Source organism: Chionomys nivalis, chromosome 9 (assembly GCF_950005125.1).
Source record: "Chionomys nivalis chromosome 9, mChiNiv1.1, whole genome shotgun sequence".
Lineage (NCBI taxonomy): Eukaryota > Metazoa > Chordata > Mammalia > Rodentia > Cricetidae > Chionomys > Chionomys nivalis.
Window position 1 is genome coordinate 42,134,893 of NC_080094.1, and position 60,948 is coordinate 42,195,840.

The 60,948-nt window shown below is 43.6% G+C and overlaps 1 protein-coding gene across 1 annotated transcript; it reads left to right on the forward strand.

Annotated features, from left to right (window-relative positions):
* The first annotated feature begins 28,562 nt into the window (after positions 1-28,562).
* Positions 28,563-60,684, forward strand: Fermt1 (FERM domain containing kindlin 1). The gene is made up of 14 exons (XM_057781154.1): positions 28,563-28,716; positions 30,789-31,022; positions 34,069-34,215; positions 35,571-35,784; positions 36,710-36,812; positions 47,083-47,190; positions 47,993-48,124; positions 49,875-49,924; positions 53,787-53,911; positions 54,761-54,867; positions 56,165-56,386; positions 56,956-57,080; positions 58,236-58,377; positions 60,498-60,684. Exons 1-14 carry the CDS (start codon positions 28,563-28,565, stop codon positions 60,669-60,671), a joined length of 2,037 nt encoding a protein of 678 aa, XP_057637137.1. The 3' UTR covers positions 60,672-60,684.
* Positions 60,685-60,948: the final 264 nt, after the last annotated feature.

Genomic DNA, 60,948 nt, shown 5'->3' on the forward strand with positions numbered 1-60,948 from the left:
AGAGCAGGTAATGCTCTTAACGGTTGAGCCATCTCTCCAGCCCTATTTTTTGCTTCTTACAGACAGATGTCTTTCAGAAAAGACAGAGGAGAGAAAGACACCCCATGCTGATGTAATGCATTTCCCACATACAAAAAAAAAAAAATCTCCTTCCTCATGGAAAAAAGCAAGTTGGGGAGGAAAAGAAATTATTTGGTTTATACTTCCATATTGCTGTTTATCACTGAAGGAAGTCAGGACAGGAACTCAGACAGGGCAGGATCCTGGAGGTAGGAGCTGATGCAGAGGCCATGGTGCTGCTCAGTGGTTTACTCCACATGGCTTACTTAGCCTGCTTTCTTTTTTATTATTTTTATTGAGCTACACATTTTTATCTGTTCCCCTCCTCCCCCTCCCCTTCTCCCCTCTCCCATGACCCCCATGCTCCCCATTTACTCAGGAGATCTTGTCTTTTTCTCCTTCCTATATAGATCCATGTATGTCTCTCTTAGGGTCCTCTTTGTTGTCTAGGTTCTCTGGGATTGTGGATTGTAGGCTGATTTTTTTTGCTTTGTGTCTAAAAACCACTTATGAGTGAGTACATATTATATTTGTCCATCTGGGTCTGGGTTACTTCACCCAATATCGTTTTTTTCTGGATTCATTCATTTGCCTGCAAATTTCAAGATGTCATTATTTTTTATCAATGAGTAGTACTCCATTGTGTAAACATACCACATTTTATTTATCCGTTCTTTGGTTGAGGGGCATCTAGGTTGTTTCCAGGTTCTGGCTATTACAAATAATGCTGCTATGAACATAGATGAGCACATCCTTGTAGCATGAATGAGCATCCTTTGGATATATACCCAAAAGTTTAGCCTGCCTTCTTATGGAACTCAGGACCACCAGCCCATGGATGGCGCCACCCATCATGGGCTGGGTCCTCCCTCATCAATCACTAATTGAGAAAATGTCTTAAAACTGGATCTCAAGGAGGCATTTCCTCAATGGAGTTTCCTCCCTCTCTGATGAGTCTAGCTTGTGTCAAGTTGATACACAAAACCAGTCAGTTTACCCTGATAGTCATAAGTTACTACAAATACATGGGACCCCTAACATCAAACTGCTACACGAAGAAGGGGCATTAGGTCAAAACTAAGAAAACGCAGAAACATCCCAAGTTTAAGCAACAGCCCGTGGATGTTGGTCCATCGGTTAGCCAGACATAGCGCAGCCGCTAAAAAAGCAGCAGTTTGGGGGAGCCCAGCATGAGCTACATGGTTTCTCTGCACTGTCTTGGAAACTGTTTTCTGTACTAAAGTTATTCTAAAATTAAAAGTTTATTTTTTAAAAATATTGTGTTCCTGGCCACACTCATCAGGACAGAATTTCCACAAAGAAGGGTTTCTTTTCTTTGGCTTCAGATTTGAACTACTGATTTGGTTTTCCTAATGAGTTCGAGAAGTTGGATTAGAATGTGATTTTCTGTGCAAAGTCTTTCTGACCATTTCAACTCTGCCCAAAGTTTTCAAGTTTCATGTACATTTGTTCATGGAAAATTTTAATATGATACTTGTATTAATAATTATTTGAGACTTTTCATGCCATGTATTTTGATCACCGTCCCACTCCTTCCCATAACTCCTCCCAGATCCACCCCCACATCCCCACACACACCCCCCAACTACTGACTTTTTTTAATAACCCAGTTTGTGCTGCCCATATGTTCAGGGGTGTGGGGCCCTCCTCTGGAGTGTGGTCCACCTACCAGGAGCCACACCCAAAAGGAAAACTGACTCTCCCTCCCCGAGAAGCCATCCACTGTCAGCAGCTCTCAGTTTGGAGCGGGAGTTCGTGCTAGAGTATTGACTGATGGGAATGTTATAAAGGAACAGAAATAAAAATAAAGATGGAGAAGTAGTGCAACAGTTTTAAAAGACATCAGGTTAGAAATGAAGTTTAGTGGCAGAGCACTATCCTAGTGGATACACGATCCTGGGTTCCATCCCCACGACTGCAAGATAAAACATAAAATCTGTTCCCAAATACTTTGATGCTCTCTCTTTTAAGAAGAGGAGTCTACTTCTCCTCCTCTTGACACCAGCATCATCTCTGGAAGAACTGAGGGTAACAATAATTATATTATTGTCACCTCCGGAGCCATGTTAGACACCATGTCTGCCTTCTTCCTTGCCCTCTCTCAGAGATCACCCGGTCTCACCAATATTATGCTGTAAACACCCCGGCTGCCCTGTGCTGTGGCCACGGGCTGAAGGCGATGACCATCTTGGAAGAGGTTTCTTCAGCCCGGTCAACCCTTCAGATGCAATCAGCCCCCAGCTGATAGCCTGATTACAATCTCACAAGACAGCCAGAGCCGTTTGGCAAAGCCCTTTCCAAATTCCTGGCCCACAGAAAGAAACGGAACAAAATAAAATATTTCTAAGTGCTGTGTTGGGGTAATTTACATCACCTCGATAGACAATCCCTTAGTCCATCAGCACCCCTACTCCCACCACAGATTAGAAGTTCAAAACAGGTCTCCTGATGCTAAAACCAAGATATCAATGGGATTGCCTCCTTCCAGAGGATCCAGAATGGAAGCTACTTTCTTGCCTTCTGCAGCTTCTGGGGGCTGCCTGCCTTCCTGGACTTGTGACACCTTCCATCTTCAAAGTCAGCATTGAACAGCGACTCCCACTTCTTCTCTCATGAGCACAGCTTCATCTTTGACTCAGATCCCTAACTCTACTCCTCTGTCTTTCATTTGAAAGATACTAGTTCCCTGCCCTCATTTCCCTTTTCAGCATCAGCAGTTTATCCACCTCAATTCTATCTTCAACCTTAACTACCCCCTTGTCTTAGTTGGAGTTTCTATCGCTGTGAAGAAACATCATGACCACAGCAACTCTTATAAAGGAAAAACATGTCACTGAGGTGGCTTACATTTTCAGAAGTTTGGTCCATTATCATCATGGTGTGACATGGTGGTGTGCAGGAAGACATGGTGCTGCAGAAGTGTCCTTCATCTTGACTTGCAGGCAGCGGGAAGGGGTCCGAGACACTGGCTGTGCTTGAGCATATATGAACCCTCAAAGCCTGCCTCCACAATGACCCACATCCTCCAGCAAGACCACACCTCCTCCAGCAAAGACCACACCTCCTAAGAGTGCCACTCCCTTTGGGGGCCATTTTCTTTCAAACCACACGTTAATATTTTATAGTCTGAGGGTTACCTGCCACAGTCAGTCGGATGAATTTGTGAACTTCTCAGAATTGTGCTTTCAAATATACAAAATACTGTACAGACGACTGAAAAAGAAATTAATTCTCCTGAAACCAGTTATTAAACTCCTTTTAAACATCGGTGGTGCAGTAGAACATGATTCTCTGATAACAGATTATAAGCAGAGACGGTGATAGTTAACCTTAATGGTCAACTTGCTGAGACCTAGGAACACCTGGAAGACAGGCCTGTGAGAACGCCTGTAGGGGACGATTTCCGTTAGGATACCGAAGAGGGAAGACCCTGCTGCAGTGGATGATACCAGCCCCTGGGCTGGGATCCGGCTATGCAGAAGGAGAAGGTGAGTTGAGCCCCAGAAGTCATTACTCTCTGCTTCTTGACTATGCCCGGAACAGGGCCATCTGCTTCTAGCCCCTGCTGTCTCGACTTCGCACCATGCTGGGTTTTAACCCTGAACTGTGAGCCAAAATGAACCCGTTTCTCCCTTTGGTGGCTTTTACCACAGCCACAGGGAAAGTTACTATGACAAAGAACTAACAGTAGATCCAGTAACTTCTTTCATTTCAAAATGGATGCGAAAGTGACGTTGTCACTTCGAATCTTGAAGTATGAAGAATTCCATTTCCGCCGTGCCGTTATCCCAGGCCTTGCTGTTGTTTGCTACCTACATGCACAAGCCCAGGCGAGACCAGCTTCCTGCTCCCGACTCTCCCTGCAGGCTCGCTGAGCTGGACTGCAGACATGAGTGAGAGTCCTGGGGGCATAAAGGCACTGTTTGACTTTTTAGCATTACATTTCATGAAGTTAAAATAAGTCAAAATCTCCCTGTTCAATTCTAATCGGGCTGTTAAGCACCAAGTGTGTACCGAAAACATCACGTGCCCAACCTCGGCTGGAAAACAACAACAGTAATGGAAAGTCTGTGGCCATGTGGGAACGGAGCCAAAATTCCAGGAATTTACAGAGGAAAATCTTCCCTCAAAGTGGACATATTTGTGTAATAAATCTAAGGACTTCAAACCAGGATAGGGGGATAGAATTAGCAAACACAGCAATAGTGACATCTAGTGGGCAACATTGGTAAAGCCACACTAGTGCCTAGGATGAAGCTTCAGAGGCACGGAGTCCATGGCCATTAAGACTTTGTTAAACCCTAACAGAAGTTAATATCAAGGCAGGCTTGTGGACAGTGACCCAGGCTCTTCTACATCCATTCACACTGAGTGGATTCATCTCACCCAGACACAAAGTAAATAAGAAAATTATCCTGTCTGGTTTTCCCTTCCAAAAACAGATTAGAGATTTTGTACCAACCTAACAAGTCACACAGGTATAAGATGACCTAACCTAAACTGGGAAATTTGTCCAGGGAGGATAAAGAAGAGCCTGTGCCCTGCCCTGGAGAGCTGGGATATGGTTTCTCACTCCTCCATAAACCAGGACCACTTTCTTCTTTCCTTTCTCCCACCAACAAATTCAGTCTGACTTATAGGCAATACAGGGACTGTGAGAGAACGAACAGGAGAAAGACAGAGGAAGAAGTAATTCAGGCAGCGCTGGAAAAGACAGACTCCTGGGGTACACACACTTCTGGGTCACCTGCACGTGGAAGGCACCCAGGCCCTGTTCCTCTCAGTCTTGAAATTCTGTCCCTCAGAACATGACAAACCAGGTGGCCTGAGCCCATCACCAAGGAGAGAGAATCACAGGCAGTTCAGAGAACTTGGGGACTTCCTGAGTCCCAGAATGCAGATTGAAAGCTAGAAGGGCAGAGGTGACTTCCAGTAGACACTCGCCCAGTTGGGCTGCCAATAATTGACTCTGTATATCAAAGCTGCTCTTGCCTGGGGTTTGGTTTTGTTATCCATGGTCCTGGTGGTGGTAGATTTTGTTGCTTCTGTTTTGTTTCTTGATTTTGTTGCTGTTTGTTAACTTTTTATTGACTAGGCACAAGTCGGAATTATCTGAGAAGAGGAACTTCAGCTGAAAAACTGCCTCCCAGATAGTCTCGATGAATGATTGAAGTGGAAGGGCCCAGCCAGCTGTGGATGAACCTCCCTTGGGCTGGTGGTCCTGAGGTGTACAGGAAAGCAGGCTGAGCAAAACATGGGAAGAAAGCCAGTAAGCAGCGGTCCCCCACGGTCTCTGCTTCAGTGTGGTTCCTGCCTCCAGGTTTCTGCCTTCTGTTCTTGCCCTGGGTTTCACTGGATGAGGGACTATACGCTGTAAGATGAAATAAAAACTGGTGAATGAAAATTCCTGAAAAGAAGCTGATGAACTGCAATTTCACTACATTGAAGAAATGGGTGTTTTGTAGGTTCAGAGGCCAATTACTTCATCTTGGGCTAGTTCTGGCCTTCTGGAACAGACATCCCTTGCCCGACTCTGTATCTGAACTAACAATGCATGATAACAAATTTAAGAACTTTAGAAGCTGTTAACTTAGCAGAACACTAGCTTCCACCAATCTAAGAGCTAAGAAGGTCATCAGCTAGTTTCATAATGGCTTAAGAATTAACTACCTCTCAATCTCTTTAAGATGAGAACTCTCATTTTTTTTTTTTGGTTAGCACTTTCCTCCTTGAGTTGCTTTTAGTCATGGTGTTCATCTTGCCAATAAAAATCCAATTAAAACAGAGATCACTCTTTCCACGGGGTGGAATGCAACTGTGCAGGGGTGCCCCTGCAGGCAGAACAGGCCAAAGATGGCAAGAATGAAAAGGGACCCAGGGGAAACCCTGGATCCAGTCTCCAGACTTCTCGGCTGGGGCCAATAAACGTTTGTTCCAGTCGTAAATGGCCCCTTCCCTTGCAATGGACATTCTTCTTGACTCCACTCTGCTTGCTAATGACAAATGAGAAAAACAGTTGGTTTCTCAGCTCAGCGACCCACCACCACCAAAAACCCCAACTGTACTGGTTAGGTTTCATCAACTTGACATAGATTACAGTCACTAGGATAGAGGGAGCCTCAGTGAAGGCATGTCTCCATCAGATTAGCCTGTGGGCAAGTCTGTCGCAACCCCCCTTGTCCAGCAAGGATGACGCGACCACCAGAGCTCTTCTCACTGCAGTTTATTCCAGGACTTTATTCACAGCAATCTTTTCCCTTCTCTCTTCCTCTCTCTTTCCTCTCTCCTTTCCAGGCAAACCTCTCCCAGCCCTTAAGTAGGCATGGGCAACCAACCCCAGATTGCCAGGTGGGCACTGCCCATAGGTCCACGCATATGCAAGCAGCTGACAATCATTGCGTGATAATAGCATAAGTCAGGCCTAGTTGATATTAGTTATCACAGAGAGCACACGCTTTCGGGATCGCGGAGGGCGGGAGCCAGCACCATCAGGTGCGACTCCACGCAGCTCTCTACATTGCCATCAGGTGTGGCTTCACGCAGCTCGCTACAGTTCCCCCTTTTTGTTTTGTAAAGCTACAGGCAAGAGTAGAGGTCTGATTTGTTAAAAATGGAACATGTGCTAGTGTCCGTCCAGGTGTCATTCACCCAGAGAACACTAGACCTGTCCGGTGTCTTTTTACAGAGGTGGGAGTTAGACACCAACCCACATGCAATCAGACTTGCTCTTCTTGAGGTTGATGTATGCTTACCCTCAAGTGCAGTGCGCAAGCCTTGCATCCTGTGCTCGCTTCTATCTCTTTTAAGATAGCCAAACTTGGGGAGACTGTCCTGCTTCAATGGCCATGAAGGCCTGAATGACCATAACTGCATTGCAATGCTGTGAAACCCCTATGTGACAGACGCACCACAGGCATACCAGGGAGGCAAGCACCATTAAGCCTGTTAGGGCTCCTACTCCTGCCCACTCTTCAGATGATCCATGGAGTGATCCAGGAGGATAGTCCTTCTGCCAGGCTGGTATCCATGCGTGTGGAGTTCACAGTTGCAATCGTCATCCGAAGCTTTTCCAGTTGTTTTCAAATTCACCAGACCAATTACCTAAAAGATATCTGCTCCTACAATAGGGCAGTCTCTTGATTTAAATTCGCTCTGTTGCAGACTCTTCAGCGGCATGCAGAGCCTAAAACTGCCATTACCTTTTCCTTGCCCTGCAGCTACGCTGCGTTCTTGGGCAGCCCTGTGGCGTCTGTGCTCCAGCTTGTCTCAGCTCCAGCACTTGTTGCTTTGCTGATACTCTTAGCACTGCTGTGGCATCCGCCAGGCTAGGCATCGACTGCTGAGGCAATGTGCCTTCCACCACAGCCACCTAGCAAAGCTCTGCTCCAGCTGCCTTTCTGCCCCAGCTGCATTCGTTCTGGGTCCAGACTGGTGCATGGAGTGGAGCAGAACTCAGGGAAGCAGGCTTGCTGCTCTGCAACCATTGAAGGGTCCCCACTTACACGTTTTAGGGAATTTGGGCGTTGTCAGTCTGGCTACTTCCTGCTGAGCGGGGACGTTGCATTCTTACTGCCATTTTCAGCTGCGCTCAGACACAGGTCGCGGCAGCGACTGGGGAGAGGCCGAGACTCTACCTCCCCACCGAGCTGGAAGGTGGAGGCGTGGCAGAGCAGAACAGCCCTGGTTGTGCTGCACTTCTATGTGGGAGTGGCCTAGCGTTCTGGCCTTGTTGGTCCTCAAGGCAGGTCCTGGGTGTTTGCAGCTTCGCAGACCCTCAGCGCTGCTTGGCCTTGGAGCCGCAGCTGCTCACACTCCACTGCAAACTCAGGAGGTCTCGGTAATTCAAACCACATGAATCTAACTCCCTTCCTTAGCGTACCTTGTTCAGCAGCAAAATTCAGATTTCTACCAAGCTTGTCCCAGGATGACACATTAAGATTGCCAGAGATGGCAAACCAAGGAGCAATTGTGTCACATTCAGTCAAAAATCTTTCCAATGCGCTCCGTAACAGCTCGTTAAGAGCCAGAAAAATCATGTGTGATGTTGAAGCGCCCATTCTAAAATCCCATTCTTTCTTTTATTTTCATTTTAAACCATCCACTTTGGTCGTGGCTCTCACTTTGATCCGTCTGCTATAGTCGCAGCTCTCATTACCCCCACTCTCCTTTCTACCGGTGAGAGCGGGAAAACCCGCTTTTTTCGCGGATCCCCAGTCTTTACCTGAGGATTATCCGGTGCACCCCCTGACTGCAGCAAGTTCTGGGCTCCACGGAGAGAGGTTTGGAGGATCCCCGTACGGGCCACCAACTGTCGCGGCCCCCCTTGTCCAGCAAGGATGACGCGACCACCAGAGCTCTTCTCACTGCAGTTTATTCCAGGACTTTATTCACAGCAATCTTTTCCCTTCTCTCTTCCTCTCTCTTTCCTCTCTCCTTTCCAGGCAAACCTCTCCCAGCCCTTAAGTAGGCATGGGCAACCAACCCCAGATTGCCAGGTGGGCACTGCCCATAGGTCCACGCATATGCAAGCAGCTGACAATCATTGCGTGATAATAGCATAAGTCAGGCCTAGTTGATATTAGTTATCACAGAGAGCACACGCTTTCGGGATCGCGGAGGGCGGGAGCCAGCACCATCAGGTGCGACTCCACGCAGCTCTCTACATTGCCATCAGGTGTGGCTTCACGCAGCTCGCTACACAAGTCTGTGGGGCATTTCCTTGGAAAGATAGTACCTAAAAGAGGGCACCTAAGAATGTAGTTTTCTGAGTGCCTTTTTCACCCAGGACTTCCTAGAGATATGTCTGCCCAAGTCAGCTCAGTGCTGCAAGGCCTGGAAGGCCACTGCAACCATGACCCAGCAGAACTTGGTAATCAAGTTCTTGGTGCCACTTTGCAATCATGCAGAATAGAAGAGTCATGAGTCATAAGCCTCATTTTGGAGTGAAATCTTTTAGGGTCCAGCCTCGACAGAGTTTGCATCTTCCAGGGTAGGAGTGTGAGGATGTTGAAGGAGGGCCACTTGTTGGTTGCTAGCTGCTCAGTCCCGAAATAATGACACAGAAACTATATTATTTGCAATGCTCTTTGGCCAATAGCTTAAGCCTATTGATAGCTAGCTCTTACATCTAAAATTAACTCATCTCCATTGTTTTATATTTTATCATGAGGCTCATGGCCTACCAGCAAAGTTTCAGTATGTCTGTCTCCAGCAGCAGCTCCATGACTTCTCCCTGATTCTGCCTTCTTCCTCCCAGCATTCAGTTTAATTTTCGCCACCCACCTCTATTCCCTGTACAGGCCCAAGATAGTTTCTTTATTAACCAATGGTATTCACAACATACAGAGAGAAATCTCACATCATCTCCCCTTTTCTGTTTAAATAAGAAGAAAGGCTTTAACTTTGACATAGTAAAATTACCTATAACAAAACAGTTATCAAGCAAGAATTATAGTTACAATATTTATATCTACTTTATCTTTTATCATAACTAAGGAAAAATAGAATAATATCTATTCTTCAACTCCATCAAAGACTGCACAAGGATATAATATTACCTAAGTAAACAGAAAGAACAAACAAGCAACTTCCAAAACTCTAGAATTGACAGAGACATCTCGCTGCCTGAAGTTCTTCTGTAATGTTGGGGCATCCATCTTCAGCCTACAGGCCCATAGTATCCAGCAGACTTTTCCATGAAGCAGGAAATTTGAATATCTCCTCTGCCTATATTGTCAGTTTGTCAGTCACTTTCTTCTGTGTCCTGCAGAATGCCTCGCAGACTCTTTCATGAAGCAGGAACCCCAAAGGATCATCTCACCTTTAGGCAAGTTCAGCAGTCATTTCTCTGTGGGTCCTGCATGTCCAGTTTGTCAAGCAGTCCAGGCAAGAGCAGTTTCTTGCCCAAATGGCTAACCAACTCCATGAGAAGCCTCCTCAATGTCCATCTTCCTCTTGAAGTAGATTGGTTCTGCCAGGAGCAGATATGTCTCATTGTCATGAAAAGTCCTAAATTCTTAAAAAATTATGAATGTGATATTCTGTAGTCTTTGAAAGGTTTGAAAAATACCTATCTAACTGAAACATATTTCTGTATATCTAGAAAATATGACTAGAAGTTTGACTATTATAGATGACTAGCTATTAACCTATATTTCTTAATTATACATTATATTTTTAAATGAGCTACACAATCACAATACCTTAATCAAGAGCAGAAATATATATATATATATATATATATATATATATATATATATATATATATATCAAAATTGACCTTAAATTTCTATCAATAAACCAAGATGCTTATCAATGCACATCTCTATAGCATATCCCCCTTTAAATGTAAACACATATTTATAAACAGTATTTGGGAAATTTGGGCATAGATATCTAGACTACTTCTTGTTGACTAGGGGTGCTGTTAATCAGGTATTTCATGGTGTATCCTGTGTGCTAGGTTCATCTCAGTTAGCAGTTGAGTGAAGTAATTTTGGGGGGAGTGTTCACAGCAACCTTTCAGGGGGTCTTGGTGCATCAAACCATATTAATCTGGAAGCAATCCACAGGTTCTCATTCTCTGTGGAAACAAAAGAAGAACCTCTTTTCCAAAGCAGCATATCCTTAGACTCATATTTTGAAGTCAAGATACCTTTACATTGGTTTAGTTTAGCAAACTATGCAATGAAATGTTTCTCAGTACTTAGCTCCTTCACAGTCCAAAAATTCAAAGATACAATAATACATATAATACAGAGCCTCTGTGAATTTTCCATCTTTACATGGCTTATTTTTCTTTACTCCTTTTAATCTATGACTGTCTGCACTTTGTCTCTTTAAAGATTTTGTTTTATTTTTTATAAACCATTTACTTCCTCTTATAACTCTTTATACTCTTTTTCTTTTCTCTCCCAAGCCTATGTATATTTATTAAACACACTGTGACTCATTTAGAGTTCTTTTATATCTAAATCTGTCCTTAGTGCATATCTGTAACCCTTTTCTGACCAGAACAGCTTCTTAAAATGTTAAGCGCTTCTTAAAAACTTAAGCTGAGGCATTACTAGGGTATATACGGTACTTTCTGCTTGCTCCGCATAGTCCAACATGGTGAAAGTCCATTCACTGCCTCTGCAAGACATGCACATTACGCCAGTTCTAAGTATGCAATGACTCTACATCAAGCCAATAAACAGTTTGTAACATGTTGCTTACACACCCCATTTAAATGCTCAGCCTCCTGAAAGAGCTAAAGGTCGAACTAGCAGCATGACCCAGAAAGCAGCATTTCAAAAGGGCACACCTTTTTTTCTGCTACCACTGAATCAGGAAAACCTCTCTTAAAGGAGCTGCAACATGTGACCAGCAAGAATAGCCCATTTGAGAAAAAAAAAATGCAGCTAAACTCTAGAATCTCTAGAATTTCTTACCAAACTCTCTCAGGTTTTAAGTGAATTTTAGTCAGCCATGTTAGTGCCAATTTGTTGCAAGGAGGGCCACTTGTTCGTTCCCAGCTGCTCAACCCTGAAATAACCACATAGAAACTATATTATTTGCAATACTATTTGGCCAATAGCTCTTACATCTAGACTTAACTCATCTCCATTGTTTTATATTGTACCACAAGGCTCGTGGCCCACCAGAAAAGTTTCAGCACATCTGTCTCTGGCAGCAGCATCATGCTTCTCCCTGAGCCTGCCTTTTTCCTCCCAGCATTCAGTTTAATTTTCCCCGCCTACTTCTATTTCCTGTGCAGGCCCAAGACAGTTTCTTTATTAACCAATGGTATTCGCAGCATACAGAGGGGAATCACACATCATAAGGATCAGAATTATTAAGAAAAAGGAACAGAGATAAGAGAGAAATAAAAGATAGAAGTGCAGAACAGCCTCAGAAGGGACATTCAGCGAATACTGTACCACCCATGCTTATTTTCTACATGTTTATATACTTTACTCCAAAATGGGAAGGGGGAGGCAACAGACTTCATTAGCATGACATAAGGAACAGACTTGAATTCTCTGACCTTTGGTCCAGGTGGAGTGGATCCATCTCTGTACCCAAAACACTAGTTAACCACACCCTAGGTCAGGATCTCACGTTTGTAGTCACACCTGTTGTCAACAACTTTGAGAGCATAAGAGTAAGCTCAAACTCTCTGACCTTTAGGCAAGGTGGAAGGGACTCACATCTGCAGGCCCTGGCAGCTATGGTTCATCGAGGTCTGCTCCAGGTCCCAGTAGAGCACAGTGAGGTCAATCAATGTTCAACAGAGATGTTCTGAGCAGACAGTTTGTAAAGTTGTAAGGGTAAAACCTATGTATCAGTGGGAACAACAGAAAGTTATCAATGCCAGGGACATGAGACTATGGCCAAGGCAAGCTGCAGGGACAAAGTATAGCTGATTCAAGAGAGAGCTCATGTATCCTTAAGACACAGGCCAAAGGGGCAGGGATACTCAGGCCCTTCAGAGTCCAGACAATGCCACCATTAGCTCTGGGTTCTGGATGTGTAGCTATATCATTTTACGTCTGACTTACTGGGTTTGGATCTTGCTTTAGTGCAACCTTTCCTCATCATAGGTGCTATCCTTCCCTATTTGGAATGGAAAGATTTACATTGAATATTTGTGGGACAATGGTCTTATACCCTGTAAAGTTTTGTAAGCTGTACTGGTTTAATAAAATGCTGACTAGTCAGTAGCCAGGCAGGAAGTATAGGCAGGGAAACCAGAATAGGAGAATTTGGGGAAAAGAAATGGTTCAGTCTGTAGTCGACACAGAGGAAGCCAGATACAAAGGAAACAAGATGAGAACGCCTCACTGATAAAAAGGTACCAAACCACATGGCTCACACAGACAAGAATTATGAGCTAATTTAAGATGTAAGAGTTAATAAGAAGCCTGAGCAAATAGGCCAACCAGTTTATAATTAATGTAGGCCTCTGTGTGTTTCTTTGGGGCTAAATGGCTGTGGAATTGGGCAGGACAGAAACCTCTGTCAAAAATATTGGAAATAAATAACTTTTTTGAAGGGAATTTTTGCTAAGAGTTTGCCTTGAATCCAGAAGATACTTTAGACTTTTGGCTTGGACCTGTTAAGACTGTAACTTTGAGGGGCTGGGTAGATGGATTGGCTATTAAGAGCATATACTGCTTTTCTATTTAACCCAAGTTCCATTCCCAGCACCCACATCAGGCAGTTCACAACCACCTGGATATCCAGACCCATAGGAATCTAGCACCTCTGGCCTCTTCAGACACCTGCATACCCATACATAGACACACAATTAAACATAACAAAAACAAACCCCTCCTAAAAGACTGTTTGACTTTTGTGTTAAACTGAATATATTTTTTATTATGAGAATGCCATGAGTTCATGAGGACCTGGTACAAAAATATTATGGTTATAGTCTCAGATGTCTCAATAATCCATCAACAGTCAGGGACAGAGCTTTGGGAGTTGTGGAACCATTAGGTCCTAGCTAGAGGAAGTAGGCTACTGTAGGGGGAACCTTCAAGGTTATAGTCAAGTTCTACACTCTTGTCCCAGCCATCTTTGCTTCCTGGCCTGAATATATGTACGGAATCCCAGTGGAATGCTACTGTCACTATGTACTTTAGCCAGCCTTCCCTGCCGTGGTGGACTGTATCCTTTCTACCATCACTATGAACTTTAGCATGCCTTCCCTACAGTGGTGGACTGTATCATTGCTAATGTCACTATAAACTTTAGTGTGCCTTCCTGCAATGGTGGACTGTATTATTGCTACCATCACTATGGGCTTTAGCATGCCTTCCCTTCAGTGGTAGACTGTATCCTTTCTACCATCACTATGAACTTTAGCATGCCTTCCCTGCCGTGGTGGACTGTATTATTGCTACTGACACTATAAACTTTAGTGTGCCTTCCTGCAATGGTGGACTGTATTATTGCTACCATCACTATGGACTTTAGCATGCCTTCCCTGCCGTGGTGGACTGTATTATTGCTACTGACACTATAAACTTGAGTGTGCCTTCCTGCAATGATTGACTGTATTATTGCTACCATCACTATGGACTTTAGCATGCCTTCCCTGCAGTGGTGGACTGTATTATTGCTACTGACACTATAAACTTGAGTGTGCCTTCCTGCAATGGTGGACTGTATTATTGCTACCATCACTATGGACTTTAGCATGCCTTCCCTGCAGTGGTGGACTGTATTATTGCTACTGACACTATAAACTTTAGTGTGCCTTCCTGCAATGGTGGACTGTATTATTGCTACCATCACTATGGACTTTAGCATGTTTTCCCTGCCGTGGTGGACTGTATTATTGCTACCATCACTATGGACTTTAGCGTGCCTTCCCTGCCGTGGTGGACTGTATTATTGCTACTGACATTATAAACTTTAGTGTGCCTTCCCTGCCGTGGTAGACTGTATTATTGCTACTGACACTATAAACTTTAGTGTGCCTTCCCTGCTGTGGTGGACTGTATTATTGCTACCATCACTATGGACTTTAGCATGTCTTCCCTGCCATGGTGGACTGTATTATTGCTACTGACACTATAAACTTTAGTGTGCCTTCCCTGCCGTGGTAGACTGTATTATTGCTACCATCACTATGGACTTTAGCATGCCTTCCCTGCCGTGGTGAACTGTATCATCTCTAACCCCGAGCCAGAATAGATCTTTCCTCATTTAGACTGTGCCTGTGGGTGTGTTGTCACAGCCACAAGAAAAGCAAGTGGTGCAGCTTAGAAAGGAAAGACATTTCTTGAGCTCATGATCTGGAGGCTGGCAAGAAAATAAGATGGCTGTATCCAGGAGAGACCCTGGGAAGGTGGAGAGGCCACACAGCAAGAAGAGGGCTACACTCTCCCAATGGTGATCTCATTCCTGTGGGGTCAGCTATCCATTGCTATAGGAAGGGCATTTGATCCATTTGCAAGAGCTCAGCCCCTATGACCCACACCATTCCCATAAAACCTCACTACCCCTCAACACTACGGCCTTGATGTTCTGGCACCAAAATTTGGGGAGTATAATTAAACCATAAAACATGGCAGCCTCAAGTATGGGCTCCTGCCCAGTTACTTTTCAGCGGAGTCCTAAGCCTCTGGATGTGTGTAGCACATCTGGTGGCCCTACCCAGCTGTGATACCTATGAGAGGACTAGCATGGCAAGATATCCCTAAAGATACAATTGATAGTCAGACATCAGTGGTAACCAGCAGCTGTCTAGTAGGACTTATAGCCTGTTCAACAGGAGGGAAACCATGCCTGTTGCTAGAAACTTTCCCAACTTCCTGGGAAAGTGAGGTCATGGATCTGATAGGAGACGCTTCTGCTACCACTGTCCTAAACCAGAACAACTCCTAACCCATTCTAATTACTACGCTTACACCACAGATAAGTGCAGCTCTCACCCCCCCCCATCAGAGAAGTGTCTCTTTGCAGCCAGTGGAGACCATTGCAGAAACCCCCAGCTGGTCAACATGCAGAGAACAGCTGATTTGGGAGTGTCCAGACCCAATGGGTACATCTGCATTTCCCAATTTTATATGTACGTTTCTAATATTAGTGTTCGGGAGCTTGTTCTGAAACTTAATTGATTTTTAATTGCCAACTGTAGTGTCCTTAGTCTACATTTATTTCCATTATCTGGGCTAATTTCTACCTCTGATAGCTAACATCTAGGAGAACCTGTAAGAATATTACTAAAAGCCTTGATTTCTTCATTAAATTTGTGTACATGTACATGTGTATGCATGTGTGTATGTTAGTGTGTGCCATATGTGTACATGTGTGCATTTGTGTGTGCCACACATGTACATGTGTGTATGTGGGTTGCGTGTATGCACATGTGTGTGCTTATGTGCCCACAGAGACCAGAACAGGGGAACAAACGCCCTGGAACTGGAGTCACAGGCAGGAAATTTGTGTTCTGGGAATTGAAATCTGGTCCTCTGGAAGGACAACACATATTCTTAAGCCCTGAGCCATCTCTCAAGGCCCTCTTTTTAAAAACTAGCATTATTACTTTTTTTATTTTAGCATCCCAATGAACCCAAACTCAAGAAGATATTGTGACTCTGAGCTATCCTCACACTGGTCAGACATTATTTGGTGTCTACTTGGGAATAGGCCCTGGAGACAAATTGATGGATTAAAACATGCATGTTTGTGCCGCACCAGCATGGGCTGGAACCAAGAGTCTCGGCGGAGGGTGTCCAGGTTGAATGAATACACAGAGCAGGAGGTTGAGGTGGAACAGCTTCCTTTATTGTCTGCTGGGCTGGTTTTATACCATGGCACCAAATGGGAGGGGGCTGCGAAGGGACTGTAGCCTGACCCTGGCAGGGATCAAGGACCGGTCACCATGCACTCAAAATTCCTTCCTTCCCCGCTCCAGGAGCAGAGGGAATTTATTATGTTTTCCTTGCAGATAAGCACCTCAAATGGGGGCAGGGATATCAACTGGGGGCTGCAATTCCCACATGTTTGTTACCCTACAGGGGCTTAGATTCTGGTGGCCATAAATCCCATTCAGCTTTCACAGATTACCCCCCCCCCCAACCCTGGCTTTATGAAGTCATCTTTCTATGCTAAACACACCATTGGTTTTCCAGGAAAAAGCTTTCCAGTCACACTGAAGAGGCCTCGGCAAAAAGAGAATCAGGACAGGGAGAAAGACTGTTTTGCATTTTATCTTCCTAAGTATGTCTGTTTTTACATGAGCTTTACAAAGTCCATGAGAGCAGAGACCATATCTTATTTACTACTTTATCTCCAATACCTAGAACGGTATCTGGAAAACATTCAACAAATAGCTATTAACGCTTGAACCTACTATTTCTGGCAGGTGATAGGAGCTCATTCATGGGTGACTGGATAAAAGAACAGATGATAGTGTTCATGAACAGGTAAATGTGGAGGCGGGTTCATGGCTGGATACAAAAGTAGGTAAGACAATAGGTGGTATTGTAGTGTGACTTGCTGGTCACCAGAATCCTTGACCATTTAGACCAGAAGACCAGAGAGGAAGCAGAAACCAATCAACAAAACATGCACCCAACAATGACAAATGCAGAAACCAATGCCTAGACCTATAACCATCCCAAACCCAGGTGCCTAAACACCAGTGTAAGACACAATCAATAGCAGCAAGGACAATATGGCACCACCAGAGCCCAGCTCTCTAATGACAGCAAGACCTGAGCAATCCAATGCAGCTGGAACACAAGAAAAAAGGCCTTAAAATAACTGTATGAAGATTATAAAGGTACTTAAAGAGTAAATGAAAAAAAATCCCTTAAAGAAATTGAGGAAAAGACAAACAAAAACAATTGGAGGAAAACAATAAATCCCTTTAAAAAAAAACATGTCAAGAAAACCAAGGAGGAAAAAAAAGAAAACAGAAGAAGGAAATGGTTCACGACCCGAAAATGGAAATAGAAGCAAAAAACAAAACACAAACTGGGGGAATTCTGGAAATGCAAATCTGGGTAAAACAACAGGAACTAGAGATGCAAGCATCACCAACAGAATGCAAGAGATGGAAAAGAGAATCCCAGGCACTGAAAATATGATAGAGGAAATAGATTAATCAGTCAAAGAAAATTTTAAATCTAAAAAAATTCCTAACACAACTGTCCAGGAAATCTAGAACGCTACGGAAAACAAACCTAAGAATAATAAGACTAGAAGAAGGAGAAGATTCCCTGCTCAAAGGCCCAGAAAATATAGTCAACAAAATCATAGAAGAGAAGCTTCCTAACCTGAAGAAGGACATGCCTAAAAAGATACAAGAAGGGGCTGGAAAGACACCTCAACAGTTAAGAGCACTGGATACTCTTCTAGACGACCTGTGTTTGATTCCCATCACCCACATAGTAGCTCACAACTGTCTGTAACTACAGTTCTAGGGGACTCAGCACAGAGGAATAAATAAAGATACAAGAAACGTAAAGAACACCAAATAGACTGGACCAGAAAGAAAAAAAAACAACCCTGCATCACATAATAATCAAAACACTAAACATACAGAATAAAGAATATTAAAAGCTGCAAAGGAAAAAGACCAAGTAACATCTAAAGGCAGACCTACCAGAGCTATACCATTGACTTCTCAATGGAGACTCTGAAATCTAGAAGGATGTTTTACAGATTCTAAGAAACCAGTAGTCTGCCAGTCCAGACTACTATATGCAGAAAACTTTAAATCACCATAGATACAGAAAACAAGATATTTCATGTCTAAGTCAAATTTAAACAATATCTCCACTAATTCAGCCCTGCAGAAGATACTAGAAGGAAAACTCCAACCCAAGAAAGTTAGCTACATTCACAAAAACATAGGCAATAGATTATCTCACACCAGCAAAATCAAAAAAGGGAAACACACATGCATGCACACACACACACACACACAATACCAACAAGAACAAAAATAATAACAATTAAACCAGGTGTTGTGGCACACACCTTTAATCCCAGCACTCAGGAGGCATAGGAAGGTGAATCTCTGTGAGTTCAAGACCAGTCTGGTCTACATAGTGAGTTCCAGGATAGCTAGAGCTGTTACACAGATAAAACCTGTCTTTAAAAAAGTTGATTTTATAGCAACACTTGTTGATTTTAAGGACTGATTACTGAAATAAGAACTAGCTGACTGAAGAGAATAGAAATTAGGGCCCTCAAAGTTGAAGACGCTGTGATATGGAGGAAGCGCTAATGAAAGAAAACACTCATCCAGGGGGTTGGAGAGATGGCTCAGTGGTTAAGAGCATTGCCTGCTCTTCCAAAGGTCCTGAGTTCAATTCCCAGCAACCACATGGTGGCTCACAACCATCTGTAATGAGGTCTGGTGCCCTCTTCTGGCCAGCAGGCATACACACAGACAGAATATTGTATACATAATAAATAAATACATATTTTTAAAAAGTAGACTTTAAACCAAAGTTAAGCAAAAGAGATAGAGGACGTTTCATACTCATCAAAGAAGAAAATCCACCAAGATGATGTCTCAATTCTGAACATCTATACCCCAAATGCAAGAGCATTTACATTTGTAAAAGAAATCTTACTAAAGCTTAAATCACACACTGAACCTCACATATTAACAGGGGAGACCTCAGCACCCCTCTCTCACCAATAGACAGGTCTGTGAGAAAGAAACTAAACAGAAATAACAGAACTAGCAGATGTTATGACTCAGATGGACCTAACAGAAATCTACAGACCCTTTCACCCAAACATGAAAGAATATGCCTTCTTCTCAGTACCTCATGGAACCTTCTCCAAAATTGACTATATACTCAGTCATGAAGCAAGTCTCAACAGATACAAGAAAAATTGAAATAACCCCCTGCATTTTATCAGATCATCATGAATTTAAGCTGGAGTTCAACAACAACAGAAGCTACAGAAAAGCTACAAACTCATGGAAACTGAACAATTCTCAGCTAAATTACCACTGGGTCAAAGAAGAAACAAAGAAATTAAAGATTTCCTTGAGTTCAATGAAAACAAATGCACAACATACCCAAGCTTATGACACACAATGAAAGCACTGCTAAAAGTTTATAGCATTAAGTGCTTGCACAAAGAATTTGAAAAAAAATCTCATACCAGCAATTTAACAGCACACCTGAAAGCTCTAGAACAAAAAGAAGTAAACACACCCAAGGGGAGTAGATAGTAGGAAATAATCAAACTTAAGTTTGAAATCTTAAAATAGAAACAAAGAAAATAATATAAAGAATCAATGAAACAAAGAGTTGGTTCTTTGAGAAAATCAACAAGATAAGGAAACCCTTATCCAAACAACTAGAATGCAGAGAGAGGATATCCAAATCAACAATCAGGAACGAAAAAGGGGGACATAACAATAGACATGAGAAAACCCACAGAATCCTTAGGTCATACTTCAAAAACCTGTACTCCACAAAATTAGAAAAATCTAAAAGAACGGACAAATTTCTTGATAAATACCAAAATTGAGTCAAGATCAGATAAACAATTTAAATAGACCTATAACCTGCAAGAAAATAGAAACAGTCATTAAGAGTCTCCCAACCAAAAACAGTCCAGGGCCAGCCGTTTTAGCACATAATTCTACCAGACTTTCAAAGAAGAGCTAATACCAGTAGTGCTCAAATTATTCCACAAAACAGAAACAGAAGGAACAGCCAGGCGGTGGTGGCGCACGCCTTTAATCCCAGCACTTGGGAGGCAGAAGCAGGCGGATCTCTGTGAGTTCGAGACCAGCCTGGTCTACAAGAGCTAGTTCCAGGACAGGCTCCAAAACCACAGAGAAACCCTGTCTCGAAAAAAAAAAAAAAAGAAAGAAAGAAAGAAAAAGAAACAGAAGGAACACTGCCAAATTCTTTTAATGAGGCCACAGTCACCCTGATATCCAAAGACTTACAGAACAATTTCCTTTATCACACTAATTCAAAAATACTCAATAAAATACTGGCAAACCGAATCCAAGAACACATCAAAGACATCATCCACCATGATCAAATAGGCTGCATCCCAGAGATGCAGAGATGGTTCAACATATAAAAATCTGTCAGTGTATTCTACTGTAAGACAAACTGAAAGAAAAAAAGCACATCATCATCTCATTAGATGCTTCTAGATGTGATGGAATCATGGGAATGTCCACAAATATTAGATCAGATTTCTCAAAGATGGGGGAGGGCAACCCTGAAAACATCTGACATTTACGACAATCAACAAGATATTCTAAAGGAAGAAAAGCAAAAGGTATAATGGTGAATCTGGAATCCTGTCATTTGCTTAAGAAGTTTCTGCAGAACCAGGTAACTATTATCTCTAGGGAAGGAAAATTTATAATCAGGGGTAAGAAGACTTAATTATCACTGTATGTTTTGACTAAGACACAGTGCAAAAAGGTGTAAGAGACAGCTCCTGAGAGAGACAGAGTGACAGAGAGAGAGAGAGAGAGAGAGAGAGAGAGAGAGAGAGAGAGAGGAAGACAGCAGCCCTGTTTCTGCAGGTGGCTGCAGCACGGCCTCTGTGCAAGGCCTTGTTATTCCCTTTACCACTGGTCTTCGTCCAGGGTCTAGAGATGCATGAGATACGCCCTTTCCACTATGGCAAGGAGAACATTTTAGAACTTGCCTGAGCATAAAATGTGTTGGCTACTTACCCGGTTAAAGACTCCAGTCATAAAATACATTCTGCATCTCACACAGAATAGAACCTGCACTCTGCACACCTAGCCATACCACATTTGTGCGTATCCCAGGGTCCATGAAAATAAAACTTTCATAATAAAACCGTGCCTGCTACATTTCTTGATTAGTTGCCAAACATGAGTACATTTAAGCTAGAATCTTGATGAGAAAATGTGTATTGAGTAAGATCCTGCTCATCTTGGCAAATAAAACCATCAGTCAGGAATAACTGGGCATGGAGCATCCCCTCCTTTCTCCTCAATCCACCAAAATCAATGTGCAGTTTCAGTTCAGGACACACCCAGTGGAGCGGAAGGTGAGCCACCAGAGTTATAAAAACCTTGGGCTAAGCGGGGTGGTGGTGGCACACGACTTTAATCCCAGCACTTGGGAGGCAGAGGCAGGCGATCTCTGTGAGTTCGAGACCAGCCTGGTCTACCAGAGCTAGTTCCAGGACAGGCTCCAAAACCACAGAGAAACCCTGTCTCGAAAAATCAAAAAAAAAAAAGATGGCACTTGCCACACAAACCTCATGACCTGAGTTTGATCCCCAGAACTACATGAAAAACTGAATGTGGTGGCTCACATCTGTAGTCGCAGAACTCCTGTGGCGAGATCAAGATAGGAGACAGAGACAGGAGAATCAGGTAGAAGCGCGCATAGGAAGCACAGCAGCAGAAACCGTGAGAAACCGTGTTCACAAACAGGTGAAGCAGAACAGAGTCCTGAAAAGGTGTCCTTTGACCTCCGCACATATGCATTGTGTCTCTCTCTCCGTCTCTCTCTCTCTCTCACGCACGCACGCAGGAGAGAGAGATAGTACAAATCTACAAATCTTTCTTAAAAACCTGTCAGAATCTCATCTGAAGCTTAACGTTCTCTCCCAGCATCATCTCCCTTAGGCACTCCGCATGGGTAGATAACGCTCCTCTGAGAAGTCAGAGGTCATTAAATGGAAACCCTAGTGCCAAGCACGGGATAATTCTGTATACATTGTGAGTAATAGAGGCTCAGAAGTCTCCAAAGTGATACAATCTACTATTGTTCTTGGTTGCCCAGCAGAACTACATGGTAAAACCCTATTGTCGAAAAGACCACACACTGTACTTGCAAAGCAGAAGTCACGCTGGAAATGACCTGGAAACTTCTTCCCTGCTGGCTACTTTACACAGTCCTGGAAGGCAGACTTCTGGGGGAGGAAAGCTGGCAACAGTAAACCCTGAACACTAGCTACAGTACCAAGAAGCCAGGCAGGATGTGCCCACTGGTATAATAGTACACGATAATTATGGGGGTAACCATCCACTTGCTGATTAGATTTGAAGCCTACTCCACAGGATGTAATTCATATCTGGTACAGTCAACCTGATCAAAAGCCTGTGCCTAAGGAGTCTACGAGGGAACATACCACTGTTTTACTAAATAAACACACTGTCAAGTTGTCTTCTAAATATTTGTTTGTGCCCACAGATTAGTACAGCGCTTGGCCTTGATTAAAGACACTTCTGTTTGTAGTGGTTAACACAGAAACTCATACTCAGTCAAAATGATGAGGATAAGTGACTGTCGAGTGATCAGCCCTACAAGGGACATCTATGGCCTCCTTGCTCCTAGAAACACAGAAATGCAGAAAGGGGGCAGAAAGAATGGAAGGGCTGGATGGTGGGGAGGAGTGCTGTAGAATGCTTTCTCCTGAGCCTGGCCCAGTCATTGCCCTCATGAACCCCCACCAGCTGTGATTCCCTGTGTGCCTGCAAGCAACCCCAGGTAAACTCAACATGTCACCAAAAGCAGAGAGAGAGACAAGGGGAAAAATGTGAAAATAGTAGGGGAACTTCCTGGGAAGAAGAAGGGGTTTGGTAGAAATGGGAGCGGGGTGAGAGAGGAATAGGAGAGGTAACTGTGACCAAACACATTGTACACACATGTCACCGAATAACAAATAAGCCATCTTCTTTCTGAAGCCTGTTCTCATGCCCACCACTCTGAACACCTGGCAGAATTAAGCATCTCTATTTTCTATTTGCCCACATCACACCTAAAATGTGAAGATAAGCCTCTGAGCATTGTCAGTTTGAACTGCCAGGTCTGGTTCAGCATCTACCTAACCCAGTGACTAAAGAAACAAGGGGTCAAATTAAATTCCCTGCTGATTAATGTGCATGTATTGATTAAGTGAAAGACTCAAGTGTTGATTCTGCTTGTATTATAAAGGAGGGAAAGGGGTGTGTGCATTGTGTGTGTGGGTGTGTGTATATGTGGGTATGAGTATGTTTGCATATATGTGGGTGTGTGTATGTGTACATGGGTGTGTGGAAGGGTGTGAAATGTTGAAGTCCAGAATGCACCTTCTAATCTGCTTTGTACTCGTGATCGTATTATACCTGTTTCAGAAAACTCAAAACCACCAAGTGATAAGTAAAATGTTCAATGACATGTCTACGATACATACTATGGGTGAAAATCACAAATATATCACAAGACACACACTAAATAATACATATTATTCTATTTCTTTAAAATGAAGTGCAAAGACTGGTAAACCCCACCTGAGACTTTTTGATTTATCACGATTCAGTGTTCAGTGGTTCCGAACCACAAGCATTGCTATAAGTTTGGGGCTGGACATGTTTCCTCATTGCAGGGCACTGTGGTCAGCAAGTCACACCATCACAGGGGAAAGAGCCACTGCTCTCTGGCATACTTTGCTACCAAACTATATTTGGAGGTTATGTGCAGTAAATTCATTTTTTGCCTCAAGGTTCTTCCAACTTACCATGAGCATTTGGGGGTGTAACCCTGTCAGAGTCAGGGAGGATCTGCATAAATTTTTAAAATAACACCAGGAAGAAAGCCTAAAGGCAGCTGAATTCTTTAGTACGATCCAGGTGTTTTGAGTGGGATTAAAAAAAAAAAATCTGCACTGGTACTAATGGAGCCAATAATCCTTCAAGGTCACACTTCTGACCTTGAACACAAGCTCATTTCTAATCTGCCAGGAGCAATCTTCAGAAAGAAGGTCTGGAAACGTTTACTGTCCAACCAAAGTCTGGGCATATTTACCTGGAAAAGGTAGAGTAAGGGGGGATACTATTGCTGTGATAAAAACACCATGCCCAAAAACAAGTTGGTGAAGAAAGGATTTATTTTGCTTACACTTCCATATCTCAGTTCATCATCAAAGGAAGTCAGGACAAAAACAAAACATCATCACACCCCCACGCCACCACCACCCTCACCCACCACCCCACTCCTACCCTCACACAGAAACCTGGAGAAGTGAAGCTTAGCTTGTCTTCTTACAGAAGCCTGGACCACATACAATGGGCTGGGCCCTCCCCTCCCACATCAATCACTAATTAAGAAAATGCTCTACAGGCCTGTCTACAGCCAGATCTTATGGAAGCATTTTCTTAATTGAGGGAAGTTCCCTCTTCAGGTGACTCTAGCCTGTGTGGTTGATACAAAAAAAACAAAAACAAAAACAAAAAAAAAAAAAAAACCTAGCCGATATATCCCTTGATGTCTTAATTAGTTTAACTGTAAAATACCTTTTGTTTCTGCTGGGGAAGGAACTCAGTGGCAAGCGCTCTACCACTGAACTGCACCCTCTGCTCTTAGAATCCTGCATTTGTTAATAAAATTCAAGTGACATTTATTTATTTAGGTATTAGGGAGAGAAGTCGAAGAGTGTTGTGTGTATCGTGAAAGCTCTGTACCACTGAGCTATCCCCCCACCTCTTAATTCTAATTCAAAATACTTTTAAAGCAAAACAATTCCTAAATATTGTGATGTTCAAATGAAAACAAAGATTCGACTTTAAATCTCAGACTATTTTCGATTTAAGAAGTTACCTCGTTGGTGCAAAGACCTCAGGTTCGAGGCATGATGCATAAAAGTTTCCCAAGGAGTGGCTGCCAGCCCATCCTTCTACTCATTTCCAGTTAAAGAACTATTGCTCTGTTAACCACTATATCCTCAGAGCCCAACCCTGGGCCTGGCACAGTACATTCAGCCAAGTGTACGCAAAGTCGCCTACACTTCCTGGGCAGGCAGCTGTCTGGTATATACAATAGGAAAGTAACTGCCTGCCTATGGTGAGCCACCATGAAGTGGTCCAGCCTTTGGCTTGGAGTTTTCTCTGATCGGAGGGGCTTCCTCCTGTGGCGCCTCACCTTTTTGGAAGACTGATATCACCCTCTTACTCAGAGGTGAATCGCCTCTGCGCAAACCACCTGTCTAGTCAGGCTTACTCCCTCACTCTGCATAGACAGACAGTTGCATACAGAAAGGGATTCTCCCAGGCCCCCCGGCTATGCTATTTAACCTAACAGGCAGGAGAAACGACTGGGCTTTGCGACCGACCAGTGGCGAGGGCTTCAGAGTATCCAGAACCCTGGAGGCGTCCAGGAGAAGTCATATAAAAGTGGAGACGGGAGGGGTGGAGTGTGTCCCAGGCTGCTTGGCTCCTGCCAGGAGCTGCCCTGCGGCTCCCTTCAACCCCTACTGCGTCTGCAGCCTTCGCCTGCTCCGCGCGCGAGCAAGACCTAGCAGGCTGGGCTGGACGTGCCCCCGCCTGCCCGCCGCGCTAGCCTGCGCCGCCACGCTGTGGTCCCGGGACCGTGCTGGGCGCTGGGCGGCGGACTCTCAGTGCACTCACTGGCTGTCGTCACCCTGCCCACCGCAGCCTTGTGCTGTCCCGCGAGACCCCGGGTCACCCAAGGCGGGCTCTGGGGACGCAGCTCTCCACGTGCAGGTTGCAGACTGGACGCCGCGGGCTCCATAGCAGGTGAGATCTGGGGCTTCCAAGTCGGGACCGCCAGGCTGTGATCCGCAACGTGAAGACTTGGGATCCCTGTCCCCTTCTTTTCTGCAGCTCTGTGCAGTTAAATGACAGTTGAATTGAAATAATTTTATCTGGATGTGATCACCTTCTCGGGCCCAGTCATCTGGCCGCGCAAATTAACTCTTCGGTACAGCTATGGCTGTTGTCGTTAATGGGCGAGGGGCAGGGGACTGGCCACCAGTATACTCCAAGCGCCCCGCGACACCCTCCAAAACGTATCCTCCTTTCTTCCCCGCATTCTCTTTGAACCGGGGCTGGGGTGATCTTAAGGCGCCTTTTACCTCCTGTTTTGGTCTCCTTGGGTGCGCTTCCACCGGCTGAAGTTTACTGCACAAGTAACAGCTTGTTGAGGACGAGAACTTCGGGGCAAAATGAAGGCACAGAGAGATAGGAAAGGAATGTGGGGAAACCAGATCGTCTTCATTTTAGGAGGAATTTCCGTTGTAAAGGATCTGTCCATTGTCTACGCAAACGTTTTAATCACTCCAGTCAGGAAAACTAAGGACTCTGTGTCTGGAGACCCAGGAAATGAGCTGCAAGAAACCATCTTTTTTTAAGACCAAACTTATTTACGCGTGCGCAAAACGTTATTTAAAAACCCAGCCTCGGAAAATAGCATTTTGGAGACCATAAGGCTCTTCAAGCCCTTCCATGATAGATTGACCGTCAAGAGGGTATTTTTATTGTCTCTTCATTGCTGATCTGTTTGTAGAAATGATCTATGTTAGTAAAAGCTAGAATTCCATTCATGTGGTTTCCTCCTGTTACCCAGGACATTTCTCAGAGCCCTGGTTAAGTTTTGAGTATATAAAGGGGATGGATTCATGTTTGGGTTCCCGCATCGGATTGAATGTGATTTACAGTAAGTGGCCTACCTTCCCTCCGCCCGTTTCCCCCGTTTTCAGATGAGTGTTGGTGAGAGTGGAGGACCTGATGCTGGGATGGTAGCTGATGCACACCAGAAATGCTCCCGCAGGCTGATGAGGGGAGCAAGCATTCAGGCTGGGTCAACCACTGGATGCAAGAAGTTGCCCTGAGGGCTTCTGTATTGAGGGGCACACCACTGCATCTTTATACTTCCAGTTATGAAACACTTCTGAGCTCTTGAATATGATTCCAACACCTTCAGTCTGTACTGCGTGTTCAGATTGCTTAGAGCTTACATTATACACCATGTGAGATGAATATGTGGTGTGACATTGGTGGTTTAATTACCCACCAATTATTATGAAAACAGTGCCCCTCAGACGTCATCACCAACCCAGCTTCATACTGGTCTGGTAGGCAGAAGGGGGTACTGAAACCTACAGCTACGTTTTCACTTGTCTGTTGAGACGCAGAGTGTAAGCCACAGATGCTGGATGGGCCTCAGAGTCTCTGGCTCTACCCCACACCTAAGATCCCCTGAGACCTCTGTTACAGTCAGGAGTGCAGTGGGTCCCTCAAGATAGGCCTTTAGAAGCGTGGGCTGGCTTCTCGTGAGACGCCTTACACAGCCTCACGCACAGCCTCGCGCAAAGGATTCCTTACACTCATTTATTTTTTTTAATATTTATTTATTATGTATACAATATTCTATCTGTGTGTATGTCTGCAGACCAGAAGAGGGCAGCAAACCTCATTACAGATGGTTGTGAGCCACCATGTGGTTGCCGGGAATTGAACTCATGACCACTGGAAGAGCAGGCAATGCTCTTAACCGCTGAGCCATCTCTCCAGCCCCCCTTACACTCATTTAAATGACGTTTATTTAAAGCTTTTGTGAGCCACCATGTGGGTACTGGGAATTGAACTCTGGACCTCTGAAGAACAGCCAGTGCTCTTAATCACTGAGTCACCTCTCCAGCCTTTGTTTAAAGCTTTTCAAAAATCCAAATTAGCAGATGTATTAGAGATGCTAAAAAAGAGGATTTTAGTGGGAAATGGTTTCAGTGAAAAGATTTTTGAGTTGATTTTATTGAAGTATAATTTGCATACGACAAAATGTGTTGAACTGTCACTTTAACATCTGTACACTTTATCCCACGCAAATTGTAATCTCAGTAAAGATGGAGATCTCTGGAAGACTGCCATAGTTTCTTTGTTTTATCAAAATAGTTCAGAGAAAGTCAAGAAAAACTAGTAGAAAGGGAAAATGAAGCTTGATACATTATGTGGGCAAAGAAAAGACATACCTCAGTGGAGAAAAGAAAACACAGAACTTTAAATAGTTGGGATTTTTTTTAGAAGTTTTGTATATACATTTATGATCCTAATTTAGTATCTAGGTACCAGAAACCTTGCAGAAATTTTTGAACAAGAATCTAAAACAAAATATAAAAGTTAAAAGCAATGGCCTTTCTCTGACAACCTGCTGGCACCTTCCACTCTCCACTGCCATTCTGACCTGTGCTTGTCCTTGTCCCTAAAGACACCTGCCTGTGCCACAATGATGTCATCCAGTGACTTCGCATCTGCTTCTTGGGAGCTTGTGGTCCTAGTTGACCGTGCCATGGAAGAGCGGCAGCAGACAGAAATCAAGCTGAGGGTGTCGGGGGACCTGCATATCGGAGGAGTGATGCTCAAGCTGGTGGAAGAGATGAGTAAGTCGTTCATTCTCCATGGTTTTTCTACTTTTGACCCCCTCTCTGTTACTTCACCATTCCGTGGCTGGCCCTAGATTTCCTGAGAGCATATTTCTCTTCCTCAACCCTGGTTTCTCCCAAAAAGAGGAGAAGGACCGTGTGAGAGCTTCCAGTGGAATCCAACCACCTTTGTAAAAGCTTGAGTCTTTGGTGGCACACTGGAACTCTCAAGAAGGGTGGAAAGCTATGCCCTGCAAGGTCAAGGGCCGTCTGACCAGTGTCATTCATGGTAATCATAGGTAACATGGCACTGGAATACCGAGTCCATTCTCTACTAATACTTGATAACTTCATGCTAAACTCAGCTCACTCTTACCATGTCCTTCCACACTTGCCCACCAACAAAGACAGAAAAGTCTACTTCTGGCCTTAGAATTTAATGTTTTATTTTGTATTTGTTTGAGGCCTTGGATGCTGACTTCTCATTTATACTGAAATAAAAGTATTTTCTAAGTGCGTCTTACGTCCATATTCACATGACTGTCATGTAAATCAAGAAGGAACATTACCTGCTCCCCTCTCAAGCCCGGGCTGCTACCCACCATCCCCCAATCATTAAGGGCAACCACTATCCTGTCCTCTGTTTTTACTGTCTTTGAACTTCATGTAAGTGCATTCATACAGGATGTACTCTCACACAGCTGCTTTTTTTTTTTATTTAATATTATGGTTGAGAGAAATCTGTATTGTTTGGATTAATCTAATTTTGTTTCTATACAATAGTCTATTGTGTGAACCTACCACATTTTATCCACTTGTCCATTGATGAACTTTTGAATTATTTCCATTTTCATTTCATAGAGATGGTCAAATATATGATCATTGTCTCTTGATAGATATTTCTGTTGAAGACTGCATTAATTCATTTCTCTATTGTTATAACAAAAGTACCTGAGTATAGGTAACTGTAAAGAAATAAGGGTTATTTTAGCACATGGTTTTGGCTAAAGGTCTAGGGACTACATCTGATGACAGAAGCCTGAAAAACTCCCAGGACAGCACAAGGTGTCATATAGTTTGAAGCAAGGGGGGAGGGGGTGTGTGTGCGTGCGCATGCACCTGGTTCTCCTGCCTCTTCTTATAAAGCCACTAGATTTGACCAGAGGGTCTGAGCTTTAATGGCCTTACCTAATCTTACATACTTTCCAGAGGTTCCATCTCCCAACACAGTGGTCGGATCAAGTTTCTACCCTCTTCTTTTCTAACAATGGGAATCAGACCCCAACTCATAAAGTCTTGGGGGACCCTCAAGCCGTATCCCAACCACAACAGATATAGTCTATGCCACAGAGAACAAGTACTGATTCATCGCCTTCCAAAATAATTCAATGCTTCCTCTAAGAGCGTTGAGAGGAGGGCTTTCTAATTACAGAAGAGGCAAAGCTCACAGAGAGAAAAATAACAAGTAAGTTAGGATGGTGATGTCTCTTCATTTAGCAAAATAGAGGATGGAACTGACTTCATACTGGCGAAGAGAGATTCCACCTTTGATATCATGTCGAAGGCAAGTCTGGGTGTAGACGCCACACTGAAAGGAAGAATGTGCAACTCGGATGTCAGTGAGGCCACTTTGCGAACTGCGAGTACAAAGCTGCTAGGGGAGCTGGACATGGCTGAGCAGGGGGAACTGTCAGCTCCCGGTGGTTCCATGTGGCCTGTGGAGACCAGCGTGTTCCCTTGCAATCAGTAATGAGAGGACTCATTTCTAGCAAAGTTATGATAAACAATTGAGAATGATGCACAGAGTAATTGGGGGAGTGGTTTAGAGTTCATCAGAACCATCAGAACAGAAAATTTACTTTATGTTGTTTTTATGATACTCAAATGTAAATGAGGGTAGAGTTCACACACCATTTGTTCCCTGCCCTCCTGGGAGACTTTGGAAGGAAGCTAACAGCTATTGAGCCTTGAACCATAAAAAGAGATTGCAAGCTAAAGATTAGTGCTTTACCAGTGAATACACCGACGTGTCTGAAGGCTGCGTGCTCAACCTCTCCTCATACGCTTAACTGCGTTTTCCATTTTTGCAGACATAGCCCAAGACTGGTCAGACTTCGCTCTGTGGTGGGAGCAGAAGCGCTGCTGGCTTCTGAAAACCCACTGGACCCTGGACAAGTGTGGAGTCCAGGCTGACGCCAAGCTCCTCTTCACCCCGCAACATAAAATGCTTCGCCTTCGCCTACCCAACACCAAGACCGTGCGACTGCGAGTCAGCTTTTCGGCTGTGGTGTTTAAGGCCGTTGCCGATATCTGCAAAGTGCTGAGTGAGTTCCCTGTGGGGCCTCTGTGCCCTTTAGACTCTTGGCAAAGGAGAACAGGAAAATTACCTGTGCTTTCCGCCTGCCTCGCGCACTGGCTGGAGAACCCTCCTTTACAAGGAAGCAAACTCCCTGAGCCCAGTGCAGAGCACTGCAACCCTTCAAGTGGAATGAAATAAAAGGAACACTATTTGCATAAGTCAGAGCCATTTCCACGTGCTTGCAATTGTTTAAAATACACTTGTAAGTAGAAGTGGTCATGTTGAGGGTTCTTCTCCAAGCTCATTTCTCCAAAACACACTCAGATGTTTAAGACAAACCAAAGAATGGAAGTTTTGTTGAATCCTTCATAACGATACATCTCCGTCTTTGGGATGGTGGTACTTCATGATTCAATTCCTTTCTTAGTACTTGGCTCCTGTAAATAACTCTATCTACAGAAGTCATTAGGAAGAGAGCTTATCAGTACAGGGCTTGCCTTGCCAACCTTCAGAACCCATGTTCTTAAAAAGATGGGCACAACGGCACACACTTGTAATCCCAACAATGAAAAGGCAGAGGCACACAGATCCCTGGGATCCACTGGCCAACCAGCCTGCCCTAATTGGCAAGGTCCAAGCCAGTGGGAGACCCTGTCTCAAAAAAAGATAAGGTGGATGACTTCCGAGGAATGACACCAAGGATGTTTGCTGGCCTCACACACACTTGCACACAGGCGTATGTGGACCTGTATGCACACAAATATCTGCGTACACACCACACACATACGCATACAAAAATAATTTGTGGATAGAAGCCTAATCTTTTTTTTTTTGTTGGGTTTTAAAATATGATCTTATTATGTGGTCAAGGCTTACATCAAACTTGTGATCCTCCTTCCTCAGCCTCAAAAACACCAGGATCACTGGCATGTGCCACCAGGCTCACCTGCTGAATTAGTGTCTCGTGGTATAGTAGCACAGAGACAACAATACCCGATTAGTTCTCTCTTTATGGTACACTGTAGAAAGAGGGACCCTTAGACCACGAATGGGTTCTTATTTCCTAGTTTTTGAAAATGTGTGGGTGCCTTCTTTGACACCAAGAATATTGGTGGCATCACCACCCAGCACATGAACGCAGAATATTACACATCACTAAGTAGTCGCTGTCCTCCATTAAACGATAAATGGTTTTATTCGTTCACCCAACAAATGCTCATTGAGCCCTACTGTGCAGCCGGTAGTAGGTGAATGGTAGGCAGTGTGATGAAGGTCATTGAGGTCTTGCCCTTCGAAACAGGCAGAGATGGACAGCCAAGAAATAAGCAAGAAAAAGAGCAGAGAGTGTTGAAGCGGGATGGGCGGTAGAGCGAATGAAGGGAAGTATCCATGGATTTAGGAATGCCCATGGGAGACATTAGGGGTCTGAGAGCCTGAAGTGGGATTAGGACGGAAATCACTACCTCGGCGTATCAATGTCTGGCACACACAGGCTGCCCAGTGGCTGTTTGGTGAACCAACCAATACCTGGGAACAGTCCATTGCAAAGCACACGTTCCTGAAGTGTCCCTGACATGGGATGGGACATTGTGAAGCACAAGGCCATGTTGTTGTTAGCAGTACTCTAGTGAGGATCTGAACACCAAGTAAGCCATCCCACGAAAAGGCCTTGTCCATTCCCCACGCGGACTAGGTGACACGTCACCGCTGAGGCCAAGCAGTAGGGTGCTCTCTAACTGTGGCTTTGAAGACACATGCAGAGAGATCTCTGCTCAGCATCTCTAATCACGGCTCTTAAGTCTAATCAGTCAGCACTAACTCAGATTAGCAGTATGTCGGTCTTCCCTGAAGAACGGAAGAGGTACAGATTCAGAGCAGAGGAGTTTCATTTTGTTGATCGTTTAATGCATACACTATAATATGTAAGTTGTCAGGTGTGCATAAAATAGACATTTGGGATGGCTCCAGGTGTGGTGTAGCCTGAGAGTCAGGCTTCCTGGATGATAGAGAGTCAGCCGGGTTGCTCTTGCCTCTGGGCGCCTCGCAGTTCATGAACTGACTCCTAAAATCTAAGGGAGCGGTACCATTAAAACAGCCGCTTCCTTGGATTAAAGCTGCTCCGTGGTGGGTTATCGGAAGTTCTGGTCACAGTTACACTCTTGGATGACTCAGGAAGGGTTATCGCAGCTGGATTTCTTCAGAAGCAGACTCTGAGATAAGGAATCGAGAACTGAGGTCCCAATACCTCGATATACTGTGTGGAATCCAGATACAGGAAGAGAGATTGGAGACATCTGGCTTCCACTAAGAGTGTCGCAGTGAGGGCAGCCAGGACCTCTGGGCGGCAGTGTAGCCACCTCGGAGGGTGGAGGTACCAAGGAAGGAGCCTACCACCAAAAGCACCTTTTTGGAGAGCACAGGTCCTCTCACATAGATGAGGCTAGCCGCCACAGAACGTGGCTAACCACCAGCAAAAGTTCTTAACAGACACACAAATGCTCTCAAACTACTGTAAATCAGGTTGGCACACAATGAAATGACAGAGACCCAGAAGGCAAGGTAGGATGTGAGGATACCTCTACAGGGATGGCAGGAAATGATGGGCATTGTATAGGGGGAAAAATATTGCAGAGTCAATTGTCCACAAAGAAAAAAAGGATATGGGGCCCTTTGTGGTTTTTTAGAAAACCAAAGAGAGAGACAGAGATAGGAGCAAAGGAAAAGAGAAATACTGTCTGTCCATGGCGGGCACAGGAACCGCACGGCGCTGACGGTGGTTGAGCTGGATAGCAAACACACAGAGAGGCCGTTACACAATTCCCTTTGCTCCGGGTGTGTTTAAAATATCTTCATCACAAATTAAAACACAAACCAGAAACCGCACTAGACTGAACCTTCTGCCACTACTTGTCCTTATCCAGTTAGAGGGGCTTTGTCCCCTCAAATGGGATGCAACGGCTTCCATCTGCAGCCACAACCTCCTAAAGAGCCATCAGATCCACAGAGCAGCTGAGTCTCAGGAAGAATCTCCCTTTTTTGTTTGTGTCAGTTCTTACTTTGTTTTATTTTAGATATTAGAAGACCCGAAGAACTTTCACTGTTGAAGCCTGCTGGTGACTATTCTAAGAAGAAAAAGAAGAAAGATAAAAGTGGTAAAGATCCTATGATTGATGACGTCCTGAGCCTGGACAGCTCTTCAACAAGTTCGGGTTCCCCAGGTACGGGACTGTTTCAAATGTGACTGTAGACCCCAAAGGAAAAATCAATAAATACTTCCCTCTCTCTCTTTTTCTCTCCCCCCTTCACTCTCTCTCCCTCCCTCCCTCCTTTTCTCTCTCTCCTTTTCTTTCTCTCTCTCCTTTCCTCTCTCCCTTCTTCCCTCCCTCCCTCCCTCAGTCCCTTTCTTTCCATATATATAGCAGTTTATGAACTGACCCCATGAGTGGATCTAAGGAAGCCTCCCTAGAACCCTTAAAGCAGCAGAGGGGGTCTATGTCTTCCCTCTCTTCCTTTCGCTTCCTCCCTCCCTCCCCCCACTTTCTCTCCAAACAAAGGGGGATCAATGTTGCTGAAGGATTAACTGACAAGTTGAGAAGGAGATATATAGTTACATTTTGAATTTTTTTATACTTAGACTTTTACCTTAGGTATGCTTGATAACTCACAATTTTAATTGGATATCTTATGCTGTAAAATAATAGCACATCCAGCCATGAATTGTGGATGATAAAGTACATTTAGAAAGAAGGTAATTTGGGTAATTTCAATATATTTCTCTTTTCCTAGTTTACTTTGTGCGGCTCTGTCTTCTTCTTCTTCTTCTTCTTCTTCTTCTTCTTCTTCTTCTTCTTCTTCTTCTTCTTCTTCTTCTTCTTCTTTTTCAAGACAGGGTTTCTCTGTAGCTTTGGAGCCTCTCCTGGAACTCGCTTTGTAGACCAGGCTGGCCTCGAACTTTGTAGACCAGGCTGGCCTTGAACTCACAGAGATTCACCTGCCTCTGCCTCCCAAGTGCTGGGATTAAAGGTGTGCGCCACTGCCTAGCAAGCTTTTTCTTAAACATGCTTTCATTTGGCTTGTAAAGGAAAGGCAGGTAAAGATTTTTAAAAGGTATACCTGTATCAAAACAACTGTCTCTTACTTTCTTGCATTATCAAGGGCTTTCTTATTCGGACACAAAGAATAAAGAGGGATCTGAGCAGTGTTCAGAGGTAATGGCCAGTTATTAGTGAGAATAACTGCTGGGTTCTTAAAAGTAGCAGATGTAGCTCTTTGCTATCTGAGACATTTTGTGCCTGTGTTCTCGGTTTGCTCATAACACCAAGAAACAGAAAACTCTGGATGATTAGAAAGGACTTACCAACATTTATCTGTGTTGATTCTTGGAAACTTTTGCATCTTTGGGATCCCAGGACTAGAAAGACCAGACAAGATCTTTAACTCTGCGCCTGATCTCCTACTATCCTGATCTCCTACTATCCTGACTCCTGATACCTTTAAAATCAAAATTCACTTTAGTATAATCTTCTTCTAAAGATTCCTAACCCAGATCACCTATCATTTGCCTGCCTCACAGTAAGCCCGGGCTTGTACAGTAAGACCATGACACCCACGTATGACCCCATCAATGGGACGCCAGCCTTATCCACTATGACTTGGTTCGGTGACAGCCCTTTGACCGAACAAAACTGCAATGTTCTGGCCTTCAGCCAACCTCCTCCATCACCAGATGTGCTCGCCGACATGTTCCAGCCTCGATCTTTGGTAGACAAAGCCAGGATGAATGCAGGGTAAGGGGGACCATCTTTCTCCTATCTAAACTGGTGTTCATACACTAAGAGAAATTAAAGAGATGGGGGCTATCTAATTTGTTTTAATTAATAGGCATGGGCATTATGTTTCCCTAGCAAAATTCAGAGTGCTAACTTTAAAAGGAAAAAGGGATGTACACAGACTATAGTGGTCTCAATGCCTTAAAAGTGTGAGAAAATTGTCTTCAAATAACTTGATGGCTTACCATCCATGACTGTGACTCTCGATGCTGTTGCAGGTGTGAAAAGAGTGCTGGGGATGCAGAGTGATAAATACATACACACACATGTACACACACACACGTGTGTGTGTAATATATATATATATATATACATATATATATATGTGTATGTATGTAGTACATGTCTATTATTCTCAGAAAGCTGAGGCAAGAGGATCACAGATCCAACACCAGCTTGGACTACATAGTAAGATTCAGGAAGGAAGGTAGAAGGAAAGGAGAGGGAGAGAGGGAAGGAAGGAGGGAGGGAGGCAGGGAGGAAGGAAACACTATCAAACAACACTCCTAGCTCCTTCACTTTCATATGTCAATGAGAAAACTTTTTATCTTAAAAATTGTAACATAGCTAGGTGTGGTGGCTTATGCCTTTAATCCCAGAACATGGGAGGCAGAGGCAGGTGATTCTCTGTGAGTCTGAGGCCAGCCTGATCTACAAAGCAAGTTCCAGGACAGTTAGGGCTGTTACACAGAGAAACCCTGTCTGGAGAGGTGGGGGGACTGTAAGGTAAAGAGCAAATATAAGCTATTAAGTGCTCACGGGCTTTGTTGATATGGTTTAGTCTGTCCGTGTTCTTGGATTTATGTAAGATGCAATCTGAAACGACGTGGTGGGTAGATGGGAAAGTGGGCTGGCTTTTAAATCCTACCCTCTTGTTTCCTAGTTGGCTGGATTCCTCCAGATCGCTTATGGAACAAAACATTCAAGAAGATGAGCAACTGCTGTTAAGATTTAAATACTACACTTTCTTTGACTTGAATCCTAAAGTAAGAAATTGCTCTTTTGCTTCGTTTTGTTTTCCTTTTGTGTTGTGTGTGCATGGAAGTTCTAACTTTTCATTTTGTTATCGAGGTCGGGGCTGGTTTGCGTGAGCTCCTCTTCCCTGCAGGTTAGACTGAAGCAGGTGTGCCTGCTTCTGAACTTTCCTCTCTGCCTCCTAGGGCAGGCTAAGCAGCATTAGCAGAAGTTGCCTGGGTGTAACATGTGGGCCTGCTTGTTGGGGTTTCTGTCCCGCCCAGTTCCTACAGTTTGTAAATCCCAAAGAAAATCACACAGAGAGTCTATATTAATGATAAACTGATTGGCCCATGAGTTCTGGCTTCTTATTAACTCTTATAACTTACATTAGCCCATTATTCTAGTATATGTTAGCCACATGGCTCTATACCTTTTTCAGCAGGGCAGGTCCCATCTTCCTTCTTCAGTGTCTGGGCAGGAGTGCAGAAAGAGCTTCCTTCTTCCCAGAATACTCCTGTTCTCATTGTCCTGCCTCTACTTCCTGTCTGGTTGTCCCGCTTGTACTTCTTGCCTGGCTACTGGCCAATCAGCGTTTATTTAAAACATAATTGGCAGAATACAGAATTGTCCCACACTACCTGGGGTCTTCATACCCAGCATGGTGCACACAGCCTCTCAACATTCACGGAAACAAGAGGGAGTGATTCTAGCCCACATAGCTAGAATCTGCCATGGCTTAGGAAGGAAAGGAGGTATCAGCGCTAGGTTGAGGACATGTTCTTAAGCAAACCAGGACCACAAGGTGATCCACACAAGACTCCCCACTGCAGTGTTAAAATGATCTTAAGGAAAAGGTATCATCTGTCTAATAGCCCTGCTCATCACCAACTCCAATTTTAAGGCAAATCTCCACCCAAAGCTTATAAGGAAAATTAATGAGGGATGAGATGAGTCCTTTGGACTTCTACGGCTTTCCTTCTTCCAACCAGCCATTCTGTGGAGTTGAGCATCTGCAGTTGAATGACCCCTTGTAGAAAATACAGAATGAAACACTGTAATCTCTAGGTGGCCAGATGACCTTGCTGCAACAGCCCCACCCAGGGTCTGTGCCTACTGTTCATCTTCATTTCGTTCTGAGCATTTGTGTGAGGAACTTGCTTCAACCTTTCTCTACACTCTTCCCCCTGCAGCCACATCTCTGCTTTCTTGGTTGATTTGTGTCTGTCTTTCAAAAGCCCATCTCAGTTCCCTAGCTTCCCTACTTAACTTCTTCCAAAAAAAAAAAAAAAAAAACACCTTACTCCTTATTTCTTTTTAGAGGTATGTGTGTGTATATGCTTACATGTATGTGTCTGTGTGCATGTATGTGCATATGTGTGCACATATAGAAGCCAAAGTCAACATTAGGTGTCATATTCTAATCTCACCTTATTTTTGAGACAAAGTCCCTAACTGAACGCTGAACTCACTAAATTTAGTTAGACTGTTTAGCAGCAAGCCTCTGGGATCTCCTGTCTGCTCTCCTGCCCATCTCTGGGACTACAGAGAGAACCACCAACCTTTCTGGGTGCTGGGGATCTGATCTCAGGGCCTTATGCTTGCTCAGCAAGCACTTTATTGACTGGACCACCTCCTCCAAGCCCTATTGCTGTCGTTTCTATGGAAAACTCTGCCCAGCTGAAAGCTGATGGGTCTGTCCTGTGTGTGGAATGCATGACTCCCAGTGAACTGTGACAAAACAGGAAATTTTGGCTTCTTAGTAAAAGTATTCAGGGATAATGAATATGTCACTCTTTTAAGCAACTGTTTTACTTTGCTTTTTAAGTTCCTTAATGAACACTGTTTATGGTTCCTTTTTCGCATTGTCTACTAAATACAAATTATACATTTCTGTGATTTCATTTTTGTTGTTTTAAAAGTGCTTTATAAATTGCAAAATATGCCTATCATACAAAAAGTAAAAAAAACTAGTATTTTAGCTTAAAGTAAAATATTTTTAAATTTATTTTTAATTAAAATATTATATTATTCACTCCCTCCTTCCTCCAACCCCCTATAAACTCTCCCCAACTCCCTCTCAAATTGATGGCTTCTTTTTTCCACTTTTATTGTGACACATACATTAATAAATATGTAAGTTAATCTGCTAGGTCCATTTGTGGTGTTAGGGGGATGTTTAGGGCAGATCACTCGGTGTTGGATAGCTAATTAAGAAACTCATCCCTGAGGAAGACAAATTCTCTCTGTCCCAGCACTCATTGATGATTTGTTGCTCATCATCTATGGATGAGGCACCATGAGACTTCACCCATCCAGGCTGAGATGTCAACTGTTAGTTGAGTTGTACAGATCTTATTTGGGCAGCTATATTGTTGAGATTTGGTGGGTATGTCTTCTCTGTCATATCTGGAAGACACAATCTCATAGCAGACTTTCTGGTCATCTGGCTCTTACAATCTTCCAGAGCGTTCTGGGCCTTAGGTATAGAGATGTGTTGTAGATGTATCAGTTGGGTCTGACACCCCGTAGTTAATTGTTCTCTGCATTTTGACCAGTTGTGGTCTCCATTTGTGGCAAAAAGAATCTTTTTTGATGAGGAATGAGAAGTATCTGTGGGTGTAGGAATATTTAGACTGAAGGAAGGGATCATACTGGTTTAGGAAGGTGACAGTAGTGGATTCTCTTGAGTTTCCAGTACCAGGTGTGATTTCTCTCCGGTTGAGACTCAAGTCTCTTTAGAGAGCTGTTGGTTACTGCCAAGATAAGAGTGCCACTATTGCACCATCTCGCCATGCTGGTCATTGTCGTGGTTCCTACACATCACAGCTGGGTAGGAGTTTTAATTGCTTTTCTTCCTTGACATTTTGCATAGCACCTTCTGGTGATGTGCCCTAGGAGAGAGGTTTTCAGGTCATATCTAGTTCATAATCCTCTGAGTCCTGTGGCTGAAATTTGTGGTGTCATCAACAAGGACTTACCTTCAATTTCTGGGAAGTAACCAAGGGTGACATCTATAGCCTATATTATTTTATGAGTCTCTTGAACTCCCCTGATCAACAAGTCAAGAAGAGTTTTCTCATGCCTGTTGCTGGAGATTTTGTGATTTCATTTTTAAGCCTGATCCCTAGTTAAACATGAGTCTTTCTTCACTTAGTTCCCAACTAACCTATGTTGTTCTGTGCTTTCTTTTTTAATAACCTAACTGAAATTGTTCATAAAACTAGATAAATGTTAGGAGAAACTATATTCAGTCAGTTTTAATTGCTAAGTCAGTATCCTGGCCCCATTTTGTCTATTCAAATGTTTCCCCATCTGTTTGTTTATTCACATATTTATAAAGCAACTATTATTATCCAAGAACTAAGTTGCACACAAGGAGTCCAAACCCATCAGACATTAAAGCCAATGAATTAAAATGAGTAAGTCTACCACATGAAACATGAACTATAGTGAGCAAAATCTCTTTTAAACTGGACATAGTAATATGTGTATTTCTTAATTAATTGAATAAATAATAAGATACAGGGTAGGTCCTACACAGTGATTGTAAGAGAAAATATAAATTAATCTAGAAAGCAGTGTAGCAATATCTATCAGAATTACAACTCTACTTTGACCTGCAAATCTACTCTTTTTATAGCAGAGTAATATTTATGTAACTTTATACATTACTACTATAGGTTATGACTGCATAAATGCTTTTAAGAAAAGATTGGAGGGGCTGGAGAGATGGCTCAGTGGTTAAGAGCATTGCCTGCTCTTCCAAAGGTCCTGAGTTCAATTCCCAGCAACCACATGGTGGCTCACAACCATCTGTAAAGAGGTCTGGCGCCCTCTTCTGGCCTTCAGGCATACAGACAGAATATTGTATACATAATAAATAAATATTAAAAAGGAAACTATCGGTAGAAAATTGTATGACTATATCATGATGCTTCCATACCACACAGTTGTGTCCTGGAACTCGCTCTGTAGACCAGGCTGGCCTCGAACTCAGATTTGCCTGCCTCTGCTTCCTGAGTTCTGGGATTAAAGGTGTGTGTCACCACTGCCTAGCGGTTTTGATGGTTTATATTAAGAGGAGACTGGTTCTAACTCCTGTGATCAAATGATCCCCCTGCTTCAAGATCCCTTGTATCTGAAATGATAAGCATGTGCCACCACACCTGGATCCATGTACTGTCGGGGTTTGGTGCTAGCCCAGACTCTAAATTATTTCTGTTAACCAGACCCTAAAATAAACTATCTCTCTCTGGACCGGTGTAGAGGAAATGAAAATAAAGACATGACTCACATGTTTTCATCAGGAAAGAGAGTCTCAGTGGTCCCTTATGAAGTCCTGAGTTTACATCCTGAAAAATTCCTCCTGCTTTATTTTCCAAACAGCCTTTATACCAAAACTTAATTTGGGGGAAATAGATTAGCATTCTGTCTCCTAGGTAACCAGGTGAATGGCTTTTTGTCATGCCCACAACTACCTGTCTACTCTGTGTGTTAGCTGTCACGTAGACTTAAATTAACATCTCAATCAGGCATTCTCCAAATTACAAAGAAAGCAGCAAAACCACATCCTGACCTTTTGTTAGGTAGTGATGGCCTGTCTGGTAGGCTACGTGACCATCCTCAGATACCGACTATGGCTTTAGAGCCTGGCTGCCATACCAAATAGAAATATAAGCCTACAATGTACACTGTACATGTGAATTTCTTTTAGTTGTTAAGTCTTGACTGGACTACAATTTATGTACCATAAAAAAATCATTCACTGGAATTCGGGCATCATGGCACACGCCTATAATTCCAGCACTCAAGAAGCCAAGGCTGTGAGATCAAGAGTTCAAGCCTGGATTGAAAATCAATTTGCATGAGGCCCTTTCTTTCAAAAACAAAAAAAAAGTAACTTAAAAAATAGTATGTATACTGTAAGTGTACAGTACAATGATTCTTTTGTTGGGTGGTTTGGTTTTTGTTTTGGTAAATGTATACGTGCATGTAACCAACATCACAAGCCATCACACAAAGCTACCTTCAGTCTATTTTTGGTCAGATGCTGGACCTCACCCAGCCCACTCCACCTTCTCTTCCAGCTTTTGCCCTTTTCAGAAATGCCACGCAGATGGGCATCAGTCAGGTTTGGTTCACCAGGCATACTCACAAGGCGCCATGCTGTGCTTGATGCTAAGTGGTGCCTATTGTGAGGACCTAATACAGTTTGTTTATCCATTTTCCAGCTCACTGAGGGTGCTTTGATTGTCTGCTCAGGCCTGTTGTGAACGGCGATGTGATGCTTATTCTCAAGTGTGTTTGTTTCCATTTGTCTGGAAGGTGGGGAGGTAAAGTCCAAGGCCAGCTATATGAGATACCTTTGTAGATCACAGAACAGAGGCAGACTTTCCTGAAGGTCTGAGCACATCACCACATTTAGGATGTGAAAGTCACATCCTAAATCCCACCCTCTTGGCTCTTGGCTCTGCGTTGTCTTCTTTTCCCAGAAACTTTAGAAATGCAGAGAAGGAACATGTCAACAAAGCATGTCATCTTTCCCATTTACCATTATCAGAGATATTTGCTGGTTTGGGTTTGCTTTACATTTAGACATTCCCTATCAGCTCTTTTCTTCACAGACATGAGATTAATGCAAAATAAATAAATAAATAAAGCCAGTGTTAATCAATTCATGATGAGTGCACTGAGGTATTCTGGGTATTTTTCATGTTTTCTTTATCAATATTTTTCAAAATATATAGTATAATATATACTCGTTATAAAAAATTCAGATGGGCCTGGAGAAACAATTCAGTGATTAAGAGTGCTTAATGCACCAGATCCTAGCACCTGAGTAGCTAACTCTGCATGGTCTCGTATGTGTCTGTAACCCTGGCACTGAGATGGACAGATTGAGGCGGATACTGGGGCTTTCAGGGTGCCAAACTAACTGAAAAGAACATGAACTCCATGTTCAAGGAGAGACCTGCTTCAAAGTCATAGGCGGAGGGTGATAGAAGAGGATATGAACACATTCCTCTGTTCCTCTTTCACACACCTACCAGATACATGCCCATACAGCACACAGGCATGTACCAAATTCACAGAGAGAGAGAGCGAGAGAGAGAGAGAGAGAGAGAAATTTGAAATCATTTTCTAAAAACAGAACAAACGCTAACATGGAAACTATGATTTAATGAGAATAGAATAGAAGAATAGAATAGAATAGAATAGAATAGAATAGAATAGAATAGAATAGAATAGAATAGAATAGAACAGACTCTTGGCCATGCAAAATGAAGACTTTGGAAGGTGGGTGCTTGTGCAACATTGTGGATGTACTTGTGCCACTAACCCATACATTTTAAAGGTCAAGATTAATTTTGTTAGACATATTCTACCACAGTTGAGGCTGTTTCCAAGATAAATGTAAAGAGGGATTATTTAGAATAAAAAATAGTGTTTAACCTAAATGCGTAGCTTCTGTGAAGTTTTGGGTGCATAGACACGAATGACTTTAAAAGAGATCTTGCCATTTACCACAGCACAAATGAGTCTGGAGGGTACATATGCAAAATAAAATAAAGCAGACACTTGTACATAGACTCCAAAAAGAGAAGACATAGAAGAAAAAATCGTGAACACACCAAGCTTCAGTATTAGTGAGGGTAGCACTGGTCAGGTAGATAGACAATAGAGAGACACAGGTCAAAGGATAGAAAGTAGCAGACACACAGGATGAGTAATTCTGGAGTGTTTACGTAGGACATAAGGACCATGGACAGTAGACATGTATGTATTACAAGCTTTTCTTACCTCATGATTTTGGTGAGTTGGTTGCTCTTTTCATAAACAAAACCATTTTACTTACTATATTATTATTTTTATACTTCTTATTGTTGTTATTTCATTGTTAATATTGCTTTTGATAATATTATTTCTATATTCCATGTTGCAAACCCTAAATAAATATACCCAGTAAACTCATTCCAAAAGAACAAAGAGAACCACCCTTGGCTATGAACTTTTTCTTAAAGGCAGCCACAACTTCATGACTAACATCCTTGAAGATTTTTCACACATTTTCTAGGCTGTATTTACCAGGTTTCCAGGACCGTGTGTTCCCTGTATAGATGGGAGCGTTTGCATGCTCTGCGCTTGCAGGTTTTTATCTAACAGAGCCATCTTTCACATCAGTATCTAAAGTCCAGTTTCCTCTTTTATCAACTGAACTGTAATCAAAGAAAGGCTAACACATACTGTTGGGAACCAAGTGTGGCAAGCATCTTACAAGAGTGTCTGGTGAATGCCAACATTTCTGTCTACATATTCATCAAGTGCAAGAGGATATTAAGAGATGTATCTAGATAGCATTCCTATAACCACAGATGCAAAGCAAACCAGATGCACCTCATCCCACAACATCAGATACTAACAATGCCTAACAAGCCAATCCGATAGAACAGAAATTCTGTCATCTTGTTTTAGTTTGAATCCTCTAATTTTTTTTTGGTAAGGTTGGGCATCTTTTCCAGTGTTTAAATGGCTATTTGGTTTTCTCTGTGGAACACCTGTTTATGTTTGTTCTACATCCTCTTAGATTTTCTGATTTTTATATTCATTCATAGGAATGGTTTGTGTTAATGAATATTGTCTCTTCTATTTAATGAAATACATTCTTTCAATCTTTATCTGATGAATGTATGACCTCATGAATGTATTTTTCACTGTAAATGTTTAATTCTATGTTGTCAAATCTACTTTATACATCATAACATTTAGGTATCTTGTCTTACACAGAACCTCATCTGCAGGCCTGGGAGTGGGGTTCAGGAGTAGAGCATGTCCTTAGCATGATCCAGATTCTAGGTTCGATCCCAGTACCAAAAAGAAAGTAAAAACAGGAGGAAGAGGGAAAGGAGGAAAGGGGAGAACGGAAGGGGACCAGAAGGCTTCCTTCACCCATTTAAAGACCGGGCATTCATCTATGGAATATGCACGGATCGATGTTTTTATGTATTCACAGAATTGTTCAACTGTAACTGCTGTCTATTTTCACAACCTTCTGTGACCCCATAGGAAGAAGCCCTGTACCACAATTCTGATTGCCCTTTAATCCTTCCAGCCCCAGGCAAAAGCAACAAACTAATGTCTTTATGGATTTGCCTATTCTGGCTGAGGAATTAGTTCATTTGATAGAGTTCTCATCTAGCTCTGAGTTCAATTGCCTGAACCACTATGCCTATAATTCTAACTCTCACGCTTAGGAGATGGAAGCAGGAGGATCAGAAGTTCAGGGTCATCCTCAGTTACATGTCAAGTTCCAGGCTAACCTGAGCCACATGAGACCCTGTCTCAAAATAAAATAAAATAAAATAAAGTAATACATAGAATTATAGAGCATGCAGGACTTTGTGACTAATCTCTTTCATATAGCATGTTTTCCAAGCTCATCTATATTTTAGTATATACAAGTATTTCATTTTATTACCAAATAATGTTCCATTGTATACTATGTCTACTCATTAATTCATCTCATCAAAGAATATCTAAATTATTTCCACATTTGACTGTCATTAATATTGCTATAATGCTATGAATACTCGTGCACATTTGGGCTTTTTAAGTTCTTTATAGTGCATACTTACCGTCTTGTCGTAAGTGGTAACTCAGTGTTCCTGAACATTCATAATCCAAGTGTTATCAATGTCCATTTCCCTTACTCTTTCAGCATTCCAGACTGCTCCCCATTAAACAGTCACTCTCTTCTCCTCCCCCAGGCCCAGTGAGATCAGAACACTTTCCTTCTAACTTTCTAGATGAATGAGTCTACCTACTCTAGGTAGTGCATAGTAGAGGCATCGTGTAATATTCTTCCTTATTGCTCGTTTCAAATATTTCATCTTTGGGAATCATCCATGATACAACATGAAACAGGATTCCCTTCCTTTTAAAAACCAAATATCTTAGTTATTTTTTTATTTCTATGACAAAACACCATGACCAAAGCATTTTATTGCAGAAAGAGTTTGTTAGGAACTCTACAATTTGAGGAGGAATTGTGCCCACCATGCTGGGAAACGTGGGCAGCAGGCTAGCAGGCATGGTGCTGGAGCAGCAGCTGGGCTCTTATGTCCTGGTACATAAGCAGAAGGCAGAGAGGAGAGAGAGGTAGCTGGGAATAGCATGGGCTTTGAAACATCAAAGCCTACCCTCAGTGAGGTGACCCCTTCTTAATCCTTCCCAAACAGTTCCACCAACTGCGGACTAAATACTCGAACAGACGAGCCTATGGGGGCCGTTCTCATTCAAACCACCACATGGAATACTATCCCGTTGTATGCACGTACTGTCTTTTGCTCATCGGCTTGTCCATTGATGGACATTCACGTGGCTTCAGCTCTGCCTGCTGTGGATAATACTGCTGTGAATAAGTGCCAAGTATCCGAGTTTTTACTTCCCCTTTTTTAAGGGAGAGGAATGGCTGGCTCCTAATCTGTGTTTAGTGCTTTGTCTGCCCCATGTTAGAGCCAGCTGTGTACTCTCGTTCTGACCGCGCCACATCCTCACCACCCCTGGTTACTGTCTGGTTTTCGGGTTAGCACAGTCATACTGATGTGAGCTGGAACCCCACTGAGGTTTTGTATGTTTAAATTCTTTAATCCACGGGGTCAGTTAATTTGGAGTGGTGTTATTTTTTTTTTGTTTTGTTTTTGATTTTTGTTCCTTGAATATTCATGCATTTCCATTGCTTTACATAATGTTTTTAGTTTCTAGTAAATGTACATACATGTGTAGTAGTAACTGCTGTCCATCAAAAACCAATAACATACTATTCTGATTACTGTGTTTGGTGTCTGGTGGTACAAGTGTCTCTTTCAATGTGATTCTTTTTCAAAGTTGTCTTGTCAACACTTGAGTGTGTATCTTCTAGTTCACCTATGAATTGGTATAAAGTTCCATTTTAAACGTCCCCGTCAGGTTCTTCTTGAAATGGCAGCATTTGGAGATCAGCTTCGTCTTTCACTATCGATCATGTAGTGCGTGTTTTTACTTTCAATAGAAGCATGGTACGGAGAGCAAAAATCACGGCACTGATGATGGACTAATTTGACTGCTTGAAGAAACTCTGGGAGATGCTTAGGGAAAGTTCCTTCTGACCACAGAAGTCAAAGGAGCAGGGCAACAGGAAGTGGCCTGAGCTAGACTCCAGAGTGGGATTCACAAAGAATGGCCCCAGTTACGCAAGAACTTTTGCGCTGTGGACAATAAACAAATGCCCACACGCATACATGCATGTGTTTCTTTCTCTAGTATGACGCGGTCCGAATAAACCAACTCTACGAGCAAGCCAGGTGGGCTGTTCTCTTGGAGGAAATCGACTGCACAGAAGAAGAAATGTTGATCTTCGCAGCACTGCAGGTTGTGGGGATGTTTGCAGCTCTCCAAGGGGGTGGGGGTCTGCTGCTCTCCTCAGGGGTGGGGATGATTGCAGCTATCCAAGGGGGTGGGGGAGACAATTATAGTTTGTCTGGTTAAAGCCTTCTATTTGTTTCTTTAATGACGGAAATGAAAATTAAGAGAGTAATTTTCCGTGTAAAATGTTCCCCACAATCTATGTGTATGCACATGCTATATAAGGCATCTATTCTGCAATTCCCATTGCTTGTCTCTCACATGCACAGAGACAAGGCAAAACTAAGTTTGACCCCCAACTGTCTAAATCTCAAAATTAGCCCAGTTGGATGTCATTTTCCTGCATAGACAGACCTCCTTCCAGATGTTCGGGATTCCAGGGAAACTCTCCTCGAAGAAGAAGACATGGTTAATGATCCGCTTGTGGTGGGGTAGAGCAGGCCTGTAATCCCAGCATGTGAGAGACTAAGGCAGGAGGATCATAAATTCAAGGGCAGCTTAAGCTACCTAGAGAGTTTGAGACTAGCCTGAACAATCTGGCAAGATCCTGTCTCAAAAACATATATTAGGGTTGGAGAGGTGGCTCAGTGGTTAAGAGCATTGCCTGCTCTTCCAAAGGTCCTGAGTTCAATTCCCAGCAACCACATGGTGGCTCACAACCATCTGTAATGAGATGTGGTGCCCTCTCCTGGCCTGCAGGGATATATGCAGGCAGAACACTGAATACAGAATAAATAAATAAATCTTTAAAAATATATATATATATTAATTTAACTAAAGAAAACTAAAACCTCTCTTTATGTTTTAGTACCACATCAGCAAACTGTCACTGTGCACAGAAAGCCAGGACTTCGCAGCCAAGTCCGAGGTTGACGAGGTGGAAGCGGCACTCTCTAGTTTGGAAGTGACCCTCGAAGGCGGGAAGGCGGACAACACTTTGGTATGAACCTTCCGGTAACTCAGAATTTGTGCTGACAAATGCAGACTGGAACCGGAAGAACATTTCTCCCAAAAAGAAAAACAAGCCGCTCGCGTGACCCGCTTAAATTTAACAAGAACTGACATTTCTCAGGCTAGCGAGGCAAGGGACTGTAAGATATTTTCACCACCCCCCATGAAAGTTTTTGTATTGCGTTCTTTTGGGGGACCAGCTGGCACAGTATGTGGGGAAACTACAATGGGCTCCCCTACACTGGCACGGAACATGCCCTTGATCTTTTAAGTTTAGAAAGAGCTGTACAGCCTAGGGCAGCTGAGGATGAAGAAACAGGTAAGCCTTGGCACCTGGTCAGCCGTTGTCACTGAGCATGGCTGACCGAGGGGAAGGCCTGTGGCTAGGACAGCAGTTCTCAACTGTGGGTGGTGACCCCTTTGGAGTTGAATGACCCTGTCGCAAGAGTCACCTATCAGATATTTCCTTACCATTCATAACCATAACAAGATTACAGTTATGAAGTAGTAAAAGAAAATAATTTTATGGCTGGGGATCACCACAACATGAGGAACAGTATTAATGCTGTGTGAACGACAGTATTAGGAAGGTTGAGAACTACTGATCTAGAATAGAATCAAGCCGGGCGATGGTGGCGCACGCCTTTAATCCAGAATCAAACACTCCTAAACAATTTGGATTTCGGGAGCTAAACGCCTCCAGTCATCCCTAAGAAAGAAAAGCAGTTATCCCCCCTTGCCTCTCCCTGTAGGGGCTTGAACGGCAGCTTTGTCATTGGCACGCCCCTCTGGCTGCATTCTTTTCCTGGGCACTGCTTTTTTGTTTTAACTTCTTCAATCAAGGGAACAACTGCTGGCTTAACCACACTGAATCCAAGCAGTGGGGCTGCTGAAGCTGTGCTGAGCACTAAGAATGAGTCACGACATTCTTGGGCTTTCAGTCTGAGTCCTCTTATCAGTAACTGACTTCAAAGAGGGAGCAAACGCTTCCCACACAAGGCCAGTGCCTACTGGAGCAGAAATTGGAGTTCCTTTCCGCCTGCCGCCTACACTGAGTGTGTAACGGGAAGTTAATCCTGCTTGGACAAATGAGAAATTCCCTCCTTCCCCCGGGAGTTTTGTGTCCTGCCGCCAGCCTTCAATGGCCACCTCAGAATGAACTTTGAACCAGTTTCCTGCCAAGTTTAATCAGTGACCAGGCCTACCATAGTAGCCAACTTTAACTTAAAAATTACAGAAGATCTGTTCATACATAAAAGTCTGCATTCGTAACTCAAATTTTTAACTTGAATGATGTGTGAGTATAAGAAGGTACCCATTGGGTTTACTTCTTTTCACATTTTTATGCTCACAAAGAAAAGTGTTTTTATGTATGCCTATATACTAATTTTTAATATGTATGTTTGTATATTTAAAGACATATATTTATATATACAAACATACATATTAACAAATTAATATTGCCAACCAAGTCACCATCCAGGATTGGGAAAGAGGACTTTGTCACCTACCCAGGAGCCCCTGCATGTTCCTCATTCAGTTTCGCCCTTCCCCTCCCCTCCCCCAGACATAACTACTGGTTCATCTAACTAAGGAACTCAGTCTCTCGTGCTATTTCATTTTAATTAACTCAGATTTTAAAGTCTCTGTGGCAAGTGATTGCTGTGCTGCGTGGGGCAGGTGTGGATGGAAATGCCGTCCATAAGGTTCCTGCTGGTCACCCTTGCGTTTCTCTTTAGGAGGACATTACTGATATCCCGAAACTTGCAGATTATCTCAAGTTATTTAGGTAAGTAAGTTGAAAGGGCAAAAGAATGCCTTGTAGCAGACACCCACAAGTAGGGCCTGGGGTTGGGCATAATTGTATAACCAGCGGGCAGGTTCATGGGTCAAAGGCGGGCTCTGACTTATGGGTTTTGTCACAAGAGTTGTTGAATGAGTTGAACCTTAACCCCCACCCCATGCACTGGCCGCCTAGAGTGGAGATTTTATGACTCTGAGCTTTAGTTTCCCAAGCTGTAAAGTGAGGGGTATACCTCTTCTTGAGCTTGTTGGAAGCACTGGATCAAATGGGACATCTGAAGAATGTAGCCTGGTGCCTGGCACAGAGATGCTCGCAGACCAGTGGTATAAACACGAGCAGGTCAGCAAGAATGAACATCTGTCTCACAACAGCCTTTCTGCTAGGGTCTGCTCAGGAGGCTCAGGACCCTGACACTATTGGGGAGCCGTTTGGCAGTGTAATCACGGTCTGTTTCTGTTTGTTCCTGGGTCTCCATTCACCTGTTCAGTGTTGGTCAACCTTCTGCCGTCTCTGTTTGTTTTAATGGATGACTGCCACGCTTGTGATAGTGCCAAGGAGTGCTAAGTTGAAAGAAACAAAGCACTCACTGTGTCGCTTTATGGTTTATTGACTTCTCTTAACAAACCAAAACTTCACTGGGGCACCTGGCCTTGAGAGAAACGCAAGTTGCTTTTGACCACACAAGAGGCAAAGAAGGCCTTGCAAAGACTGACTGGTGAATGGTGTCTCCATGAGAAGCAAGGGTCCAAAGATGTCATTTGTCACTGGGTGACTAGGGTTGGTTGGTTTGGTCTTTTGTTATGTTGACAGGGTATGGTCTCAGGTCTCTTCTGTGGCACAAGAAGCTGTAACTACAATTGATCAGTCTGATGATACTCAGAGCTTCAGGGAAAAGAGTACTTTGATGTGGCAAATTATAGCCTTAGAAAATACATAAAATTATTTCACAAAGAAATTTAGTTTTCATAGTCTCTGAAGACAGTAGAGCCGGCACATCATGAAACAAATGAAGACAGCCCCTTCCTGTAGGTGTTCTAGTGTTTTACAAAGGGATGATGTGTTGAAAACGGCCTGTGTTCTGCTGCCTGGTGGCTTTACTTTTCAAAAACAAGTATCCTACACTTACCATCACTTGTAAGCCACCATATGCTTCCAAAACAGTTTACACAGTTTCTCCCTGGAGGGACCAGTGATTGTGCAATAGTGATAGAATGACCAGGTTTTGAAAAATAGGAATGTTGTGAAGATGGCATTTCTTAATTTTTTTTGTATTTTATGTATATGAGTGTTTTGACTGCATGTGTGTGTGTATGTGTGTGTGTGTGTGTGTGTGTGTGTGTGTATCATGTGCATACCTGGTGCCCACAGAGGCCAGAAGAGGCATCCAAGTCTGAGGAAATAGAATTACGGGTGATTGTGAGCTACCATGTGGGTGCAGCAAGTGTTCTTAACTGCTGAGCCAACTCTCCATCCCCCCAAAATAACATTTTTAAAATATTCTGCAATGTTTCCATGGCTACCCTGCTGCCAATAATCATGCCATGTATTAAAGAAACAAATGCTGAGAGTGTTGGCACACGCCTTTAATCCCAGCACTCAAGAGACAGGGATCTCCGGATCTCCAGGAGTTCAAGGCCAGCCTAGTCTACAAAGCCAGTGCCAGGACAGCTAGGACTGTTACACAGAGAAACCCTGTCTCAAAAAACCCAAAACATCACAACTGTCATAGCTCTAAAACATAAAATTTAGAGAAGTGGAAGGCAGAAGTAGCATGATGGTGTGATCTGGAATAAGAAGGAAATGGGTGAGGCCTAGGGGATACAGAGCTTATGTGTAAGATAAGGAAATCCTGGAGGTCTCCATGGCAAAGAGGAATTTCCTAAGAAAATCGACTGCTCTTACACTGAAGAGAATGGGGATAAGGAAAGCACGAGGAAACTTGGACAGATTTCTAACATACAGGTGGCGTTAAGGGTGATGATTTCACACTGGTACCCCGAAACTCATCCAGATTTGTATACTAAGTGTATAAAACTCTTTACATGTCAAAAAATAAAATTAAAAACTCCTCAGTGACAACCATTCCTGATTACAGCACGAAAATAGTAATTTTTAGCCTGTTGTCTTAGAGTTTCTGTGGCTGTGAAGAGACACCATGACCATGGCAACTCTTACAAAGGAAAACGTTCGCTGGGTAGCTCACTTACAGTTCAGAGGTTCAGTCCGTTGTCACGGCTGGAAGCAAGGCAGCGTGCAGGCAAACTTGGTGCTAAAGAAGGAGCCGAGATTCCTCCACCTTGATCTGCAGGCAACAAGAAGTGGTCTGAGACATTGGTGTGGCTTGAGCACATAAGAAACCTCAAAGCTCACCTCCCCAGTGACACACTTCCTCTAACAAGGCCACGCCCATTCCAATAAAGCCAGACCTCCTAATAGTGCCTCTCCCTTTGGCAGCCATTTTCTTTCAAACCACCCACAACTGCCATACAAAGTGATGCATTGTGCTGTCTTCCCACATAAGTGTCATTATACTTTCTTCTCATTCATCCCCCCCACCCACCCACCCACCCCTAAGGTAGTTTTACAAACGCAATAATGGCTGAGGAAAGAGTTCAGTGGCAGAGTGTCTGTCCAGTGTGCCAGGTCCTGGTTCAGTCCTCAAAACCATAAAAGAAAAGAAAAGAAAAGGTCTGAATGCTTTTAAAATATGGTAACATATAATTCCATGTTGGATATTGCCTAATTCAAGAGCTACAGTGAGTTTGAAGCGTACTTATTAAAAATATCAAAATTCCATATATTCTACTTAACTTTTCTAAGCGAGTGACTGGCCTCAGTGAAGCTGGGATTTAGAAGTTCTGTCTCGACAGACCCTTGCACAGGAGGGCTCTAGCGTCACAATTCAGTAATACAGCCGAGGTAAACCCACTGGGCTTTGAGAAAGTAACTGCTTCCTCTCTTGAAATGGGCTTAATGTTTCACTCCATATTTTTGTGTAGATCTAACAACGTTTTTAGTAGTACAGTGTTACTGCCTGGAAATACTTACACGTTCATAAGGGAGGCAGGTATTCAAAATAGCTTCATGGGTTTTTGTTGTTGTTGTTTGGTAGGTTGGTTTAGTTTTTTCTGGTTTTTTAAGGCAGGTTTTCACTAAACAGCCCTGGCTGTCCTGGAACTCTCTTTGTAGACCAGGCTGGCCGTGAACTCACAGAGGTCCACCTGCCTCTGCCTCCTGAGTGCTGAGACTAAAGGCTCACACTGCCACCACAAGGCAAATCTTTTTTTTTTATTATTTTACATTCAGACTTCAGTTTCTTCTTCCTCCTCTAAGTCCTCCCTCAATCTCCCCTCTCCTCCACCCCATCCTCTCTATTCAGAAAAGGGCAGGCTGCCCATGGATACCAACAAAACATGGCATATCAAGCTGCAGTAAGACTAAGCACCTCCCCTTTGTATTAAGGCTGCACAAGGCAATCTAATAAGAGGAATAGGGTCCCAAAAGCCAGAAAAAGAGTCAAAGACAGCCCCTGCTCCCACTGTCAGGAGACCCACAGTGGCGGAGGAAGAACATGGACTCAAGAGGTCTGACTTACGACCTTCGGGCCTTTGCATTAATTTGTGCAACATTTCACTTCTTGCTTTTGTATGTTAGTGGGCTCGGGTGCAGTTCAGTGGTACAGCACTCACTGAGCATGCCCAAAGCTCTGGGTCTGATCTGTATGATCTTTATATGTCTGCTAACATATAAAGATTATGTTATCCCAAGGCCTTACTCCACTGAAAATTTGCAGTGTGTCCTGCAGTTCTGACTGGTGTTTAAACATTTGCTGTACTTTAATTTGCAGGCCCAAGAAGCTAATGTTAAAAGCTTTCAAGCAATACTGGTTTGTCTTTAAGGACACGTCTATAGCCTACTTTAAAAATAAGGAACTTGAACAAGGAGAGCCAATAGAAAAACTAAACATTAGAGGTAAGAGCTTTTGGCACCTCGCTGTGGCATCCAGCGGGATCCAGGAGAACTCTGAGCCCCGCTGCTTGCCGCAGGAGCTCCTCGGCATTACAGAGCATGCGCATCGCGTGGAGTCCATGCTGTGCTCTCCCTTGTCACCCAGCCTGCTAGGCTTTCTCATTCAGAAACAGTTGTGTCCAGGCTGGGGCTTGACTTGGGGGTAGAGTGTGGACTTTTGTGCAAGATCCCTGGTTCGATGCTAAGCACTAGAGATGGGGAGGGGGCCAGGAAATGCCAAGAAATGTTATGTTTCGTTCTTAGTTACTTCGGTGCGCATTCTAATTGCTGGAAGTGACTAGGAGTGTATTGGTGTCTGTGCTTCCTGGGTTATCTGATTGGCCAGTGACCTCAGCTCTGCCATCGCTGCAGCAAAGAATCGCTTCTGCTTTGCTCTCTTTTAAATTTTTATTCATACCAGGAGAGGGGTTAACCTCCTGAGGCAGGAGGATTATGGATTCAAGGCCAGTCTAAGCTACACAGCAAATTCAAAGCCAGTCTGGGACATGCTGAGATCTTGTCTCAAAATACATACATACATACATACATACATACATACATACATACATATAATTTCTCCTTACAAGACAGCCAATATCATCCTTTTAGATGGATTCAATTGATTTTTAAAGAAAATAATAAAATCATTTTCTATGTCCATGTTGTTTATAAACCTATTTAATTTTCCTTAAATTATTGTTATCAGCTGCTCCTCTGGCTTTGGCTTATGGTCATGTCTTTGCTGCAGATGTACGCGGGTACTTATTACAACAGATTTCCCAGCCCTCAGTTTCCCCCTGCTTTTTGTTTCAGGCTGTGAGATTGCACCAGATGTGAATGTGGCTGGGAGAAAATTCGGAATCAAGTTACTAATCCCCGTCGCCGATGGGATGAACGAAGTGTATTTGAGATGTGACCACGTAAGTACAGTCACGAAATCTCATCAGTTCCTCTGGATTAAGATGAAGATCAGGGGTTGGCGAGGTGGCTCAGTGAGGAAAGGCGCCTGCTGCCAAATGGGATGATCTGAGTTCGATCCCCAGGACTCAACAGCGGAAGGAAAATGCTGACTCCCCTAGATCATCTTTTGATCTCCTCCACTCATACACCAGGATACACACGCACCCACCCCAACACACACACACACACACACACACAATAAATGAATAAATAAAAAAATTGAATCCTAAGAGCAAAACACACAGATGCTGTTGATGTACATATAATGGGCTCATCCCATAAACACATAATAAATTAAAATTACCCTTCAGTCAAAATTGCACTTTAAACACCTAACCTACAAACATCCCAGCTAAATCTACCTCAGGCATGCTCAGAACATACAGTAGCCTACACATAGGCTAAATCACTGAACCTAACACCTATACCATAGTAAGTACTAAATACTCTATGTGATGTATTGAGTTCTGTACTGAAAGGGAAAAAGAATGATTGTGAACCTCACTGCAAAATCGAAGGCTCCTCTATAGAACTGTAGGAGACAGCAGCCCCATAGAGGTAGTAGGTAAGTAGTGTTGCCCCGATGTTCTGAAAGCGTTTGAATGTCCAGTGGGAGAGTCTGATGTTCCAGGCTGATAGTAGCTGGCTGTATCTTACTGAACTACAGGTCTACCCAAGCTTGGCTCCTTATTTCAGTGTGAGCTGACTTCCTTCTGGGTCTCAAGATGTCTGCTGCAAGCATTCAAGAGTAATAGGAACTGCCACTAACTGGTTCCTATCCCATCCAAGGCCCTGATTGCCTCCTTAGAGTTAGAATCTTTACCTAGGATAGATGGGGATACAAATAATACATAAGGCTAGAGAGGGGTGTTCTTCATCACGTATGTCACCATGGTATGAAGGCAGAAATAGTACCTAGGAAGTTCTTGGGAAATTTGGGGCTTCATTTGTCTCCACTGCTCAGTACTTCTTTGTCTCCTCACATCATTTTTGCACACAAAGTTCTAGGTGCAAAAAAAAAGAACACATTTTGAAAGCTCTTACTGAGTGTTCCCCTCAGTGGATGGCGGTCATTCAGAGCGTGTGCCACGTCACATCTTTCCTTGATTGAGAACAATAGTTTTGTATCGTAGCCCAAGGCCTCTGTTGCCTCTCACCCCTTTGGCTAAGATCGGCTACGGAGCCAGTCTCTGCTGGTCTGTGGCAAGGTAGCTCACCTGATGAACTTGCTTCTAAGCCCTCTTGCCTTTGTTTCAGGAGGATCAATATGCCCGGTGGATGGCAGCCTGTGTCTTGGCATCAAAGGGTAAAACTATGGCAGACAGCTCCTATCAGCCAGAGGTCTTCAGCATCCTTTCGTTTCTGAAGATGAAAAACCGGAATACATCGCTTCCGGTGGCTTCCAGTGCCGAAAGCATGGATATGAACCCGGAATGTCTAGTGTCACCTCGCTGTGCAAAAAAGCACAAGTCTAAACAGGTTCTCACCTGCTTGGTTGTTTGTATACAGGAATTAACACTCTAAAATAAAAGGAGGAACTCCATTCAATTAAGGCCATCATCATAAAAATTAGGCTAAGGGAGAAATTTGACAGTGCCCTGGGAAGTAGATGATGGGGCAGAATTACTGTTGATTTTGTTAGAGATTATTTTACTGCTGACTGAATATAGTAATAGTTCGGCGTTTAACTTAATTAAGGATAAAACCATTAAGAACAAAATTATGCTCCCATAGAGTGGGTTAGAGGTTGCCCAGGTGAACCTATTCCAGTGGAATGGCAATGAAAAGAGAGAGCCAGATGCACAAACCTTAGAAGGGTGCATTTGTTGACTGAGCTTGGCCCTCCTCCTACTCAATGACTTTGACAACTCTGCAGAAGGGAGAAAGCGAATTAACTACCTGGTTATAATCGATAGGATGCGCCACCTGCGCAGAGCTCAGTGGAGCCCTCTACTTTCCGCTATCACTGAGGATCTAGAGCGAGGCGAATGATTAGAAAGCAATCAGCGAGTGTGAAGCAGGGTCTGACGCCTCCTGTTTCTGCTTAGCTGGCAGCCCGGATCCTGGAAGCTCACCATAACGTGGCCCAGATGCCTCTGGTGGAAGCCAAACTGCAGTTCATACAGGCATGGCAGTCCTTACCGGAGTTCGGCCTCACCTACTACCTGGTCAGGTAATTCCAGGGTCCGTGTGCCTTTCACTTTCCCTTCAGCCATCGATGACTTCCTGGAAGCCTACTCTGTTCTCAGACGTCAAGTTCTTCTTGTTTTAGCATGTTTCCATTTCACAAAGGGCCCCAGTACTCTGGCTGCCCTTGAGAATCTTCCATACCTTCTGCTAGTGAGTAAACCCTCCCTGAAACTCAGCTACATGTAGGGAAGGAAATGTTGAGATTTTATTAAGAAATTTTGTTCTTTTGGGCTAACCACCTGTCCCAAACCAAAAGGAGAATCTCAGCTCCTGAGTCTGTGCCACCTGCGACCTCCCTTCATGTCCTTTCTCTCCCTGCTATGTGTCTTATGGTGTGACCCATGTGTGGCTTTATAGAGTTTTGGGTTTCCAGAGAGATGCCCTAGCAAACAGATGTGTCGTGTCCCCCAGCCTTTCCAGAAAAGACACTGTTCCTGTGGATCACCGAAGATCATTCTGGTTCTGAATGTCTCATGTGTGGCTCATCTATTATTACCTTCTTGTAGTTTACAGATGAGAAAACGGAGTTAATGTAATTTGTCCAAGTTCAGCCCGATAGCCAGGGACACCGACACTGGTAATCTGCACTGGTACAATGACTCTGTCTGGCATATAAAGTATGGTTCTCCAAAATATGTCCATAGACAGCGCAGTGAGAGACCCACGCTCCTTTTCAGAATGCTGGATTCCCCTCATCAATATTAACCATCTGGGCACACATGCATAGAATGAAGGTCAGAAACTAGATCTAACATCTTAAAGTATTTTAATATTACTGCCCAGGAGTGGGAACTGAGCGTCAGCTAAAGTGCCCTACTCTAGAAGCAGATTGCTTACTGTCTTTTCTTCTGAGATAATTTAGAAATGTCATAAGGTCACCTTTGAGAAACTGTATGTGGGGGCAGAGAGCTGGCCCAGCAGGTAAAAGCTGTACAAGCCTGGTGACCTGGTGGCCTGAGTTCCCTGGAACCCACATAAAGGTGGAAGGACAGAAATGACTCCAGAAAGTTGTCCTCTGACCTTCACACATGTGCTCTGCACCCACACATATACATCACGTGTACAAACAACAACGAGAAGTTATTTTAAAGAAGTTACATATGAGTAACAGTTGCTCTCTTAATACCGTCATTTTCAGATTTAAAGGGAGCAAGAAAGATGACATTCTGGGAGTTTCCTACAACAGGTTGATTAGAATCGATGCAGTCACCGGGATTCCAGTTACAACGTGGAGATTCGCCAACATGAAGCAGTGGAACGTAAACTGGGAGATCCGGCAGGTAAGGCAGGAGCTTCCGATAATACAGGCTGACCCACAAACATACATTCTCGGAGATTCTCACTATTCTGTTCCTTTAAGTTGCCTTTGCATTGAGAACTCATGAGCCAGAAACATGTGGTAACAGCCTCTTGAAATACTAACATACGTTTCTGAGCCGTTTCCTAACAAATCTAGGCCCAAAGTTATTCACTTAACACTGCCAACTGACGTAGCTCTGTGAAGACTTCTCTTGCAGGCAGATTATAAAACTGCTGTACAGTTTGTTCCATTTTCATAAACTCACCCTAAGACTATATATGTTTGAGCACAATCATTGCTTAGCAGAAACCACCTTAAATGAAACCCTACACAAAACAAAGCCAAAAAAAAACCTCATCTAACTGCCAAGAGCTAGGACTGCCTGTGGACCCAGCAGCTCAGTTGCCTACCCAGACACTCCAGGCCCAAGAGGGGAAGAGTGCCGAAAGCAATAGAGATACCCAGAGGTGGCCAAAAAGCCTTGTCCCATAAGATGAGCTCTCGAGCCCACAGCTGTGTGACAGCTGCCATCATTTTACATCCTAGGAACTATACTTAGGCCAATGCCAAGCATACATCATAGAAAATTCTAGATAAAGTTAGAAGTGCCTTAGAATCCTGCTGATGATGCAGAAGAGTTTGCTGCTGATGATATAAAAGTCTGTCTTGGGGATGGTGGGGTGGCTCAGTGGTTAAGAGTGCATGCCGTACATGCACAAGGGACCTGGGTTTCAATCCTCAGCATCCACGGAAACCATTAGGCATGACTATAAACGCACATAACGCCAGCATTGAGTGGTGAAGTCAGGACATCCCAGGAGCTTGCTGCACAGCCAAGCTAGCTCAAACATGGAGCTTTTGTTCCACGAGGGACCCCGTCTTAAAGGGATAGTGGAGACTAATAGAGGAAAGCACCTGGCCCTGTCCTCTGGCCTCCACGGAGTGCACACGGGCACGCGCATATCCACACACACCCCAACACACGCCAAAATAAACCCATAAGACTCAATATTCCATTGCTCCTTTTACAGTCTCATTTTCCTAAGTGAGAACCAGCAGCGTGACAGAGCAGTGAGAGACCCACACTACTTTTCAGAATGTTAGATTCCCCTCAGCAAGATTACCTGCCTGGTCACGCATGCATAGAATGGAGGTCAGAAATTAGATCTTAAAACATTTTAATATTACTGCCCAGGAGCGGGAACTGAGCGTCATTCGTTTTTAAAGTTCTGCAGGGAATTCCCAGGGTGGGAATGGGCCATTCTCTACGTCTTCTAGTTTTAGAACTTATTTTTTTTTAATATTTATTTATTTATTATGTATACAATATTCTGTCTGCATGCGTGCCTGCAGGCCAGAAGAGGGCACCAGACCCCATTACAGATGGTTGTGAGCCATCATGTGGTTGCTGGGAATTGAACTCAGGACCTTTGGAAGAGCAGGCAATGCTCTTAACCTCTGAGCCATCTCTCCAGTCCCTAGTTTTAGAACTTATAACGTCCATGTAGGAAAGGCCAACGGACAGCCGCTGCTGGACAACTAAGGCAGGCATTCTGTTCTCCATTAAAGAATCTGCACTCCACAACGGTGGCTCACACTCATAATCCTAGAACTCAGGAGGCTGAGACAGGAGGATCGCTGCAAGTTCAGGACTTCCAGCCTAGGCTACACACAGTGAGACCTCATCTTAGAGTGTCCACAAGGCTAGCCAGCGGTGGTTAAAAGCTAGTTAGCGCACACTCTTCATCCCAGCATTCGGAAGACAGAGGCAAGCGGATTTCTGAGTTTGAGGCTAGCCTAGTCTACAGAGTGAGTTCCAGGCTACACAGAGAAATCCTGTCTCTAAAAAGCAAACGAACAAACAACAAGAAAAAAGAGAGTCCACAATGCTTCTTTCCCCTCCACACAGAGGGACTTTCTTACCTCTTAAAGAGCAAAGACGCGCATCAGAGCTAATACCACAAGGGGGCGCAAAGAGGCAAGGCATCCTTCAGAAAGCCCGTTTTCTGCGTGGTGTTTTGGGGACTGTCTCCAGCCTAACAGCTGCTTTCTTGGCCTTCCTTATCAGGATTTAAGGTTATTCGTGGCTTTCTTTTCCAGGTAGCAATCGAGTTTGACCAAAATGTCTCCATCGCATTCACCTGCCTAAGTGCAGATTGCAAGATTGTGCACGAGTACATCGGGGGCTACATTTTCCTGTCCACGCGATCCAAGGACCAAAATGAAACGCTCGATGAGGACCTCTTTCACAAACTGACTGGCGGTCAGGACTGAAGTGAAGCAGGCCTACTTGGCTTCTGTGGATCTAGGAGACCTCCCAGGATGGATAGGACCTGCACCTTTCCCAGTGTGTAGATTCCAGACTCACACAACGTACTCTTATCGCCAGATGCCCAGCTCCTTGCCTCATCCGAACTCATTGCAAGCGCGAGCACATCGCTGGCCTGACTTTGCCTGGAACTGCCAGCAGTAGACTGGGCTCCTGCTGCTTTTCCTATATACTGGGTGGGGAGAGAGGGGGGTGCTACTCTGACTGCTCTAAGGCCCAACA

Bases quoted from the DNA above. Each gene is read 5' to 3' on its own strand.
- Fermt1 (XM_057781154.1), top strand. From the start codon at position 28,563: ATGATGTCATCCAGTGACTTCGCATCTGCTTCTTGGGAGCTTGTGGTC. The intron at 28,717-30,788 runs GTAAGTCGTTCA...CCATTTTTGCAG, and splicing joins CAAGCTGGTGGAAGAGATGA to ACATAGCCCAAGACTGGTCA. The intron at 47,191-47,992 runs GTTGTGGGGATG...TTTATGTTTTAG, and splicing joins TGATCTTCGCAGCACTGCAG to TACCACATCAGCAAACTGTC.